At 33.6% G+C, this 72,089-nt stretch overlaps 5 protein-coding genes across 5 annotated transcripts in view; all 5 read left to right on the top strand.

The window, feature by feature from the left end:
* The window catches only part of LOC132751086 (uncharacterized), a 7,724-nt gene extending 4,261 nt beyond the window's left edge, over positions 1-3,463 (top strand). Inside the window, exon 2 of the mRNA XM_060741196.1 lies at positions 556-3,463. Within this exon, the coding sequence (XP_060597179.1) occupies positions 556-1,115 (560 nt within the window). The 3' untranslated portion in view covers positions 1,116-3,463. The remainder of the gene's footprint in view (positions 1-555) is intronic.
* A 13,709-nt stretch (positions 3,464-17,172) lies between these two features.
* Positions 17,173-22,418, top strand: LOC132751090 (large ribosomal subunit protein uL6-like). The gene is made up of 4 exons (XM_060741201.1): positions 17,173-17,279; positions 18,102-18,307; positions 19,986-20,199; positions 22,270-22,418. Exons 1-4 carry the CDS (start codon positions 17,234-17,236, stop codon positions 22,371-22,373), a joined length of 570 nt encoding a protein of 189 aa, XP_060597184.1. The 5' UTR covers positions 17,173-17,233; the 3' UTR covers positions 22,374-22,418.
* Positions 22,419-43,435: 21,017 nt separating this feature from the next.
* Positions 43,436-44,524, top strand: LOC132751085 (toll-like receptor 2). The gene has a single exon (XM_060741195.1). The coding sequence runs from the start codon at positions 43,436-43,438 to the stop codon at positions 44,522-44,524; it is 1,089 nt and encodes a 362-aa protein (XP_060597178.1).
* Positions 44,525-46,696: 2,172 nt separating this feature from the next.
* LOC132751087 (toll-like receptor 2) lies at positions 46,697-52,165 on the top strand. The gene has a single exon (XM_060741198.1). It carries the CDS (start codon positions 47,078-47,080, stop codon positions 49,340-49,342), a length of 2,265 nt encoding a protein of 754 aa, XP_060597181.1. The 5' UTR covers positions 46,697-47,077; the 3' UTR covers positions 49,343-52,165.
* A 3,191-nt stretch (positions 52,166-55,356) lies between these two features.
* Positions 55,357-64,653, top strand: LOC132751084 (uncharacterized). Its single transcript, XM_060741194.1, has 4 exons — positions 55,357-55,429; positions 57,385-57,525; positions 59,934-60,125; positions 63,107-64,653. Exons 1-4 carry the CDS (start codon positions 55,357-55,359, stop codon positions 63,490-63,492), a joined length of 792 nt encoding a protein of 263 aa, XP_060597177.1. The 3' UTR covers positions 63,493-64,653.
* The last annotated feature ends 7,436 nt before the right edge of the window (positions 64,654-72,089 follow it).

Below are 72,089 nucleotides of genomic sequence, written 5' to 3'. Positions count from 1 at the left end.
AGATAGGGCCGAGTAGTTGCGATTGCATTTTGACTTGCACTCCTTATATAGTTTTGATTGGTTTCAATTTGTACAATTTAATACAATATACAATATATGGTGATGCCCATGAAGCAAATTTGTGTTCGGAGTGATGTAATTTGGCTTTAATATTTGCTGGATTAAATTTTTGATCTTTGACTTTTCTATTATATAAACTTTGCTTGGAATAGTCAAGCATAAAACTTTCCAACTGGTCTTGTGGTATATTTTTTTTGTTCTCAAGAACTGATCAGATTGCTGAGATAAAAATACTAATGCTAATGATAATAATAATAATAACAATGAAAATAATAATAATGATGATGATAAAAAGATGATGATAATACAAATGATGATGATTATAATGACAATAATAATGATAATAATAATGATGATGATAATAATGATAATAATAATGATAATTATGAAGTAATAATAATGATAATAATAATAATAATTAAAGTAATGATACTACTACTTATACTACTATATACATAATGATAACTGATAAGGAGTACAATTCATTTTTTTCAGGTTGCACAAGTATATGGCATGGTTACATTGACCTGATATTAGGAACAGATGTTCCTGTTGTGGCAGTCAAAGAAGAATCAATGACAGGAAACCAGTCAGCGGATGAGGTTAGATCTGTGAGCGAATTTCCATCCAAGCGTAGAGAGCAAATAATTGCACAGACCATCGTGTTCTCTTTTCTGCAGAAAAAAGAAGAAAACAGTTATGAGAATTACCTAATTCCATGCGTAGGAGTGGCTAAAAATTATGTTTCTTTTTTCATGTACGACTGTGAGAATGACATCTTGCTTGAAAGTGCGCAGATTAAACTTTTGAGTGTTCAAGGTGGTGACATATTGGAGACAGGTGTGTTGGCACTATGGCTTGCTATAAATTACCGTTATACTTGCTCCGGAGTAACACAACATATGATTGACACAGGATTTAAAGCAGAGTTTCCTAAACATGCTGGAAAAGTGTTTGAAACTTACAAAAAGAATGTACAGTTTGGTTGTGGCTTAGGGGAAGATAAAAAGAATATGTATGCACCTGATGAAATTGATTACATAAATTTGCATTAACCTTTGATCCCAGTTTTCAGCTGTAATCACTTTGATGCTGTAGCCACCGGGATAAAACAGTTTGCAAAAAGTTGCTAATGACTTATGCAGTTAGTCCCAAAATCAACTTGTGACTTTAGAGATGTCTGATATTATTTTTAAATTTAGATTTGCTTTGAAAACAAAATTGTTCAGGTTGGTAATATAGCACTACTGATTGTTTTACAAGATAAAAAAAATGAATATGAAAGTGCTTTGAATCTCTCCAAAGTATACATTCAGAAGTTGAAGAAAGTCACTATACATTCTCACAAAAAAGTGGACAACAAGACTAACTTATGCATGTACTTATAACATAAAGATTAAATTTCCTTTTTACTATAAAAATGTTGATGCATATAGAAATAATAATGAACAAATCCAAGAATACTTCTGTCGGAACTTTTTTTGTAACATTTTATTCCCCAGATTCAGATACATCAGGAATGCCTATTGTTTTATGCCCCCGAAGGGAGGCATATTAAAATGGCACCATCTGTCTGTCCCTCCGTCTGGCATAAATGTCTACCACATCAAGATGATATGTCGCGTCCAAGAAACATATCCCTACGTCAATGGTCAAGGTCATTTTGAAGTTTCACATTATTGCAATTGGAGAAGTTAGGTACACACATTCGTGTCCGGATTGTAACTTTGTCATGCATTGGATGATTTTAGAATAACTAGGCATAAATGTGTACCACATCAAGACGATGTATCGCGATCAAGAATTACGTCCCAACCTCAGAGGTTAATGTCATACTTAATTTTGAAGTTTCACATTGTCACAATTAGAATTAATAGGTGCACACAATCGTGTTCAGGCTGTAACTTTGTCATGCATCGAAAAAATTTAGAATTACTTGGCACAAACGTCTACCACATAGAGACAATGTGTCGCGTTTAACAATCATGTCCCCACCTCAAAGGTCAAGGTCACACTAACATTTTGAAGTTTCAGTTTATAGGTACACACATTTGTGTCCTGATTGTAACTTTGTCATGCATAGAAGGATTTGAGAATAACTTGGCATAAATGTCAACCACATCAAGACGATGTGTTGTATTCAATGATCAGGTCCCTACCTCAAAGGTCAAGGTCACACTACCATTCTGAAGTTCACTTTATCACAATTAGAGTTTATAGGTACACACATTCGTGTCCGGACTGTAACATTGTAATGCATCGAAGGATTTTAAAATTACTAGGCATAAATGTCTACAACATCAAGACAATATGTAACAACTCAAACCCATTTCCCTACCTTTAAGGTCAAGGTCACACATATAGTTTGAAGGTACTCATTCACTGGAGAAGAGTTTGAAGATACACATTCATGTCTTGACTGTAACTTTGTCATGCATTGAAGGATTTCAAAATAAGTTGGCACAAATGTCTACCACATCAAGACAATGTGTCGCGGCTAATGCTCATGTCCGTCTGTTTGTCCGTGTGTCCCCACTTACACAGCAATCATGTCCGGACTGTAACTTTGTCATGCATTGAGGGATTTTGAAATAACTTGGCACAGATGTCTATCTCATAGCAACATTCTGTCGCGTCCAGGAACCACGTCCCTTCAAAGGTCAAGGTCACACTTATATTTTGAAGGTTCATGCTATCACAATTAGAGATTACAGGTTCAATAATACAAAGAACAATATTAGGCAATTAGTTACTTTCATTCTCTTTTCATTATACCTGCATGCTTAAGAAACCTTTTCAGGGGCATTTGTTACTTGGGTGACAGCTCTTGTTGGTCTGACCCGTTTATTTTTGTCATAAAACTTAAACCTTGACTACAACACCTACAGCCTCTTAGCTTAACAGGGCTGGTGCATGTACCTAAATGACCTTTACCTGCCAGGCCCAAGAGTTTATATGCTCAAACGTGAAGATAGGTCACCATTTCCCTAGTATTGGCCTTTGTCATTAAATAGAAATATTAACATAGATGAGCTCTAACCATCCCTGACTTCTAAACACTTAGTGTTCAAATGTACCCATTTAGCAAATATTTATCTTAGCCAATAAAGTTAAAATGCTTTCAACCAAAGCCTTCTAACGTCACATTTGTATACATATTGATGTGCTCTATGTGTATACTCACCAAGAGGTTAAAGGTGAAAGGTCACAAACCAACGGACATTGGGTGTAACTGATTATACATGTAGAGCACAGTTCAAGGTTAACATGTAGCAAAGATTATAGCCTTGGCAATAAAATGAATGTGCTTTCATCCAAAAGCTTTCTTACTTAACATGTTTATTTATCTTTATGAGCTCTAACAACTAGTACCAATTATATGTGACAGAGCAAAGATCATATTCACCACCCACAGCTTAAACATTTCTATAAAGCATTTTCTAATGGAATTCTACCAAGATTGTATTTAGTAACAAATTTAAAAAATCTTCTCTGAATTGACTAAGGATATGTGTTATTTGGCATGAAACATTGTGTAGTTAACATTTACCAAGATTGTTAGAATTATAGCCATTTGGTCAAAATTGGCCCGCCCCTTTGGGTCATTGATTTTCATTATGTACATTAAGTAAAAGAAAAATGTTTTCTGAATAGGAGAAAGCTAAAGCTTAGATTTTCAACATGAAACATTGTCTGTTGGACCTGTACCAAGATTGTTTGAATTAAACCCTCGGGTCAGTATTTTGCCCTGCCAAAGTGACAGATGACCTACTTTCTTGTCCTTTGATGTACAGCAGCTACGAAATTTGGACCATGTGCACAGATTAAGATATAGATTGAGCTTTATTATCAGCTGACCTAGATTTTGACAAAGTGACCTACTTTCTTAGCCATGGTATTTTGGCCATAAGAGCAGTTTAAGATGTAAAAATGAAATTTGGTATGAGCTTACCTAAATGTGATAAACTGACCTCTTTTAGCTTTTTAGCTTTACAAACAACTTCTTCTCAGGATGTTCCTAGCATGAAGCTCTACTAAAATTGTTTAAATGGTTTTGCTCAATTTAGCATCTAGGTCAAGTGGGCTTAAAATAGATTTTTGAAATGAAATCTTTAAAAATCATTTTCTCTGGAAGTGCAAGACCTAGAGCTTAGATATTTTATAAGGGGCATCATATAATGAAAATCTACAAATATTGTTCAAATAATAGTCCTGGGGTCAAAATTGGCCTGATTTTCCTTATATGTATATAGTAAAACTTAAACAAATCTTCTTGTGTAGATAGATAGATAGATTTATTTCGGCAAAGGAAGCATATACATAGTTGACAATATAACATAGGATAAAATAATGAGCATTATTAAATACTATATCACATACGAGTAAAACTATGACATGCTCACCAAAACCAAGGATAACACAAAAAAGGGCAAAAAAGCTCTTATTTCCATTGTGGTCCTTTGTATTGGCGGCATGACATAGAGAGGCAAACCTTAAAATAATCATGTTTAAGAATACTAATAAATCATAAAAATGTATATCACAGTCAAATCTTGAGTTAATGATACTCCTGTTTACAGCTAGGATTTAAAACACATTACTAAAATTGTAATAAGATAAATGGCAGACAATTTAAAATCCTGAGCCGAAATATGTAAAAACATGTTTAAAAAAAAAAAAAAAAAAAAAATTTAAATACTGTTCATAAGATGACTTTTGATGGCAACCTTAAAACTTTGTAACCTGTTGATCTCCGTTAACTTTACAGGTAAATCATTCCATAATTTAATACCAGAGAAAGCAAATGATTTAGAACCCTGGCCTTTGACCTTAGGTAGACAATATCCACCCTTTTGACTAAGTCTTGTACTATAATTATGAATGGAATCTTGTGAAATAAAGTGTTCAGACATGTAATCCGGAGATAGGCCATTTTTTATCTTAAAAACATGACACAACATTATCTGTTCAACTCTTTTGTGGACCGGTAACCAGTTAAGGGACTTAAAGTGGGATGGGTCAATGTGGGCTCTAGAGTCCAAGTCAAGTACAAATCTCATTATTTTGTTTTGACAAGTTTGTAACTTATTTATTAAAGACTGTGTCAAGCTATTATACCAAACAGAGCATGCGTAATCATAGTGACACTGAATAAGAGACATAACCAGAAGTTTCTTGGTATGCTGAGTAAGAAACTCTTTCTTGCGGTAAAGAAATTTTAACCGAGAGTTGGCCTTCTTAAGAACAGACTCGGCCATGGCGCAAAATGACAGATTTTGGTCTATAGTAATCCCAAGATACTTGATAGATGAAGTTGATTCAATGGATGTACCAGAACAGGTTATATGCAGGTTAGATTGTGACCTAAGTTTTTGCCTGGACCCAAATAAAATTGACTCGGTTTTACCCAAATGCAATGACAACTTATTGTCCACTAACCATTGGCTGACCAATTTCATATCATCTGTCAATGCCTTTTCAACAACAGATAAACTTTTACCAGATACAAGGATACCAGAATCATCAGCATACAAAAGCAATTTATTTTTGACCACAGCTGACATATCATTTACATAAATTAAAAAAAGAAGGGGTCCAAGGATTGAGCCCTGAGGAACACCACATGTTATTTTGGAATTGGAAGAATAAGTACCCGAGACATCTACAAGCTGCTGTCTATCTGATAAATATGATTTGAACCAATTTAGGACGTCAATACTAAGACCTGATGCTTGCAGTTTCATTAAAAGAATGGAATGGTCGACTGTGTCAAACGCTTTCTGCAAATCCAGCAGCACCATACCAACAACATTACCTTTATCATTTTCATACCTGATAAAGTCTGTAAGGTGAATCAGACAAGTATCAGTAGAGAAGCCACTCCTGAAACCTGATTGAAATTTATACAGCAGATCTTTATCCTTAAAATAAGCTTCAACCTGGTCATAAACCACCTTTTCAAGGATTTTAGATACAACATTTAAAATGGACACAGGCCGGTAATTACCAACAGACAATTTGTCGTTCTTTTTATAGAGGGGAACAACTCTTGCAGATTTAAGGTCATCAGGGACTTGACCTTGGATAAGGGATAAGTTTATGATATGAGCTAATGGACTAGCAATAACTGGGGATCCATCTCTGATAAAACGTGAGGGTATACCATCTAAGCCAGTAGCTTTTTTGACACCTAATGAAGTTAAGTATTTAAGAACTTTACTTTCAGAAACAATGGAAAAAGAAAAACTGTTTGCAAAAACACCCTTGTTTGCATAAAAAGTATTAACAAAATTCGTACCAAATTTATGCATACTTTCTGGCAACTTTTCAACAAGTTTACATGCAACTGTTGTATAAAATTTGTTAAATGATTCAGCAATAAGTTTCTTTTCAAAACACACATTATCATCAATATTTAAACAAATATTTGAACTGGTTGAAGATGAACCCTTCTTGGAAGGCAAACCAAGATTTTTAACAGTTTTCCATAAAGAGGTTGAGTCATTTTTGTTCTCATCCAGTGTATTAGTAAAATATTCCTTTTTTGCTTTGGCAACAAGATACTGAACTTTTTTCTTGAGAGTCTTAAATGAATCATAATTATCATTATTATTATTATTATTTTTGTGAAAATCCAAAAGAGATAGAGCTTAGAAATTGGGCATTAAACATCTTCTAGTATATGTCTATCAAGTTTGTTCAAATAAAACCCCTAGGGTCAAAATTGACACCAGGGGGTCATTGATTTCCTAAAATGTATATAGTAAAAACTTAAAAAATCAACTTGTGACAATCCAAAAGCACTATAGATTAGATAGTGGATATCTACCAACTTTGTTCAAATTAGTGCCCTATGGTCAAAATTGGCCCACCACAGGAGTCATTGACTTTCCTTATATGTATATAAGAGTAGTAAAAACTAAAAAAAAATTTCATGAGAAGAGCTTAGGTATTTTGCATAAAACAAAATCTTGTGGAAGTCTACTATTTTTTTTCAAATGAAAGCCCTAGGGTCAAAATTGCTTCGGCCCAAGGGGTCATTGATTTTTCTTATATAAATATAGTTAACTCTTAAAAAAACCTACTTGTGAAAATCTTAAAGAGGTAGAGTTTTGATATTTGGCATGAAACATGTTCATCTAAACAACATCTAAACCACTGGTTCAATTTTGAAATAATTTTACACAAAAATTTCCTTGGTGACAGTGTACACAAATTGTTCAGATTAAGCTGTCCCTTGTTTCAAATTGTGCATCTGGGGTAAAAAGAGTCTCCACTTTGACCTTTTGACCTATTTTTCGGGTGAGCGATCCGGGGCCCTTCGGGCCCTCTTGTTAATGTTTTTGCCAGTTTACCTGTATGCCTTGTTTGTTCTCAAAATCGTGAAAATTACTTACTCAGTTTTAGTTTTGGAAGGGTTAAAACAAGAAACCTAATCGCTTTTAAGATAATGAAAGGTCGCGAAAGATTGGTTGTTTGAAATACCACGAGAAGGTGACTACCTATGTGGATGTTAGGTCCTCAAGTGTAGCGTTGTTTACGAGCTGATTTTAATCAGATTGTGTTATAAAGTTACAACATGGCAAATGATATTCGTAACAACTTGTTACTTAAGTTTTGTATTTTCTTTCCCTAGAAATAGATTAAATAGATGTTTTACTTTGAATAAAGTTAGCTGTAAACAGATGTTCAATTTAGATTATTACATTAAATACACATTATGCCTTAAAATCGAATGAATTGTACTTCTTTAGAAAGGGCAAGCACTGACTTATAACATTTGAATGCTAAGTTTAGAGCACGTTAGATGCTTGTTAAGCTGCGGTCTCACTTCCGACAGAGCCAAGTACCAACCTGGTCAGTTACTGGGACGATCCGGAGTGAAATAAGTGTTGCGGTCACACTTAACCCAGCAGCACTACAGTAATTCCCACCTTACACCCAGGATGCGTCTCCGACAATCCAAGCAGAGCCCATTCCCCGGTCTTTCCTGGATGACGCCGGCAGAGCCGCGGTTGACACAGGCAGAGCCCGGTCGATCCAGGCAGGGCAACGACAGAGCCCAGGACGATCCCGGCAGCGCCCCGGTGGATTGAAAACGCGCGAAAATGATGACGTTGATACATAATTTTCATTTGATATAATTTTAAATGATATTTTCTCCTATTCAATAAGTAATTCATGATGATTTTCTGAATAATCCTTATGGAAGACTTGACAGAATGGTTTAAATACAAACAAGTGCAATCATCGCAAACTCATTAATTGCCGTGATTCTTTTGAAATGAAAATAAAAATTTAAAACTGCATCTTATAAATTTTAAGTTGACACTAATAAAGAAATTAAGTAAGGAAGGAAGAGGACTGCACATCAGTTATGAATAGTAGTGTATATTGGCCAGCGTACCGGTGTCGGTGTTGTGAATTATTAGTTGAAAATAAAAATAGTTACTTTCTATACCGGGACAAAAACATCTCTGGAATATTGCTTAACCCTTTATCTCATATAGACGTGTTTTGACGTTTTTTCGACCCCCCCCCCTTTTGAGGCCTCAGAGGGTGTTTTTTTTCTGAACGGGTGTCAGATAAACCATAGTGACCTTTGAAATAGGACTCATCAAACTGTCTTGATAAAAGAAATTTTCTTAGCCTAGATATCTTGAAACAGTGAAAAAGAACGGGCGACATGCTAGAAATCGGTTGTTGTAATAAATGAGTGTGTACGTTTCCCCTCGGCCCTGGATATGAAAACAAAACTGTACGCGAATTCTCTCAAAAAACATTCAGGGGTTTTCAAAATATTTGATTTACCGTGAGTAGCTGGTATCATTACGGATACTCTGCGCCTCATCTGATCAAAATCAGTTAAGTAACAGCATAGTTATCAATAAAAAATGAATCGGTGAAAAATCAAACAAAAAATGAATCGGTAAAAAATCAACGTGTACCGTACCCGAAAAGTCACGTGGTATGGCCACATTGAATCTGCTTATCAATAAACATTCAATGCGGATAGATATGCAAGTAAATGTGTAAAATGATAAAAAATAAATTTCAGATCTATCTAGCAAAGGACATCTAATTTTTTTGTTGTAGAATTTTAATGATATGCACTAGACACACATAAAAAATATTTACTAATAAAGTTGATTCTTAAATGTCCTATAGTGTGTCTATTTAGCCAGTACATACAGTGCTTTGATCCGTGATTTTTTATGCTTGCAATACTCAATGTCTTGTTCGTTGTATCAAAGGTATTAGGGTATTTTTTCTGAACGGGTGTCAGATAAACCAAAGTGACCTTTGAAATACGACCCATCACACTGTCTTGATAAAAGAAATTTTCTTAGCCTGGATATCTTGATATTTTAACCATAACAAAGTTAATACATAATATTTATTAAGTACACTTTAGCACCCATTTAACATAGAATATTTGTAAAATTTGTGTATGTCAGTTTTCATCTTCGTACGTTTAGCCAAATTCATCATTGTAACATGATTACAACAATTTAATGCTTGAAATTGCTTTGGTATTATTTTTCTCACAAGAACATATGTGCACAACAAGACATTTAACAAACAAACCCATAATTTGCTCTTAAATTTATGCAAAGTTGGTATATTCCACTTTCGCACTCCGTTGCTGATACCAGGTATATATATTAACGGTATCCGCAGCTCTATACAGTAAATCAATAAAGGTAAATTATGCTGTCGTGGCAGATAAAAAACGACCGTTATTGATTTTTATCGACGATTACGTACCATTAAGCGGTGTTAAGCGATGTGGTATTTGACCTGGGTTATTTAAATTACCGTCAACATGTTATTTTCTGTTCAATTTTCTAAAAGTAACATATTCTAGAAAGCTTAAAAATAGATTTTTTCAAATATATATTCTATAAATCAGTGCGTTTACTATGAAGAAAATTATGACGAGTTAATCACAGAGTTTTTTTTTGTCTCCCGATTATGTCAAAAATTCAGTCAAAATAATGATCCCCTCTTCGAACAAATATAAGATATTTTCGTCATTTATGGTCCGAATTACGCAAAGTACCTATCAAAAGAAAGCTAAGAATTTGTTCTTTTTTACCGTGTAATTATTATTTACAGAGCTAAAATATTTTCGGAATTGCAACGAAAATGGCGACTTGCACACAAAAAAATCTTTTCATATAGCAACAAGTTATTATTGTTTCTTCATTTTTTGACCGAGAATTGTGAAATAACCTCCATAAAAATCGTATATTCTGTAGAAATGCACCCCTACTGTTTTGTAATATATCACAATTCCCAATATACAACTCCCTCAGCTGTATGTTGGGAGTTGTATATTGGGAATTGTGATATATTACAAAACAGTGTTTTTTTTTCAAATTTCAGCATATTTTCAAGGTCTTTAGATACCTCTGATGCTTCGGCCAAAATAGGTCGTACTTGCTGATACACACAAACTTCTCCGTTTCGCTTCCCGTTTCGCTTTCCTGATAATCATCACATGAACGTTGTTTATAGACCGGTGTCGCGTAATAATCACACGGGCGTAATATTACCACGGTTAATTCGTGTTTTTTTTAAACATGCCTTTATCTTTGTTAACAAACAAAGCGCTTTGAAAATTGGTATAAAAATGTGATCTACACATGTATGTAATTTCTTTTAACTGATTATAAGTACGTATATCATACGTTGCATTAACTTTGATATCAAAATGTTACAAAACGTTTTCTCAACACAACAAATCATTTTGACAAAAATGACAATTCAAATAAACAATAGAATTCCACAGCTTTACTGCATTTAAGTGAGCTGCCATTTTGCCAATTGAGGATCACAAAACTATGGTGTCTGACATGTGCCATTTCGTTATTTTGTTTGGTTGTGGTTGTTACAAGTACAAAACATTTAAAGAGTGACAGATTGAGAAACATATACTTTTTTATTTTGTCACACGTTTTTACCTTTTTCAGTATTTTGTGAATAGGCCCTTCAACCGCGACAACACAAAAAAAAGATAAAATGATGGAGGGGAGACATTTTTTTCTATGTGTCACATGTGTACACCCCCTTGACTGCGACAAAACAAACTAATGAAAAAAATAGAGAGTGGCATTGGTGGGTCACGCACAACCGCGTATGTTATACGTACTTAATCAGTTAAAAGAAATTACATACATGTGTAGATCACATTTTGATAGGATTTGTCCACCATTTTGAAAAGCGGCCGAATGATACAAGCCGCTTTAAATCTTGTACAAGTTTTAAAAGCATTTATTTTTATGAATTTAATACTTTTATAACCTTGCAGGTTTTTTTTCAAAATGCCCTACGAAAGATGTAAAATTGAGCGATTTAGCTCAATTTCACGCATATATTCTGAAGAAAATAAACACTGTCAGAATATTCAAATACATGCTCCGAAATATTTGTTCTATGCTGAAGATTTATACCAATTTTCAAAGCGCTTAAAAAAAACATGTATAAAGCGTGGTAATATTACGCCCGTGTGATTTTACGCGACACCGGTCTATAAACAACCGGAATGTAAACAACGGTCAAATCGCAACTACTCGGCCCTTTCCGTCAGTCTTCGGATAAGGACCTCGAACACAATAGTATGAATACACAGAACAGATGCGGTATTTCGGTCTAACCTACGCTAAAAAACTAAACATGTAAACAGATAGTTATTTAATGCTGGGAGTTGTTGACAAGTTTATTTCCAATATATGTAGTAAAAGTCCACCAAAAATAAGTGAATTCATAGGTACAAAAGCAAACAATACATTATTTATATATTTATTATTATGGTTGTAGAAACCGAAAGTACTAAAAACCAACCTGTTGGCATTTAGGTAGCACTCCACAGTTAATTTCAAGTTCCTGCCGTCAATGTCCTACAAGCAATATGTCTAATAAATCTGATACCAAACTACACAACCTGGAAAAAGAAAACACATTTTGTTGAGAACATATATGACATAAGATTGCAAATCTACAAAGAAATTATCCCATCTGCAATAGGCAGACAGTCAAAAAAGTTGCAATTCATTCCGTTGAAGCCCAACATCTACAGTGGCCCGAGACCCAAAACAACACATTTCGTCCCTCTGGCAAAAATATCTGCAAATATACAGGCTAAAGGAACACCGTCTCTGCTTTAGCAACTCCCTATACATGCAAAATATCACAAAGTCCTCAACCTAAGTTTGTACCCCCTGTAAAATGACTTCTTTTTACCGTGCATGCTGCTTAAAAGCAATGTTCACAAAAAATGGCGGCCTTGACATATAAAATCAACAGCATGTGATTTCTGGCCATGTTTTCGAATTTGCCAGTGATCATATTAGATGTCACATAAACAAATTTCATGCTGAAAATGCATTTTAAAGACAACCAGTCATTTAAATCCAGAATATTCACTATATCCAAGAAATCCTCCCTGGCCAATCGAAGCTGTGGCTTACATTACTGTGGTGTGCTACCTTAGTCGGATTTGTTTAAAGTTGAACATCAGTGGGCATATCTAAATTACAAATTGTTGTCAGACATATTTTCAAGCATAAGAGTACCGGAACAGACATTAGATGTCAAATATATACATTCGTTTTACATTATCTCTGTTTCTGTTTACATATGAAACCACGTGGTAGAACTACTTTCCATACGTATTGTTTCCGAGGTTATTATAAACAAGTAAAATGGTTTCCTGCGGGGAACATTTTTAATGATATAAAGATATTTCATTTAACTATTTTCAAATAAACGTTTGTATTAGGAATATAGTTAACAATAATCGATCAATATAGAAGAAGGTCTTTGGAAACTGGTGACCGTTGAAGACCGGAGAAGGCCGAAGATAAAACACATTTTTAGAAAATGATTAAATAGACCTACAATTTTATGAATGATTCCGAGCAATAAAAAGTAAACACTCAAGTTTACGCAGAAAATATCTCTATTTATTATGGCAGATGCCACTACGAATATTTTAATTTTGTAGATTTTCAGTATTTGTAAAATTTGAGATAGATTAAAAAAAAACATTGATTATTTTCAAACACATCATTCAAGTTTTTCCACCCTAAACGGTAAAATAATTATAGAAAATTAGAAATATCACGTAATAGTTTTTTGTTCTTAATTAGGTGTAATTCGGACTAATTCCCAAGAGGTAAATCCGTAACGTATCGACAAACGGTATTTAGCTAGGTTTTCGAAAGGTCAATTAACCAATCATGTACGGTTTACAGATCACATGCTCTTCCATGTACCGAAAACAGGTCACGTGCTCCTCCATGCCTCAAAAGTTAAACGCGTACCAATACCCTGCGGTCTCCAGACCGCAGGGAATAATAGCCGAGGCAGATCCGAATGACAACGGTCACGTGAAGAGTATCAGGAAAGCGAAACGAGGAAGTTTGTGTGTATCAGCAACGGAGTGCGAAAGTGGAATATACCAACTTTGTATATAAATTTAAGAGCAAATTATGGGTTTGTTTGTTAAATTTCTTGTTGTGCACATATGTTCTTGTGAGAAAAATCATACAAAAGCAATTTCAATACATTTAAAGCATTAAATTGTTGTAATCATTTTACAATGATGAATTTGGCTAAACGTACGAAGATGAAAACTGACATACACACATTTTACAAATATTCTATGTTAAATTGGGTGCTATAGTGTAATTAATAAATATTATGTATTAACTTTGTTATGGTTAAAATATCAAGATATCTGGGCTAAGAAAATTTCTTTTATCAAGACAGTGTGATGGGTCCTATTTCAAAGGTCAGTTTGGTTTATCTGACACCTGTTCAGAAAAAAACACCCTAATACCTTTGATACAACGAACAAGACCCATAAAAAATCACGGATCAAAGCACTGTATTCACTGGCTAAATAGACACATTATAGGACATTAAGGAATCAACTTTATTAGTAAATATTTTTTATGTGCGTCTAGTGCATATAATTAAAATTCTACAAAAAAAATTCGATGTCCTAGATAGTTCTGAAATTTAATTTTTATCATTTTACATATTTACTTGCATATTTATCCGCATTGAATGTTTGTTGATAAGCAGATTCAATGTGGCCATACCACGTGACTTATCGGGTACGGTACACGTTGATTTTTCACCGATTCATTTTTTATTGATAACTTTGCTGTTACTCAACTGATTTTGATCAGATGAGGCGCAGAGTACCCGTAATAATACCAGCTACTCACGGTAAATCAAAATTTTGAAATGTGTGTACCGTATCTTTAAAATAACAGTGTGTTCTGTACCATTTCAACTTTATGAAAATATGCTAAAACATCACTGCATTCACTAGATACTTTGGACAGAGTCAATCTATAAGATTTAGCATTCAATTTTCTATGAAACGTTGAAAAAACCCCGGACGACTTGCTAGAAATCGCTTGTTGTAAGTGTGTACCGTTCCCCTCGGCCCGGACATGAAAACAAAACTGTACCCGAATGTTCTCAAAAACCATTCGGGAGTTTTCAAAGTTTTAATTTAGGATGGGTAGCTGATATAGTTACCGGTACTCTACGCTTTATCTGATCAAAATGAGTTGAATAATAGCAAAGTTATCGATAAAAAACATACCTGAATCGGTGAAAAATCAGCGTGTACCGTACCCGAAAAGTCACGTAGTATGGCCACATTGAGATTAATCTAGACAGTCAAAACTATAGTGATGGGTCAATTGATCTCTGCTTCAATGTTATCGATATATTGAAGCTTCTCGGTGGAAAAGAAATTGAGAGCGGGATAAGAGTAAAAAAAAAAACAATTGTTAATAGTTTTTTAAAATATTTTGATTTGATAATAAACCTTCAAAGTTCAGGTTCATTTTCCGTGTCATTTTCTTCCTGTTACTACGGAATGCCGTTAGGGCCATCGCCTATAAATGTGTTGATCTAAAACGCGATAGTCGATAGTACGATGGTGAAAACGCGAAATCACGAAACTACGATGGTGAAAACGCGAAAGCACGATGATGAAAACGCGATATTACGATGATGAAATCGCGACAGTACGATACTACGATGATGAAAACGCGATAAACTATCGTGTTTTCACCATCGTACTGTCGCGTTTTCACCATCGTAGTTTCGTGATTTCGCGTTTTCATCATCGTACTGTCGAGTATCGCGTTTCAGATCAAACCATTCATAGGCGATGGCCCTAACGGCATTCCGGAATGCCGTAAGGGCCATCGCCTATGAATGTGTTAATCTGAAACGCGATAGTCGATAGTACGATGGTGAAAACACGAAATCACGAAACTACGATGGTGAAAACGCGATAGTACGATGATGAAAACGCGATAGTACGATGATGAAATCACGACAGTACGATGGTGAAAACGCGATAGTACGATGATGAAAACACGACAGTACGATGATGAAAACGCGATAGTACGATGGTGAAAACGCGATAGTACGATGGTGAAAACGCGATAGTACGATGATGAAAACACGACAGTACGATGATGAAAACGCGAAATCACGAAACTACGATGGTGAAAACGCGACAGTACGATGGTGAAAACACGATAGTTTATCGCGCTTTCATCATCGTAGTATCGTACTGTTGCGTTTTCATCATCGTACTTTCGCGTTTTCATCATCGTGCTTTCGCATTTTCACCATCGTAGTTTCGTGATTTCGCGTTTTCATTATCGTACTATCGACTATCGCGTTTCAGATCAACACATTCATAGGCAATGGCCCTAACGGCATTCCGTATGTTACCGAAAGATAACGCGCCTTCGTATTTATAACCAGGAAGATTTCATGTAGTAGACAGAATGTAATAGAAAAGAATTTGATAAAGCCAATTTATGAAGGGGACATTGGGGATGCTACTTATTAAATTATTTGCCCCTAAAAGAGGATTTGTTTTACTCGTTAAGATTATTTTCAAAAGCAAAAGTTATAAAAGATATAAAATCTGACATGTAGAATTCATTTACCTGTAAAACTGGAATGAAAATGTGTTACTTAAAGTCGCTAGTTTATCCGTTTTCCCCCCTCAACACGTTTGATCTTATCTGTAGTACAACTAAACTATATCATTTTCATTGAAAAATCATTAAATTCTATACAAGTTTCTTATAGAATCATAAACATTTATTGTATCATAGTTTGGTGACCTTTCTGTTAAAGACGTGTCACAGTTAAATCGTATACACATACATGCACAGTGCGTTAACTGGAGTGCAGGTATTAGTTAGTCGTACTCCAGAGCATGCCCATTGATTGACTCATTTTTTTTTCAGGGTTTTACTTTTTGTGAATTAAAATATCGACACATTAATCAACTGTCAGCGTAACGCAGTAGGTAGGGTTGTCAGTTAAGCTTCTAGTTAAATATCAATGCAAGACTGGTTCGAATTGTACTCTTTTTTTTCGCGAAAATGATTTCTGTAAATAAACAATCAAATACGAATATGTTATATTTGCATTGACCAAAGATCTATGTCTCTTCCTTGACGTAAAGAAATGTTGTGTTAATTTCTATTAACTTCTCATTTCACTTTTTCCAAAAGTAATATCTAGCAAGTTGGTACAACCTTATACTAAATACTAAACGGAATGAATACATGTACACAAATTGTTTCAACACTGCACAAGTACTATGACTACTGCATACTACACAGAATAAAATATTATTACCGGTATATCTAAATAATAAGATATTATTATAAAATTACCTTTATTTTCTATTTCATTTGCATCTTCAGTAAAATTGAAAAACAAACAATAGGGGAAAAAGTTAGACAACTCGTTCTAGTTAAGAAAATTGGGTTGTATTTCATCCCAATGACTTTACAAACTTTGCCATCAAGACATTTAAAAATCGTACTGTATTGGCTTCTAAAAAATTCAGACAAAGATTGTAAACCTTTGTGTACACAAAAAATGCAACGTCACTCTCACATTATTAAAGCGGCACAGTGAGTTATTGTTATTTTAGTTATAAAAGTGTGATTTGTGTGGAAATTTGTTTACATTTTTTAGACACCAAATTACCTATCAGACCTTAGTTGAGCCCCTTTAACTGTTATTGATCATAAACTTTGATGTCCTACATGTAGTTTTCATACTATAACAGCTTACATTTAATGATTTTATATTTTCAGGAAAGATGAAGACTCTTTTAACAACAAAGACAATTAGTATACCTGATGGGGGTTTGTTACTCAGAAAATACATATTCATGATATTAAAGGGACTCCACTAAGGTTTTTTGACATGACTGGACTGGAAATAATTTTTTGAGATTATTACACCATTTGATGTAGATCGTACCTAATAACTTATGTGCAAAATTTCAGATCATTAGCTCTCTCCGTTTTTCCAGAATAAGTATTATAATAGTGAAAAATGACCTAAAATTGAAAAGCGTTTAAACACTTTTCACTCAAATCAGACTGAGAATAGAACAAACATACGATTTTCAATGTATTCTTGCAAATTTCTTAAGTATTTTTTATTTATATTTCTGTTTAAAGTGCTCATCTTTACCTATGTGAAAAATTAAAATGTTATAATTTTAGGCTTATAAATCTCAGTGGAGTGCCTTTAAAAGTTTATAAACAGATTAACTTGGCAGGAAAAAAAAACAATCTTTACTGTAATGTCTCTATTGTGTTGCCTCATTTGTAAGTTTTGAATTCTCTAAAATAAGTGAAAGGGATACTGTGATAAAGTTAAATATAGGACTTTGTACCAGAATAGGTATCCCGTGCAGAACAACAAAAGCAATCGTGTGTATAAAGTTTTTAATCGAGTGATAATTTAAGATTTAGTGAAGTACACAATGAATAAAATTTAATTTCAATTATTTTTTGATTTTCTTTTGTGAGTTAATCAGATGTTGTGGTTGAACTCCTAATAAAATGAATATTTATTGAGTAAATAATAGGCTTATACACGATAGATACAGGCATATATGGCATGATATATATATATATATATAGTTATTTTAAGTTAATATGTCTACTGTTAAACAGTTAATGTCAATGTCAAGTCCAGGAAGGTGATGGTCAAAGGTCCTAGAGGGTCTTTGTCTAGAACATTCAAACATTTGGCTGTTGATATCCAGATGGATGGCAAGAAGAAGATCAAGGTCATCAAGTGGTTTGGCAAGCGTAAGGAGTTGGCTGCTGTCAACACAGTCTGCAGTCACATTCAAAACATGTTCAAGGGTGTAACAAAGGTAGTTATGTCAATTTATAATATGAGATTATTTTTAGATTGCTTAAACACATTGAGCCCAGAGATGAGCTTTTTGTGGTGGCATGTTTTCATGCATATTAGACAGGATTATTAACTGTTTAAACCAGTGGTAGAAAAACCATACACTCCCTGTCCTTGAGATGATGTCATTCCCTTGCACCTTTTATGAATGGATTGCATTTTTACGATGGTGTTATGAATGTCAAGAGCTTAGCCTTATAAGTATTTTGCAGGAAACATCTCGTTGTGGTCCTCTACAAAGTTCTTTAAATCATGCTTGAGTTATATAGAAATTCAAAGTAGAGCTGTCATCGATACAGACGATATCAATGTATCATTGATATTTTTTATGAACAGTCAACTGAACATGTATTTTACTGACATCAATAAAAGAGGTATGAAAGTGAATTATATACAAGAAACTGGGGGTATTTTATCAATATATCGGTGTATCGCCGATATTTGTCATGCGATTTCGATGTATCAATTCAGGCCTCGACAAATCCACTCGCCAACTCGCATTTGCGGTCTGGCAAGTAAAAAGTTGGTCAAATTGAGTAAGATTCTCCAGATCCAAATGTATCTCTAAATATTCATTATAAGTTATTCTGTAAAAAAATAAAACAGCAGACGCCATTTCAATCGTAATACTGTCAAACCAAAAACCAGAAACTGACCTTATGACTAAGTATAAAACTTTACCGAATGCGTATCATAAATCGAGTCTGTAACGACAGCAGCATTCCATAATGTTTTATGCATACACATTGGGTAATGTTTTATACTTAGCCATGAGGTTGACATTTTAGCCGAGTGTGTTTAAAATGATTCAGGCCATGTTGAAGATTATATAATGAAAGAATAATAAGTATAATTATATATTATAAATAACATAATTGAACAATATGTAATTGAAAAATGCCAATTGTATCGATATAGACTGTTAATTAGTAACTGTTAATTAGTAAGTTTGAGTTTTGTGTTTGATTTCTACAAATTTTGTCCGTAAAAATACAGGGCGAGTGCTTTTTATGAAGGGCGAGTAAATTTAGAGGTTCACTCGCCCTGCAAGGGAGTGTGCAATAAAAAAATCATCGAGACCTGATCATCAGTATGCTTTGCACTGAATCAATGACAGCTCTAACACAAAGTGAGACAAATCTTCCAGCATCGAAAAATATTTTCAGAGTTACTTGTCCAGCAGGCAAGTAGCTTCTTAATCCAATGTACAGGCAACATTTTTCTACTCGTCTTGCATCAATTTCTCTTATATTCTACTCGTAATAACAAGTGGACAAGTGGAATTTTCGATAACTTGTGTAAAATTTCAATGCCAAAAGCTTAGGTACATCTCATGAAGCATTTTGTAGCAGACATATACAAATATTTAAAAAAAGCTATGCAGCCTAGAGATAAAATGACAAAACTGGATATGACTTCATTACTGTGACTTCATTTCTGGCTTTATCCTTTCCTAGCCATTAACCTCTGGTGAGCGATCCAGGACCATGTTTACTTGACTAAATGTTGTTTGTACATTGTGACTTGTCTCTGATGAAAATCTCTGGTTGTACTGAGCATAGGTGGAGAATTGGACAAATTCCTAAAATTGTTTTCTGTATTCCATTACTAATATTACGTCATGTTATTTGTTTTAGGGATTTTTGTACAAGATGAGATCAGTGTTTGAACATTTCCCCATCGACGTTACAGTTTCTGATGATAAAAAGTCTGTTACAATTAGAAATTTCTTGGGAGAGAAATACAAAAGACATGTAAGCATGTTGGATGGTGTCACCATAAACAGTGCCCCAGGAGAGAGATATGAATTTCACATTGAAGGAAATGATATCGAATTGGTGTCCAGATCAGGTATATCAGTTGATAAAAATCTTATTGATATTTTCTTGAAGGATAATGACACTCAGTATCTTGTCCTTTTAAGCTTTTAAGCAAATATTGTATTTAAAGTTTTTCCCTGTTGGGAACATAACTGTTTAGGAGTCACCATGGCTGAGTGGTTAAGGTTGTCGGAGATAAATCATCCGATTTCCACCGCTGTGGGTTTGACTTCAATCACAGACTTCCAATTCTTTAATACGTGGAAGTTATCATATGTTACAGAATGTAAGCAGTTGTACTTTTTGAAATGGCGCATAAAGTGAGTACATTTCAGAAGCCTTCCTTCAACAGTAAAGCTGGACTTGTGCCATTTTATGAGCATCATATTGGTATCACTAAAAAACCCAACAAACACAACAGTTTGTGTCTCATATGTTCTTCTGAGTGGCTAAAAACAAGTATTCAGACTGTAATATTAACACTGATGTTAATTTCTGTCAAAGGATTTCTTTTTAATGTCAGTTTGCCGTGGTCAGATATAGTGTGCTTCTTTTAATGAACCATTGATATCCTTCTGTCCACCACCTGTTAAATCCCCTGTTCAATAGCAGGGATGATATTATAGGAATGGCTTCTGTCTGTACGTAACATTTTCCTGTCTACTTTATAACTTTTAAACTAATGATACGCGTTTAACTTGGCTATACAAAATATATGCAGAGCTGTTCTACCAACTCCGGCGTTCGCGTCCAGATTTCGGATTAAAGTTTTTGTGTAGTACTAAGTAAAATATTTTTTACTATAACCTTTTTTTCTTGAGGCATCAACTTCAAACCTTATATTTAATTTCCTTATTATCATCAACAACGTATGACAAGGTTCGTAACTCTAGAAGCCAAATTTTTAGAATTATCTCTCATTGAACTTGGAAATTTCCTTAAAAATTTTAGTGATGGTGGGGGGGGGGGGCTTATTATACAGCCGATATTTGGTCATATTCCCAATTGAAAATAGTATATTATTTCCCTAATACACAGGAAATTCTTCCTACTGAAAGTTACAAAATAGAAATATTGACTAAAGAATTCAAAAATCTTTATGCATTTTTTCACAATTTTTAACAAAAAAATTGCTGAAATACCCAATGTCATGGGTATTGGTCATATTACCAAAATCATTGAAATAATCCTCTTTTTATATGCCGAAAAAAAATCTGTCACATACATAAGGAAACACATTTTAATTTCTCTAGAGCTTAGATATTTAGCATTTAGCATTTCCTTATTGACCTTTACAAAACTAATTTGAATCATACCTTTTGGTTCAATGTTGGCTTGCCCTTGTTGTCACTTAGTTGATTAAGTCTCGTATGAGAAAACACATTTCAGTCTTATTTTGCGAAACTACAATGCCAAAAGGTAAGATATTTAGCATGTAGCATAACCTTGTGAACGTCTTTGATTTGCTTTTCAAACAGCAGATTCATGATAATTTTTCGTGACATTGTTTTAAATGCATTTAAAAGTAAAATCTGGTGAATTGAACCAAGAAGGTAATTAACACATTACAAACGGCACTTATAATCCATGTAAACTACCATAGAGGTCAAAATATTCAAAAATAATACAGATATATATGCAAAATCAGTCATGAATTGCATAATATGTATAAATTATTACTTGAATCTTTTAATAAATCTTACTACATCAAGTTTGATTTTCATGAAATATTTTGGCTCTTCTGGAGTCATGCTGCTTTAATTGGGTAGAACAAAGATCATCAGGTCTCAAAAAAATCTGGAAAAGAGGCAATTCCCGGAAAGCACATCTCTCAGTTTAATCTACAAACATGTAACCTTGAGCATAGAGTGTTATATTTAGACCACAATTGTTTCATTTTAGTAACTTTTATTAGAGAGTTTGCACCAATGAAGTCTTTGAAATAGGTCTGCACTATTTCCACTTCCGACAACTACATTAGTCTTTGTAATAGAAGACTTTACTTTTGTTCTTATGGCCTGAAATACCAGAATAATGATTGTTTCTGTAATCAAGTAAAAGAAGAAAAATGCATCTAAACTAATTGTATTTCTTTTTTCAGCTGCTCTTATTCAACAGTCCACTTCTGTAAAGAACAAGGATATCAGAAAGTTCTTGGATGGTATCTACATTTCTGAGAAAACTACAGTCGTTACGGAGGATTAAACATAGGCTTTGTTGTAAAGAGAAAAATAAAGAGAAAAAAATGCACCTTTTGTGTTCACTTGTGTATGTATTGACCAAATGCTGGAAAAAAGAAAAAAATGGCAAAAAGAGAAATCTAGTAAAAGTTATAATTATTGTAGATAAAATTATTGAACCATTTAGTATTAGTTAGTGATACTGATATATAACTTGATAATTAATAATTAGTCTTGACAACTATTATAGAATTGAAATATTATCTAACTCTAATTTTAAAAATTGTTCAAAGAATTAAACTCCATCAAATCAAGTCTTCTTTAAAAAAACTGAAAGAGCTAGAGCTTAAATATTTGGCATGAAACATCGCACAGTCAGTGTCTACCACGTTTGTACAAATAAAAGCCCTGGGGTCAAAATTGGCCCCGCCCTGAGGGTTCATTGATTTTCCTTATTTGTATATAGTAAAAACTTAAAAAATCTTCTTTTAGAAACCAAAATAGGTAGAGCTTAGATATAAAGAATGAAGCATTTTCTAGAGGGTGTCTCCCAAGTTTGTTAAAAAAAAAGCCTGGGGGTCAAAATTGACCCCATCCCATGGGTCATTGTTTTTCCATTTATGTATTTGGTAAAAACTTAAAAAATCTTCTTTTAAAAAACCATAAGAGCTAGAGCTAAGATATTTAGCATGAAGCATCTTTTAATGGCTGTCTACCATTTCAAGTAAGGGCCCTGGGATAAAATTGGCCCCACCCCGGGGTTGAAGATGGAAAAATGGGTTAGGAAATTCTTGAAACGAAAGATCTATGAATGAGAAATATAATCATGAAATTGACATAAGACATTTTGTTTGTTAAAGAAATAAGCCTGCAGCATGATATTCAGTGACATAAACATATAGTCTGTTATGTAAGGTAGCAATTGTACAGACAAAATTGATGGTATGAATGTGACAGAAAATTCTGTATATTTAAGACCAGCTGGTATGTTTCAATACTGAATACTCTTTAATGGACACAGAAGTTAGTTTATTTGAAGAATTAGTTGTGTTGTTTAGAAAGGACTTTTTGTATTAATCATTAAGTCGTTAAACATTGACTACGTCTATAATATGACTTTGTAAATCGTCAAGACACAAACTATTAATTTTTGTACCCCCGAAATGCAGTTTGGGGAAGGGGCTATATAGGAGTCACCAAGTGGTCGGTTGGTCCAGCAGTCCGTTGTTTCATTGTCCGGAGCATAACTTGAAGACTAATAGTTCGAATTTAATACAAGTTCATACTATGGTCAAGCTCATTGAGAGGAAGTGCAGTTTAGAAGAACCATGCCTTTAGTTACTTTTCCTTGTCAAGAGCATAACTTGAAAACTACTGGTTGGAATTCAAAACAACTTCATGCAATGGTCAAGCACAAAAAGAGAAAGTGCAGTGCACAAGAATTACAACTCTATCCAAAGTAATTACAGAGTTATTGCCCTTTGTTACTTTTCCATTGCTTTTTTGTCCTGAGCATAACTCGAAAACTAATGGTTGGAATTCAATACAACTTTATACAATTATCAAGCAAATTGAGAGGAGGTGCAGTGCTTAAGGACCATAACTCTATCTTGACTTATTACAGAGTTATTGACCTTCGTTACTTTTCCTTGTGCAGGGCATAACTTGAAAACTACTCGTTGGAATCCAAAACAACTTCCTACAATGGTCAAGCATAATAATGGAAAGTGCAGTGCACACAAATTACAACTCTATCTAAAGTAATTACAGAGTTATTGCCCTTTGTTGCTTTTCCATTGCTTTTTTCGGATCATAACTGGAAGACTTATGGTTGGAATTCAATACAACTTCATACAAATATCAAGCACATTGAGAGGAAGCGCAGTGCTTATGGACCATAACTCCATCTTGACTAATTATAAAGTTATTGCCCTTTGTTACTTTGCCTTGTCTGAAGCATAACTTGAAAACTACTAGTTGAAATTCAATACAACTTGATACATTCGTCATGTACATTAAGACGACGTACAGTGCACAAAAATCATAACACCATTTTGGCATATTACACAGTTATTGCCCTTTGATCATTTTCCTTTTCTGGAACATAACTTGAAACGTACTGGTTGGAATCCAAAACATCTTCATACAATGGTCAAGCACTGTAAGAGGAAGTGCAGTGCACAAGATCCTTAACTCTGTCTAGAGTAATTATTGAGTTATTGCCCTTTGTTACTTTTCCATTGCTTTTTTTGTCCAGAGCATCACTTGAAAACTACTTGATGGAATTCATTACAATTTCATACAATGATCAAGGACAGTGAGATGAAGTGCAGTGCACAAGAACCATAAGTCTTTTTTGGCCTCATCACAGTTATTGCCCTTTGTGACTTTTTTGTCCAGTGCATAACTTGAAAACTTTTAGTTAAGAAGAAGTCCAGTGCTGGAGAAGCGTAACTCTTTTTGTATTTATTACAGAGTAATTCAATCAAATTTCATGGTCAACCACATTGAAAGGAAGTGCAACAAACAAGAACCTCAACTATCTTTAATTGCCCACAACATTCACTATTTTATTTCTTTTACAAGGTTTTCTGTTACGTGTAACTTCCTCATTTCCGAAGCAGTCTTGCGGGGGTATTAATTACATTCAGTGATAGCTCTAGTTTAAATTGAAATAATAATCTTAATCATCTCACCAACTGTAGAAATCTCAACAAACATATTTTTGAAAAGTATTGACATTAATTAAATAGTAAACATAAAATTACCTATTATATAATTTTGGTAAACCGTCATCTCATTGGTCGTTCTTTTCCCGAAAATTTACATATATTTTCAGTAACATAATTCGACCAATCTGATAACAGTTAATATTTGCTAAGATGGCGGTATTTATTCAGGAATTTCTGAAGCTGCTAGTATCACATTATTGGTGTGTTTTGAATTTTTTTTATAAAGTTGTAATTGCTGGGCACTATAAGAACTTGAAATCTTATTGCTTAGATGCTAAAGTAGCATCAATATGCATTTACTCCGTAGCAACGATCGATCTGTACCTCAGGTAAATGAAGAATTTTGTATGAATTTGGCTGTCGGTTCCCGTTAAGTATACCAGAGATTACAGAAATTCTACTCTGGTTTGATAGATAAATTATTAGGCTACATTTTGCATAATTACCTTTTATTTATCCTCCATCATTTCAAACTACGAGGTGAAAACTCTGACAATGTATAGAAACCTTCCTATTGGAGTTGTTACCCTTGTCTTTATATCAGTAGTACATAGTGTAAAGGGAATGGACTTAAAATTAATTTCTGACTGGAATCTGCTATCAAATTCAATTTAGTCGTACCCCAGTGTTCATTCAGACAGTAATCTAATGGTTGATTTGATATGATTTACCCGTGTGCCCTGTCCTGTCTGGCGTCCTGCTGGGATACTTGCCGGCGATGCTGGGTTTTGTTGGGGGATGTTTCCGTTGAATGTATTGATCATTTGGGGTACTTAAAACTGAAAAATATGGAAAGATAATCACTCGGAATACAATCGACTTTTCAGCTCTACTGACCAAGAAGTGGTCAAGGTGAGATATAGTGATGGGGCTATGTCCGTCAACAATTGAGTTGTTAAAACTCTATTAGTGACAGTTTTCATTGGATCATAATAAAACTTTGTCAGAATGTTTATCTCAATGATCTCAATGAAATATAGGCCAAGTTTGAATATGGGCCATCTTGGGTCAAATACTAGGTCTCAGGAGCTAAAAATAGAACAAAAGCTTGTTGACACTAGTGGCTGCAGTTTTGGTCCAAATATCCAGGAAATTGATCATGAAGGTTTTTTTGATGATTTCTAGGTCAAGTTCGAATATGGATCATTTTCGGTCAAGAACTAAGTCACAGGAGCTAAAAACAGAAAAATCTTGTTAACACTAGTGGCTGCAGTTTTGATGGAAATTGTCAGGAAGGTTATTTTGATAATATCTAGGTAAAGTTCGAACATGGATAGTCTCCGTCAAAAACGAGGTCACAGGAGATTAAAATAGAAAATCTTGTTGACACTCTAGTGACTGCATTTATAATCCAAATATTCTGGAAATTGACAAAGATTGTTCTTTTGATGATTTCTAGGTGGAGTTTGAATATGGGTCATCTCCGGTCAAAAACTAGGACACAGGAGCTAAAAAAAGAGAGAAAATCTTGTTTACACTCCAGTGGCTGCAGTTTTCATTCCAATACTTTTGAAATTGGTTAGGAAAATGTTTTGATGATTTCTAGGTCAAGCTCGAATATGGATCATTTTCGGTCAAGAACTAAGTCACAGGAGCTAAAAACAGAAAAATCTTGTTAACACTCTAGTGGCTGCAGTTTTGATGGAAATTGTCAGGAAGGTTATGTTGATAATATCTTGTTAAAGTTCGAATATGGGTAGTCTCCGTAAAAAACTAGGTCACAGGAGCTTAAAAAAGAAAAATCTCGTTTACACTCTAGTGGCTGCATTTATAATCTAAATATCCTGGAAATTGACAAGGAAGGTTGTTTTGATGATTTCTAGGTGGAGTTTGAATATGGGTCATCTCCGGTTAAAAACTAGGACACAGGAGCTAAAAATAGAGAGAAAAAAATCTTGTTAACACTCTAGTGGCTGCAGTTTTTATTCAAATACTTTTGAAATTGGTTAGGAAAATTGTTTTGATGATTTCTAGGTCAAGTTCGAATATGGGTTGTCTCTGGTCAAAAACTAGGTCACACTTTACACTAGCTAAAAATAGAAAAATCTTGTTAATACTAGTGGCTGCAGCTTTGATTAAAATATTCTGGAAATTTGTCAGAAATGTTGTTTTGATGATATCTAGGTCAAGTTCGAATATGGGTCGTCTCCGGTAAAAAACTAGGTCATAGGAGCTAAAAATAGAAAAATATTGTTAACACTCTAGTGGCTGCGGTTTCATCTTAATATCCTGGAAATTGACCAAGAAAGTTGTTTTGAGGATTTCGAGGTCAAGTTTGAATATGGATCATCTCCGGTCAAATACTAGGTCACAGGAGTTAAAAAAAAATGTAAACACTCAAGTGGCTGCAGTTTTTATCCAAATATTTTTGAAATTGGTTAGGGAAATTGTTTTGATGATTTTTAGGTCAAGTTTGAATTTGTGTGGTGTCTGGTCAAAAAAAACTAGGCCACAAAAGCTAAAAATATAAAAAAATTGTTAACACTCTAGTGGCTGCATTTTTTATCAAAATATCCTGGAAATTGATCAGGAAAATTGTTTTGATGATTTTGATTTCTAGGTCAAGCTCGATTATGGGACAGCTCAGTTCTAAAACAAGGTCACAGGAGCTAAAAAAGAAAAATCTTTTTAACACTATAGTGGCTGCAGTTTTGATTCAAATATTCTGGAAAATTGTCAGAAGATTGTTTTATTGATTACTAGATCAAGTTCGAATATGGGTCACCTGGGGTCAAAAACTAGGTCACACTGCCCAAATATGGAAAAACCTTGTTAATACTATAATGGTAACATGTTTGACTCAATTGTCATCAAACTTGGTCAGGATGCTTATATAGTTTATTGCTTGGAGGAGTTCGAACATGGGTTATCTCTGATGTAAAACTAGGTCCCAGGAGCTAAAAATTGAAAAATCTTGCGAACTCTCTAGTGGCTACTATTGTTATCAAAAGATCCTGGAAATTGGTCTATAAGTTTGTTTTGATGATTTTTAGGTGAAGTTCGAATATGAGTCACCTGGGGTCAAAGACTAGATCACACTGTCTATATATGGATAAACCTTGTTAACACTCGAGAGATCTCAGTTTTTACTCGTCATCAAACTTGGTCAGGATGCTTGTCTAAGACATTGTTCGGATGAGGTCGATGGGGAGCGATCTAGGGCCATCTTGGCCCTCTTATTTTTTATCTGATGATTAAATGTTTAACCGCCATTCTGCACAGAATAATTATTCTATAAGAAATATCGGAGAAAGCGAATGATTTGAACTTTTGTGTCCAGAAGTACATCAGATTATATGCAAATCTCATTTTTTTCTTTCAGTCCAGCTATGTGTAAAAAAAAAGAGAAAGTTTCCTTTAAAATCAATTGTTTCGTCTCTTTTTATCTATAAAAATCACTGAATTGGAACTAATTTTCACTCGAAAAGTTATCAGTACATCAGACCTGAACTAACATATTTGTAAAATTGTTTGCTTCGTCGTGAATATAAATTGTTTGGCAAGTATTCACACGGATATTTATATATTACTAAAAATATTATTTTTGACATTTTTTTTGTCCCAGATGACAGCACAACTAGGACCCGGCCAAAAAAATCCGTTCCAAACTGTAAGCTGATAAGACGTAGCTAGCGTGATACTAATTACGATATGGTTGGATTCGACAAAGTATGTAATAAAAGGGTTATAAAATGAGTATCATATTACTTTCTCTGGCTGTCATGAAGTTCACGCTACGGCACCTTGTGAGATCATATATCAAACAACTGAGAAACACTGTCATAATATCCTTCAGCACGGCTCCAGTCTGTGTGATTTTTTATGTGCTACTCCAACAAATGCGAAATAGTGCGTAAGTTATGAGTAAGCGAAATGTATGATATAAATTAGCAAAAACTATCAACCTATATCCCTCATGGTGTTCAGAACTTGATTATTGTGGAAAGTCTCGTGTTTTTATTAGTTTATAATCTATTTTTGTTGGTTTTCTGTTTGCGTGTTTATAATGCATCCTAATACGTGAGGCATTAAGAATTTGAAGCGTCCGTACGTCCGTCCGAACTTTGTACTGTCCATGACTGTCAGTTATGAATATTTTTGTTTAGATGCGTATTTACTAACGTTTATTTTTTACAACTCGGTCCAATATTTTCACTGAATATAACAAAGTTACCATTAAACTTTATTATAGCATGAAATCGGCTATTCAAATAATCCCTCTTTTGCCCATGTTTTAACGGGACCAAAACCATGTGTTAACAGAGTCACGCGCTCTTGTTATAGCCCCTTTTACCTATGCGAAATACATTGTTGGTCCTGGAAAAGTAAAACATGTTGAGTGCAAGCGCAAATCGTTTCCACAAGGATGTCATGTAATTGTTTTGTATTAAATAAACATCATGAATCTGGTTTAAAATTTTATGCTATAATAGCAACAACGCACGTTTTTTGCGTGTTATAAAGTCTGCAGAGTCCCTCGTCTGTCGGAGCCCTCGCCCTAACGGGCTCGGTACCAACCGTTCCTCGGGACTCTGCAGACGTTAAAACACGAAAAAACGTGGATAAACCCTATATAGATACCTACCAATACGCCAAATACGCACGGGCGTATGAAAAAAAAGAAGAAGAGAATTTCAAATCGGGCATAGATCGATCAACATATTCGTAGCTGCTAATTGATTCTTTAGGTATGCTGAGGATGTTTCCTAATTCGAATAAGTGTAACCTATTTTGATAATGTGTATACAAAATTTTAGTGAGAATTGATCTATCGTTGTTTCAGTCTGGAATCCCTATAATCAAAGTTTTTATGGAGGTATGGTTTAAATTATCTTAAGCTTTTAATTTATAACATCCTTGTATGCGGATTCTATTAAGGACTCCGAAAACAAAAATGTTCGGCCTTTCTACAGAGCCACGGAATGACGTACACAATGTAAAAAAATATCTATGAATAATTTCTTTGGAAATTTCTCTTTCTGCAGATTGAGTTATTAAAATAATCAATGTTATAATGCAAATTAACCTCATCAACCCAAATAATAATAATAAAAAGTCAAATTTATTACAATCATCTTTCCTGCAGAATCGAAATCAATGAAAAATGAACATTTATTTCATTTTTTTCATTAATGTGCAAAATTAAGTCTGGTCTGCAACTTGACATTTGTAGCACAATGGTAGACCATATGTTATTCCTTTTTAGCTCGACTATTCGAAGAATATGAGAGCTATATTGTAGTCGCCCCGGCGTCGGCGTCAGCGTCGGCGTCTGCGTTGGTTAAAGTTTTTTTGTAAAGTCAAATATCATAATTATGGCTTGAGATATTCAATTGAAACTTACAATACTTATTTATAGTAACAATGTACATCAGATTGACAAGTTGGATAACTCTGCCTACAATATTGACAGAATTATGCCCCTTTTTAATTTAGAAATTTTGGTTAAAGTATTTTTGTAAAGTCAAATATCTCAATTATTGCTAGAGATATTCATTTGAAACTAACAATACTTATTTATAGTAACAATGTAAATCAGATTGACAAGTTCGATAACTCTGCCTACAATATTGACAGAATTATGCCCCTTTTTAACTTAAAAAATTTGGTTAAATTTTTTTTATTAAGTCAAATATCTCAATTTTGCTTGAGATATTCAATTGAAATTTGCAATACTTTTAAATAGTAACAATGTACATCAGACTGATAAGTTGGATAACTCTGCAGAGTTATTTGCCCCTTTGAAACTTAGAAATTTTGGTCTTCAAAGATATTTACTTGAAACTTTACACATGTACTTAGGGTCATAATTGGAGGGTCATAATCGTATGTCACTGACCAAGTTCCATAACTCTATCTTTCATTTAGGCTGCTTCATATCCCCTTTTCTACTTAGTCTCTTAGTTAATGTTTACATGCAAGTTTTACATATCTCAATAACTATTAAAGATATTTTTTAAAACTTCACATATGCATTTAGGGTCATAATTGTGCATTTAGGCTGATTTTTCTCACCCTTTTCAGCTTAGAAATTCATGGTAAGCTGTTATCTCCATAAATACTGAAGGGTTTGTGCCTTTTTTGGGACAATTTTATGCATTCACAATAATAAAGCAGTGATTTACTTGATAAAACATCTTAATAACAAGCCTTTGTACCTTTTTCTGTGAATTTTATGTATTCATAGGTAATTAGTATTATTATACTCAATAAAACACCATTGTGGCAACCTTCCGAATAGTCGAGCCAATACTGTCCTCCGACAGTTCTTGTTATATTTACCCTGTAGTTATAAGTCATTATATTATTTCTAGGTTAGTAACATTCTTTCATCTTATAATCATTCAAAACCATTGCCCACATCTATCGTCCCAAACCATTGTCAACTTATGTTTATTTGACCTAAAAATATATCAATAAATAAAGTTATTTCTACTGTCGTATTTTATTGACTATAGATATAAATTGCAAACTACTGCAAACAATGTACTGAATTAACTTAAACATTTCGGATAAAAATAAGAAAAAAAGAGTTGAGAAAAACACCGTTAAAGATAAAAAATTATTTTCTTTAACATTGACATAATGCGCATTTGGAAATATTTTCAAAAGACTTAAATGATCACGCGATACTACAATTTAGGTGTGAACACGATAACCTATTGTTACACTAAAACATTTAAGCTATTGTGTTTGTATTATCGTTATACAGATCATTTTAAATAATATTTTCCTTGATTATATCTCATGTTAAGGCATGGTGAAATAAAAGAAAAATAAAAAGAAATAAAGTTTCCTTTTAAAAGGAAAGGATTGCTCAGTTGTTCCATCATCCCATCCCTTTAAAATTGTCTTTTTTTGTTTCGATTTATTATCACATTTTTTTTTTAATTACGGTATTTGTATATCATAAAGGGTTTATTTAGTTTTTTTTCTCGAAAAAAAAAAGAGTTTCACTTTTAAAATGATAGGTAGGGTAAGCTTAAGACTGGGACGAGCTCTGTGCCCATTTGTTTGAGCACCAGTGACTGTGTTATGCGTGCAGATTTGGACCAAAGAGGGACCAGAAGTCCACTGATTATAACTGAACGGGAACATGCTGACGATAACAGTAGCAACTTCTTTTGTAAAAACGAATATTTCTTGTCAAAAACGATTCGAAATCTATTCTCTATTGTATAAAACTAATAAAGAAAATAATCAATCGTAAAAATACTAACATTGGCTCTCACGCGGAGATCTATCTATCATACTGAAGAAAATTTCATTTCCACTTTTTTCGCAGAGTCATTCGTTTTGGCAGTTGCTAATTTATATAGCAGCTTTAGAGAACAAGTAAAATTTAATGCACTAAAAGATTTCGTTACGTGCATGGTACCAATTAATATGCATGTATCAACTGTGTTACACCTAAAATATCTAAAATAGAAATCATATTTATATAAACAAACTGGGATTGCCGAAGTAACTAAAATAGCTTAGATTTCCGTAATATAACTTCCTCTGATTCCGCAGTATGACGGAATCGCCCGAATTGTCACGATTGCAATCGGAACTACCTTGGTTATTATCATTAATTCGAAGAGAGACGGAAAGGGTCGAAAAGTTGCGATTAGCACGATTGCAGCTGGTTTCCCGTTCAATTATGCACCAACAAATGTAAGCAGGAATACACCTAACCGGAACAAGTTTTCCAAATTAAATGGCTTGCAGCCGTGGCTGCAAGCCAAAAATACTTCTTAGACCCATCTTCATAACAATAGAGACACCTGGCTATGTTTAGTTTTTCTGACATACGAAAGTAAATAATTTCTGAATCGTTTAAGCCAGTGTACAAGCTAGTCTGTGCAATCGTTCTCTTACATTCAATGCATGTACTTGATGTTACTTTCATAACTATAGATGAAATCATTTTAAGTTGTACAATCCCTGGTAATTGCACAGATCTATTTTTAATATAAGTCTCGACCAAAGACCTGAACTCGGCGTTTACTAAAAATAAGCCAAGGCCCGCCCCAGACACTAAGGATAAAGATTTGCACCACAGTTAATATTTCAATCTTTGAATTGACGGAGCCGAAATTAACGTTGTAAGAAGTATTTATGAGAGTGATATTGTTGGATCTTTGTATGGTTGGGTTTTACGCCACACTGACACAGTTTAGGTCATAATAATGGCGACATTCCTGCTTTACTGGTAGAGGAAGACTTCAGATGCATTCCGTACATTATTTCAGTCAAGAACGGCCACGTGCACCTGAGTAGAACCACCGACATCCGTAAGCTAACTGGATAGCTTCCTTTCATAAAAGAATCCAAAGTCATTGTCGGAATTTGAACCCCACAGCCGTGGGGGCATGTGGTATAAAGTCAACGAACATAACCACTCGGCAAGGGACGCCCCTTTTTTATCCGTCTAAACATCAAATAAAACAGCAGGTCGCGGAAAACTGACAACTGATGCATGTGTGTAACACATTTTACGCAACGATGAAATTGATGGTAACTATTAAGACAGGGAGCTACCTTGAATTTACCAGAGCACAGTTCCGCCACCGCATTGTTCCAGGGCAGACTGTCAAGCCGTTTACCAATACTAGTGCCTTCTCTGTCACAAGGAACTGATAACTACTGTACATTCCAGAGCAGAGATCGATACAGTGCGAATGTCCGTAGAAAGGATTTCATGATAAATCACAACGAACGTGGCCTGCGCCGTCCGGAAAACGAACCCGGATCGCCCGCACGACCCGGATTCTGTTCTCGGACGGCGCAGGTCACTTTCCTTGTGATCGATTACGATCATTCTGTCATAAACGGCTAATTTAGTACAATAATGCAATACCTGTCACTCTAGCGGGCGCCTTAAAATGATATGGGTCAGACTGCTTTGCTGGTTCAAAATCTTTATGGGCATTGCCGTACACTTTTTTTCGTAGTGATCCCATTTTTGATGTTTTAACAGATGGCGAACTATTTAATAAAATTTGACGAATATTTATTTTAACAATAAATTAAGTAATAAGATATGCTATTATATCAGAAAAAACGCATGTCTTTGTTGCATTATCTGTCAGGGACAAAGGAAGTATGGAACGGTTATTATCAATTTAATTAATTGGGTTTTTTGCCACTACTATATGTATATAAATGCAAACAATAAGGAATAAAACTTGCTCTTTAGAGTACATGGAAAGAATATATTAAAAATATACATGTAATTTAGCAACACTTAATAATGACAAAAAAGTGAAATATGAAAAAAAAATTCTACGATATCTTTCATCTATTGTCTGTTTAATTAGTGAATATCTTGAATAAAACGGTTTTGACTGGGTTGAAGTGTCATAAAAATAGGATGATAATTATTTTCATCTAGAGATTTAAGTCATGAAAACAACATCAAGTACTTGTATTAAACTTGTCAATGTTATAAACAATGGAGACACAAAAGAAATGATGTCTCTGCTCATAAAATGTTTATTTAAAAAAAAAAAATTGTAGCTGAAATATAATCTTCTTGTATATAACCGTGGGGATTCCCTTTGATATCCGATGAGTCACACACAAATACAGAAATTTCCCCTTATGAAAATCAGGATTAAAGTAGATTTAAAGGTATTGAAAAAAGTATTTAAATGCGATTTTTTGACAAAAATTATTGCTTAGGTTTATCCAAAAGTAGTGAAATGTTAGTTAAAATGCCTAACAAAATCACAAATTCATATCGGCTATGACCAGAGCTGCATTACTGGTACTGGTACTGGTACTGCAGTACGTACTGCAGCGACTTTGCAAGTACTGGTACTGATACTGAATTACTACTGGTACTGGTACTGCATTACTATCTTAAAAAGTGGTACTGCTACTGCAATACTAGGCAGTACTTTTGGTTTTGATAAAAATAGCATCAATTTTTTACATAAAATAAAGCTGTAAATTACATTTACTATATTTTATTTTTGTGAAAAAGTAAGTTATCAAATCTATAGATAATTTGCTGCAATATTCCTTCAAATGTTAACATACATGTAGTATTCATCATAAAAAAGCACCAAAGACTTTAAGTAAAAATTAAATTGAGATAAACAGACTCAATAACTCTTTACCCTAAAATATCCTTATTAAAATATTTTATTACTTTGTATTTACTAGTAAAAGAGCAAAATAAAAACTTATTAATTTCTTCTATTCTAAATAATCCCATTTCAATTGAAAAAAAGTGATATTGTTAGCACCATTTACTTTGGTATAAATTGAACAGAGGTGTGAAGGTGTGGAAGGCAACAAAAGACTGTTGTGTTTCAAATGAAAGATGTTTGCATTGTATTTATACAGTTGACTGGTTACTAAACATTTAAATATGACATGAATATATGTTGTAAATATTGTTTGTAAAAAGTATGTTAAAACTATAAAGTTGTAAAAATGTTATTTTAACTTTAAAGTAAATTATGATTTTATTTCTTTGCTGAATAATATTTGCAAATACTTGTTTGACACTGTATTTATTCAAACTTTGATGAATATATAAAAGTAATGGTACTGATACTTAATTACTTCACCAAAAAAAAGTACTGGTACTGCAGTACCGAGCTAAAATCTAGTACTGGTACTGGTAATGGTACTGCATAATTTGCCAAGTACTGGTAATGGTACTTAAGTACTACACCCTTAGTACTGATGCAGCTCTGGCTATGACCCCCTTCAGCTTGAAGGACTGCCTGACATCGTTGGCGCATAGAATGGATCAGAGTATTGATTTCGGCTTGTGGAATGTTGTTCTATTTCTGAATTAACTTGTCTTAGATGAATGGCGATTGACGGTGGAATAGAGCGACGTCTAACACGCTGGTCCAAATTATTATCCCAAAGGTGTTCAATAGGATTTAGATCAGGGCTTTTGGCTGGCCAGTCATTAATAAATTCAATGTTATTTCTAGCTGTAGCTTGTGGAATTATCATCTTTCAAAGAGTGATATTGGCATAATTTGAAACAGTGGGACAACGTGCCTAGCAAAAATTTCATCTTGGTAGCATTGGGCATTTATATTCCTCTTGCGAACGACGAGTTTAGTGCGAAAGCCATGCGCAATGACTGCCCATACAAAGATAGAACCCCACCCCAAAAACGATCTTGTTTAAGTACACAGCAGCCGGCATAACGTTCATTTCTCATATACGGTATACTCGAACTCTGCCATCAGCTTGATGAATGGAAAACCTCGGCTCGTCAGAGAAAGGATTGATATTCCATTGTTGTCTAAGCCAGTATTGGTGTGTACGTGCCCAATTAGTACGATTAACGCGACGACGTCGCTTCAAAACACAACCAACGTATGGTTGACGTCCATGTAGCGACCCTCGCGCAAGTGTTTTGGCAGATATACGGTTGATTTGTGTACCAAAGGCGTTAGCAGCAGTATCTGTGACAGTTTGGAAGCGATTGCGCAGGTGGGTGTTCCGAATATAGCGGTCTTGTGCACGCGTAGTGTCGCGCGGACGTCCACTACGTGATCGATCTTCTTTACGTCCTGTTAATTGAAGACGTTGCCTAAAGTGTCGAATCGCACGATATTCATAGCGACGGCATTCATCGTCATTTCAGCATTAAACATGCCAATCACAAGTTCGCGTAAATGTTGCGGAATTTTAGGCCTTTTAAAAAAATGATATGAAAGTCTATTAAATTACAATGAAATGTTTAATAAAATATACACGAATCTACTGGTCCGTGCATGCACGTGAAAATAGCGTGTAACCTAGGTTTCTCCTGCAAAACAATTAAAGTCGAGTTAAAATTTGTTTTATCGGACACATTATCTTTCACCCGAATATATGTAGTTCGAACATTTGACATTTTGATTTTCTCTGCTTAAACACAGACGTTTCTTTTTTTGTTCAGTATAATTATAAAATATTCACAATGTCCTTCAAACAACCTTTTATTGCGCTGACAAGACAAAATCTAAGGTGGCCTACTAAATGTACTCGTATATCTGACATAGATCTTAAATTGTAACTGTGGGAATTCCCTTTGGTATCCGATGAGTCACGCCCGCCATGTATAAAATATTCAAATTTACTATGATCTCTCAAGGTCCTTTAGAAAAATAAGCACAAAATACATAAACAAAATTTAAGCAGCACGTCTCCAGATTCATGTTAATTTTCATGAAATTTTGAAAATATAACTAAATGAAAAATATTGAGAGATGAACAAATAAAGCAATTTACATATTGCAATCGACACTAACAATCCAAGAAAATTACCAAAACGTGGTCAACATATGCGAAAACAGCTTTTACTGCGTACGTAACGCAGTAGAAATACGGTGATAAAATACTGCAAAAGCAGTTTTTGACCGCAAATAACATGTAAAATATCACTTAGACCTTGAATGTTTTACCTTTCTTATAATTTTAGTACATTTTTCTCTATGGAACGCCGTGACTGTCTTATGTAATCAATGTTTTTGTTATCTTGTGAAACGATGATATTATTTTGTCGTTTGAGCATGTTAACATGTGCAATTTACATCATGTCTTGTCAAAGGAACATGCTGACTTGTACAAACAGCATGTTAACTTGTCAAATTATTATGATGACATGTGCAGACAACATGCTAACTTGTCAAAGTATCGTGATGATTTGTGCAAACAACATGTTAACTTGTCAAAGTATAATGATGACTTGTGCAAATGACATGGTAACTTGTCAAAATTTCATGATGACTTGTGCAAACGACATGTTAACTTGTCAAACTATTGTGATGACTTGTGCAAACAGCATGTTAACTTGTCAAAGTGTCATGATGTCTTGTGCAAATGCCATGATAACTTGTCAAAGTATAATGATGACTTGTGCAAACGACATGTTAACTTGTCGAATTATCGTGATGACATGTACAAACAGCATGTTAACTTGTCAAAGTATCATGATGACTTGTGCAAACAGCATGTTAACATGTCAAATTACCATGATGACTTGTGAAGACAACATGTGAACTTGTCAAAGAATCTTGATGACTTGTGCAAATGACATGTTACCTGTAACATGCTGACATGTCAAAACGTACTGTTAACTTGTCAAAGTATTATGATAACTTGTGCAAATGCCATGCTAACATGTCAAAATTCCATGATGACATGTGTAAACAGCATGTTAACTTGTCGAATTATCGTTATGACATGTGCATACAGCATGTTAACTTGTCCAAGTATCATGATGACTTGTGCAAACGACATGTTAACTTGTCCAAGTATATTGATGACTTGTGCAAATGCCATGCTAACTTGTCAAAATTTCATGATGACATGTGCAAACAGTATGTTAACTTGTCAAATCATCGTGATAACATGTGCAAACAACATGCTAACTTGTCCAAGTATCATGTTGACTTGTGAAAGCGACATGTTAACTTGTCAAAATTTCATGATGACATGTGCAAACAGCATGTTAACTTGTCAAGGTATCATGGTGACTTGTGCAAACTCCATTCTAACTTGTCAATGTATCATGATGACTTGTGCAAATGCCATGTTAACTTGTCAAATTATCATGATGACTTGTGCAGACAACATGTTAATTTGTCAAAGAATCGTGATGACTTGTGCAAAACACATGTTAACTTGTTAAGGTATTATGAGCATGTCATCACGATAACTCGACAAGTTAACATGCTGTTTGCACATGTCAGCATGAAATTTTGACAAGTTCACATGTTGTTTGCACAAGTCATCATGATATTTTGACAAGTTAACATGTCGTTTGCACAAGTCATCATGATACTTTGACAAGTTAACCTGTTGTCTGCACATGTCATAATAAGTTAACATGCTGTTTGAACAAGTCAGCATTGTCTTTAGACAAGATATGAAGTAAATTGCACATGGTAATATGCTTAAATGACAAAATAATATCATCATTTCACAAGATAGCAAAAACATTGATATCATAAGACAGTCACGGCGTTCCATATTTCTCAATATTGATTTTCTTGAAATATGTTGGTTCATCTAGAGACCTAGAGACGTGCAGCTTTATTGTATGTATAACAAGGTAATATCACCGTGGTCGTTTGTGATTATAACTTGATAATATGTTACTAAAAATGGCTATGACTGCACAAACAATTTTCCGATAAGGTCATTGAATTTAAACCTATATACCTAATTATTTTTTTATAGTTTATGAAAACAGGTAGTTACGAGGATATAACACCGGCTGGGGCGACATCGAGGGATGTTTCTGTTATGAAATATGCCAAGGTCGTTAGGCCGAGACGTTTTTTCCAAGAAACATCCTTCCATGTCGCCAAACAAGTGAAATACCCCCGTCACTAACGAATTTCATATTATAATTGTTTTATCGCAATTTCAATATTTTTTGTAACAGAAATCAGCACAATAAATAAATGCAAGAGGCCCATGATGGACCTTATATCGTTCACCTGATTATTTTGGCTCTGAATTTAATATTGTTAGCAATGAATGAAAGGCAGATATAATGCCATAACATTAAACTGATATAATAACATTCATATCTGCACCTGAAAGTGTGCAAATGCTAATATGGAATTTTCATATAATGCCCTTTCATATGCTGTTACCCTTTTTGACCTCAGATGACCCTTATTAAAACCAGAACTGTAAAATATCCAGACAACCTTTCTGACCAATGTAACCTCTAGAGTGACAACAAAGTTTTTTTTCATTTCTGGTCTGTGGGGAGATTATAGGAATGACCTCTGTCTGTTCGTCCGTAACACTTTTGTGTCCGCTCCTTTTAAACCACTGAAAATAACTTGTCACAAGGGATCATCATTATGAGTCGATGTGCAGAGCACAATAATTGGGTTGCTTATCCAAAGTCAAGGCCACACTTAAAGGTCAAGCGTTAAAGACTTAATCTAGTGCCCGCTCCATAACATTAAAACAGCTGCAATGTTTTTACGATAACTTGGCAGAAATTATCACCATTATGACATTATGTGCAGAGCACAATAGTCAAGTCATTACCCTCAAGGTCAGGGTCACAATCTAAGGTAAAACATCTATTTTTCATGTCCGCTTTTACTCCCCATCCCCTGTGAAATCAGATCGTTGTTCTTTAACGTTGCTATATCCGAGGCCAATGACACCAGTTATTCCCTCAATAATCTTTTATAATGTTTCTATCGCGACTTGTTTTGTAAATATTTAAATAGAATATATCAATACTGATTACAAAGAACTTTCAAGGCAGAGCTTTAAATTAAGTATAAGTTGCTGTTTGTTTTTCAGAATTAGTGAAATTAAATATGTCTAGAGCAGTGCAACACACAACAGATGCCATGGCATGTTTGATATTATGTTTGAATATCTACAAAGAGCAGGTATCATACGCTGATTTAAGAGAATAGATTGCATTAAATGACAAGTTGATGCAGATTAAGTAAACTTTATGTTCCACAGATTTTGAAATATGAATCAACCAAGTATAATGTATGTGTTAATGTGATTTGTTACTTACCATGTGACTGTATTATATTACACGTAAATAATATTATATCAATTTTGTAAATATGTTATGATGATCTACCTTTGGTACAAATCTAATGCTATATATGTTCTGTTTATCTTTCAAATGATCTGCATATGGTATGGTATTATAATTTCAATAATAAGTGATTTAGGAATTTATCTTTGAATTTTTTTTATCTAAACACCTTTCCCGCAAGAATTGTTTACCTTTGATATACCAAAGAAATCTATTACTTATTGTGTCGTATTTGCCTACTCTCATTCTTTGTAACACAAATCATTCAAATATAGGTCCATATTAAATCAATCAGCAGCTATTCAACTGAACATACACTCAAAAATCATTGATTTATAAATCTATGTTTTGAAATTTACCATTTTAAAGTTCAATTTGTACGCTAGCGGGTATTCAGAGGGAAGTTTATAAAATAAACCGTGCACCTGGTTACGCCCATAAGATTATTGCTACGTGCGGGGAATATTCTTTTCGCAAGTCTACAAGCCGTAATTATCAATGAAAAAAATCTATCTTGTACTCTTTCAGTCTCAAAATATCTATTGCATTATTACATTTGATGAGAAATTAAATGTCAAAATTCATATTATTGATATAACATTCTCATTAAATTGTGTACGTATGTCGAAATTTTCAGATCCTTTCGAAGTGTTCATGTTGCGCGAAAAAGTTTCCTCATAGTTTATAATTTATATATACTACTTTTTAATGATAAACCAAATTATCGTCGCTAAAAATATTTTGAATGAAACTTGTAATATTTTTAATTGGGAAATGATGTTTAAAAAACACACACACAAAAAAAGCAAAAAAAAAAAAAAAAAAAAAAAAAAAACAACAACAAACAAACAAACAAACAAAAAAAACAACAACAACAACGCAAAAACAAAACACACACCATTGACATTAACTAGTGAGTAATTAATTTTTTTGAACTTTTCTGATCTCGTAGGCGGATTATTTAAGCAGATAATATAATCTACAAACTGTAATATTGACATAATATCAATTTTAAAAATATTTCTAAAGTCACTTTCCTTTCCCAAAATTGTCACTCGAATTTCATTCATACCGACTACGCGACACAGGTTCGTTTTGTTTAGCGACGCTTAGCGTTGTCGAGCGTCGCCGCGAAATTGTATAATGTAACATAAAAAAACGATGCCATCTTTAAAATTTCGCTTACAAATTATAGAATCGTTTCGCATTGTCAAGTGTCGCATCAGGCAAGTTAACGCGTTTTTCTTTGGAAGGTGTAAGGGCAATGTCGGCTCATTGCAAATGATTATATTACAATTGTTTATGAAACAATGTGCTTGCTGATGAATAAGGTCGCTTTAGCTATTTCAATTCAATATACACAAATTAGCCAATTTCAATACACGCAAATTCGATAGCTTTCTTCTGATTTTTCATTTGACAGTATTACCTTGTGCATTTGCTAACGTTTATGTCAGGTAATCAAAGTAGATGCAAAGTGGTACTCTTGACATTACAGTATTTAATTCAGAACGTAATAGTTGTGTTTGTCGTTCCGCGTGAAGGAATATCCAATATAAAAATACGCTTATTGAAATAGTCTTTATTTCGAGATTAATAACAGCATACCTATGTCTGTTTCAGGATTGCACATACAGGTTTTTTTTTCAAAGGATTAAAAAAACTGTGACCATGATCAGTAAAATGAATAGACATTGTGTTGGAATAATTGTTATGTATATTTTGCTTCTGGAGCTTGGTAATACAAAGACGATCAATGATCAATGTAACGAGGAAAACGATACCACCGTGCTTTGTAATAACATACTTAAGATGATATACAAACAGTACGAACATGTACGTTTCGTAGACTTTAAAAGTAATTCACTTAATAATTCCAGTTTTATTCATGAAAGCTGGGCAAAAGTTGAGACCATCGATTTCAACGACGACCAAACATCATTAGGGCTCTCTCGTGAATGCTTTAAAGGATTGGTATCTTTAAAGGAATTGAAAAGTCATGTAAGATATATTTATCTTGATGAATACGCGTTTGTTGGATTGTCGTCTGTCCATACATTAGATGTCAGCAATTGTAATAACCTTTATGTACAAGATGTTCTAAAAACTCTAAAAGTTAAAAGTGCTTTACCTGCCTTAAAAAGTCTAATCATGTCTTTTATAGGAACGTTTAATGACACAAAAAATAGAATTATTAAAAAAGATGTGGATTATATAACACAAAGAAAAATAACAACACTTGATTTAAGCAACCTTCGAATGATCTCTATTGATGTAAGCGCGATATTAAAAATGTTCAATTCTCCTTCATTTAGTTTGAATTTATCATCCTCTTATATATTAGACATATTGGGATTTGGTACCGTACAAAACCATTTGTTTCAAATAAAAGTCGTTGACATAAGTCATGCTTTCTTGCCAACAAGCGTTATTCCTATTTTGCCTGAGCTATATAGAATGAAAAACTTGCTATTTAAATTTTCAGAGGTTTTAAATGATGAACAATATTTATATTTCAAAAATTTCTTCACTCCTTCAATTATAAACGCGAGCGAGATTTTCCATTCTAAAACGCCAGTATGGATTCATAACTGTACGCTTATAGTTGATAGGCCTTTAGATTGGAAAGTTAAAGAGTTCGTAGTTAGGAATAACAATTTCAAATACCTGGATATTGATTTCGTATGCCCAGACTCCAAACTATCTTCTCTCATTTATCTCGACTTCTCAGATAACGGGTTGGAAATGATACGTCCAATCAAATGTTTCCCTAATTTAGAAATATATGTGCTATCTAATAACAAACTATTTAAAATGCTAGAAAAGAAACAACACCTTTTTGAAAATTTGTTTGCGTATCATAGTAGACTTCGCATAATAAACTTATCAAATAATCAGCTTCAAAAGATTCCTAAAGAAAGTTTTAAATATAACAAAAGAATTGAAAAAATAGACCTTTCGTCCAATCAGCTTGAGCAATTAGATCTCGATTTGATGGACTTGTATCATCTACGAGTGTTAGATATTAGTAACAACAACATTAAAGTTCTAGACGAGATTTCTATCAACAGTCTTAATGGAGTTCCTTGTGTAGCTAATCACACTCATTGTTTAGTCAAAATGATGTCAAACCCATTCCTTTGTTCAACATGCGACTACAGATCTTCTATCCAATGCCTCGTTCGATTGAAATCGTTTAGTAGCGAGCAACAAGATTTAAAATGCATGTCTGAAGATAAAACTGTCATAAGTATTGATGAATCTGCTACAAGAGGAATTCAAAATATATGCAACAGAAAACTGATCATCATAACATCGACTGTAAGCATATCTGTTGTTTTTATGGCAGTTGGTGTAATATGTGTCATTCTACACAAAAGAAAGAGGAAATTAAAGCGGAAGAGGAACATGGACAATGTTATAAATAATTTAATAGCTGGCCAGGGACAGTATGAGTTTGTTGCCTTTCTTTTATATAGTAGTGGCGATTACCAATTTGTACAAGACCACGTGATAGACCAACTGAACGAAAATCTAAAATTGATCATTGGAACGGATCGAAATCTTATATGCACTGGAGACCAATATTTTCGACCTGGCTTTAATATTCATGATGAAACAGAACTATGTCTGGACAGAGCTTCTGTGGTCATTCTTCTTCTGTCGAATAACTTTTGTCGCAGCTCATATTGCCGAAACGAGTTTGATCAGGCATATATGCAGAGAAAACCTGTCGTTTTGATGCTGTTAGGAAATGTAGAAGAAGAGTTAATGATGCCTACGTTGAAAAACTTGTATAAGAGAGACGTCCGAATTTTATGGAAAATTGAAAACGAGCAAGTTGTTCTAAATACCACATGGGAAAACATATGTTCTTCTTTGCTGGAAAAGGTGCAAGTTTAGAAACAGATTGAATGAATATATTACAAAAACGGATATATTTATATTTCATGGTTTGCATAGCACATTAAGATTTAAGAGACAAACAAGAGGCTGAGGTGGTTTAATCTTAAAAATGTAATTCGCATATTAAGTGTTTTATATATTCTGCTGAACGTTTGGTAGAGAGAAATATTATGTCACTAATATGCATCTGGAGATGTGTATATAATTCAAGATATATTTTCAAAACGTTTTTGTACTTTAATGATGTTTGTCGTATATTATTTGAGCGTATGAATAGTATATTCATATATTACTAAACTGATTTGTAACTTTGTGATAATGTGATTTGTGATAATGCTTTACGTTTTGATGTTGTATTTGACAATGCATTAATTTATGCGGAATTTATTTTAGTTTGATTGTATACAATGAATTTGTATTATCATATCGATGAATGTGTCTTGATTGTAGTACAATGTTTACAATATTGTAATATGTGTTATCCGAATCATATGCTTTGTCCGAACATTAATTGTACAAGTAATGATCACCTTATGCATAATTTTAATTTATAATATTTCCATTATTAGTTATATTATGTTATTGTTCACCTATACAACACAGTTTAGAAAAATGTTTATTATTTTGTGTCTATTTAAATCCATAATTGTGTGTAGAATCATACAAAACGTTTTACACTTGAATTTAGTGGCCATATTGGCTTATTCTACTGCATTGGTAGAATATTGGTGTTATCTTGATATATTTGCTAATACTTAATTTTGTGTTACATGTTTAATTAAAAATTGATTGTTAATGTATATTTTTGCATTACATATAAAATACTACAATGGATGATTGTTATATTGTATTTGAAAGTAATTGCTTCTAAAGGAACTTATAGGGCACGTGTGCGTTAGAAAGTTGGCAAATGTTGGCCACTATAATTTCTATTTGTCAAGACTATTTTAATATATTGATGAATCCATGATTATTAGTCATTATTTTGGAACCTTTTGTTATGTTTAACATGTATTACATTGTATGTATGTCGAGTGAATGATGTTTATTTCTTTGAAAACATTGTAGAACCTTTTTACGCATTTTTATGTTTGCAAGTTCTGATTGGCTGACTCTATGTTTGCCAACATCTGTCAGCTACATATGGGCGGCTGTAACTGAAGATGGCACCAGTTGCAACCTTCCAAAATTACTTCCTTAGTAACCAAGCGCTGGGGAATATTTTCAAAGAAAAATCTTATTAATCCATATTATTCAGTAAGTTACCGACAAAACATATTGTCCCTATAGAAAACATCAATTTTTTAAGTGTTTAGTCCCACATATTTACAATAAAACCAAATAATTCCGCTTGTGAACATAAGCCGAGTTTTGTTACATAGCAATCTCGTAATCAAGCCTTTAACATCAAGACTATATGCAACTTGTGGTCCCCTTTGCTTTAACAACCGCGTGTCTTAGTTGATAAATTTTAAGTTCTCACATAATTTATTATTATATTTGATGATATAAAATTGAATTTGTTATCTTCATCAATGCAGAAGAGAAAACGTTAATGGCGTTTCTTATTACCCTTCACACAAGCTAAAAACCTTAAAAGTCAGCTTGTAAGATTAGTTGGTGGCCTACAAGCTTAAATCATTTATTCTAACTTCATGATTATTCATTAATTATTATATGATTTATTGTGTTAATATTACAGTAATAGAACTTTCGGATATACACAAGTTTATGAAGCCTGCTTGTCATTCAAAACCACATTCAGCTCGATATTTGTCTCTTTTTGAATTTTGATAGCAGGAATGTGAAGCTTGCATGACATTCAGCACAAGCAATATTCAGTCCGAGATTCGCTTTTTTGTCCTTTTCGAATGTCGAGACTGAATGTGAAGAAGGCTCGACATTCAGCACAACAACCAGCTCGACATTGGTTTTGTCTGTTTATGTCAAGCCGGATGTAAAGCTACCTCGGCATACAACACAATATTTAGCTCCAAAATAGTTTTATTTCTCTGTTTTAAATGTCAAGATGGGATGTGAAGCTGGATCAATATTCAGTACAACATTCAGCTCGACATTCTTTTTTTTTAAACTTTCCCTTTTGAATGCACAATGCAAAGGATCATATAACAATTGTTTATAAAACAAAATGCTTGCTGAATAAATTATTATCATAAATATCGCTTTTCTAAATTAGTTGATTCCAATTTCAAAACACGGTAATTCAATAGCTCTTTTGTAATTATTTATTGAACAGCCATATCTCGGACATTTGCCAAGTGAATGTAAAGTCGCATTCGTTTAATCAGATAGTAATAGTTAGAGTAAGTCGTTCCGCGTGAAGGAAATATTCAATTTTAATTTCATTTAAATACGTTTATAAAATAGTCTCTGAAAAATATGTAAATACTTATAATTTCCTTTCGAGGATTTCATATACAGATTTTAATTTAAAGTACATGGTTTGATATAATAAAAAAACCAAAAAACAAAAAAAAAACAAAAAAACAAAAAAAAAAAGAAAAAAAACAAACAAACAAAACTAAGACCATGATGAGTGAAATGAATAGACATTTTGTTGGAATATTTGTTATGTATATGTTGATTGTGGAGCTTGGAAATGCAAAGACGATCAATGATCAATGTAACGAAGAAAAAAATAACACCGTGATATGTAATAACATACCTAAAATGTTATCCAAAAAATACGAACATGTACGTTTTGTAGATTTTAAAAGAACAGATAGAAGTAATTCACTCAATATTTCAAGTTTCATTCATGAAAGCTGGGCAAAAGTTGAAACCATCGAGTTCAACGACCATACATCATTAGGACCTTCGTGTACCTTCTCTCGTGAATCCTTTAAAGGATTGGTATCGTTAAAGGAATTGAAAATTCATGTAAGATATATTCATCTTGATGAATACGCGTTTGTTGGATTATCGTCTGTCCATACATTGGATGTCAGCAATTGTAACAAACTTAATGTACAAAATGTTCTAAAAACTCTGAAAGTGAAAAGTGCTTTACCTGGCTTAAAGACTATTATCATGTCTGCAATAGGGTCGATTAGTGAAATAAAAAATAGAATTAATAAGAAAGATGTGGATTATATAACACCAAGAAAAATAACAACACTTGATTTAAGCCATCTTCAAATGAGCTCTGTTGATATTGGTGCGATATTAAAAACATTCCATTCTCCTTCATTCCTTTTGAATGCATCATCTTCTATAATTTTTGATATATTGGGATTTTGTACCGTACAAAACTATTTGTTTCAAATAAAAGTCCTTGACATAAGTCATGCTGTCTTGCCAACAAGCGTTATTCCACTTTTGCCAGGGACATATAAAATGAAAAACATGGTATCAAAATTTACAGAGGTTACAAATAATGAAAATTATTTAAATCTTAAAAACACATTTACACCTTCAGTTGTAAATGTGAGCGGAACTTTGCCTCCTGCAACGTCAGTATGGATTTATAACTGTACGCTTATAGTTGATGAAGAACTAGACTGGAAAGTTAAAAAACTCATTGTAAGGAATAACAATTTGAAATATCTAGATATTAATTTCGTATGTCCAGACTTCAAACTATCATCCCTTTTTTATCTAGACTTTTCAGATAACGGGTTGGAAATGATACGTCCAATCAAATGTTTCCCTAATTTAGAAATATATGTACTATCTAATAACAAACTATTTAAAATGCTAGAAAAGAACCAACACCTTTTTGAAAAGTTGCTTGCTTATCACAGTAGACTACGCATAATAAACTTATCAAACAATCAGCTTCCAAAGATTCCTAAAGAAAGTTTTAAATATAACAAAGGAATTGAAATAATTGACCTTTCATCCAATCAGCTTGAGCAATTAGATCTCGATTTGATGAACTTGTATCACCTACGAGTGTTAGATATTAGTTATAATAACATTAAAGTTCTAGACGAGATTTCTATCAACAGCCTTAATGGAGTTCCCTGTGTAGGCAATCACACATCTTTCGGCAATGGATGTTTAGTCAAAATAAATTCAAACCCATTTCTTTGTTCAACATGCGACTACAAATCTTCTATCCAATGGCTGGTTAGATTGAAATCGTTTAGTAGCGAGCAACAAGATTTAAAATGCACGTCTGAAGATAAAACTGTCATAAGTATTGATGAATCTGTTACAAGAGGAATTCAAAATATATGCAACAGAAAACTGATCATCATAACATCGACTGTAAGCATATCTGTTGTTTTTATGGCAGTTGGTGTAATATGTGTTATTCTACACAAAAGAAAGAGGAAATTAAAGCGGAAGAGGAACATGGACAATGTTATAAATAATTTAATAGCTGGCCAAGGACAGTATGAGTTTGTTGCCTTTCTTTTATATAGTAGTGGCGATTACCAATTTGTAGAAGACCACGTGATAAACCAACTGAACGAAAATCTTAAATTGAACATTGGAACGGATCGAAATCTGATATGCACTGGAGACCAATATTTTCGACCTGGCTTTAATATTCATGACGAAACAGAACTATGTTTGGACAGAGCTTCTGTGGTCATTCTTCTTCTGTCGAATAACTTTTGTCGCAGCTCATATTGTCGAAACGAGTTTGATCAGGCATATATGCAGAGGAAACCTGTCGTTTTGATGATGTTAGGAAATGTAGAGGAAGAGTTAATGATGCCTACGTTGAAAAACTTGTATAAGAGAGACGCCCGCATTTTATGGAAAATTGAAAACGAGCAAGTTGTTCTAAATACCACATGGGAAAATATATGTTCTTCATTGTTGGAAAAGGTGCAAGTTTAGCAACACTTTGAATGAACACCATTATATAAAACGCGTTGATTTCTAGTTCATGGTTTGCATAGCAGAACAAAAATTAAGAGTCCAACAAGAGAGTGATTCCATTAAATCTGAAAATAGGTATTTGATTTTCTGCTGAATGTTTGGTAGACAGAAATATTATGTCACTGTTATTCTTCTTAAGATGTGTACATGTATATAATTTAAGGTATACTTTCATTGCACTTTAATGATGTTTGTCGACACGAAATTAAAATATTGTATCAGTGCCATCAATATTCCAACAAACATTAAACATGCAAATTAATCTAATATAACCGAAAATCACTGAATATCTTTAATAAAATGTTACAAAATTTCCCTTCTCAAATTGATCTGTATATACATTTGTTCATCAACACATATACAAAACATATACAATACTGTAACTACAGAAAAGTATGATTATGGAAATGAAAACATGCATTAACGGACATCGGACATGTGCCGTTTTTACACATTTGTTACTGTAAAGTGACATCACAAAAGCAGTACAAAAACCGGTACCTTTATTTTCCTGATATATTTACACTCTATATAAACAAACACAGAATGACCTGACCACATGCAAACTTTTATGCAGAACTATCGCTGCATTAACATTTGCAGAAACCCTCGGAAATTTTATTCTCGTCCTGCGCGCTCAGGTTTCAAATGCAAGTTCATATTTCTGCGTATCATGATGCATATTATGATACAGAATTACATACTCAATACTTCATGCCATTTGTTTTTGTACTTTTGTTTAAAAAAAGGTTGGCATTTTTGTATCATAGAGTGTTAGAAAGTTACAAAGCCCTTCTTATTTAAAGGACTTTTAAGGTATGTAAAGAAAACAATTTGAGATCTAGTTATTTTAGTTCTGTTTTGCCTTAAAATGATTCTCAGTGTTTTCAACATTGCCACAAAAGTCTGGAATATTTTACCGTAAGCCTTAGGTCAATCGAAATATTCAACCATTTACAACGAAATAAAATGCAAATGACAAAAAGTGATTAACATGTTTATATATTACTTAACTGATTTGTAACTTGTGTGATAATGTTTTACATGTTGACGTTGTATTTGTCAATGCATTAGTTTATACGGAATTAATTTTAGCTTGATTGTATACAATGAATTTGTCATATCTATGAATTTCTTATAATATTAAAGTGCACACCACGAACTGATAGAGTTATTAATGTAAAAGTCAATCCCTTAAAATCTAAAGTTATGTTTTTTTAAGAATAGTTGGAAATTCGCAAGGCAAAAACATATTTTATAATCAAATTCTTGAAGTTGTCAGCAATTTTAGTACGTTGGAGTAATTTTAACCAAACAGTCACTCTGAAACAGAATGGCAAATGAACAAGAGTCAAAGGCAAAAATAGTGCTAATCTCTATACTTTTACTTTATAAATCAGAAATTTGGGGTATACACAAGTCAGTACTTTCGGAACAAGTGGAGAACAATGCATTTAAGAAATATTAAAGTGTGAAAGAAAAAAACAATGCAGGTATTCTATGTGTCTGTGGGCGAATCCCTTTGTTTTTAAATACTGCTAAATACTGTAAGATATTGGTGTAAAATATTCAAATCGGACGAGCACAGACTGGTTTAAAATGTTTCCTAATGCAGTTGTTTTAAATGAAATTTATTGTGAAAAAAACTTCCTATTTCTTTGGATAAATTCCTTTGACTAATATTTACAAGAACGACAAACTGTTATAAATATTGAATTTCTTAATTGTATGCATATAAACAGATAAAATGTAATATGAACATGAATATTAATTATCAGTAGTGAAAATTTGAAAAAAAATATGTTCTTACAAAATATCGGTGGTCCTCTTATCATTAAGGAATTAAAAAGGTAAATTCCGGAATCTTTAGGAGAAGTAAATTGATATGTAAATTACGTCGCAAATTTTGAAATTGACAATATAAATACATGTATATATTATAGAATATGCTTATTACATTATTGATATTACATGTACATTTAAGGACTGTAAAATTTAAATTTGCTTAGTGAATTTCATTGAATTTTGAAACTGTACAGTTTTAAATAAGATTCTACATTAAAGGAACTCCACAGAGGTCCAATAGCCTAAAATAATAAATTTTGAATTTCTTTCTGAAATCAATAGGTACATTAAAATTTGAAACCAAGCAAGAGATGATACCTACATATACACGGCATTAAATTGATAATCGATTTTATGCGATTTTTGACCGATTTGAGTGAAAGGCGTTTAAACGGTTTTCATTTATTGGGCCAATTTGCACAATAAAATTGATTATTTCTGGAAAACGCAGTGGACGAATGATTTGAAATTTTGTACATGAGTTATTGGTCTAAACATACATCTACTTATACAAAAATCTTTGAAAAATATTTTCAGTCACTTTTCTTCAAAAAACCTCAGTGGTGTTCCTTTAATGTTGCAACTTGAATATTTACCACTGCGGGTAAAGGTATACGGTGAAAGTGTCCAAATTTCAATGTTCTACGTTACATGACACAATCGCCTTTATTATTAGACAATAGTTTTTATTTGCTTTAATGCACAAAATAGCGATAAGTAATTATCTTACATTTTGTTCTTTCTTTAAGATCGAAATTCAACTGGGTAAAAAAACAATTTTACCATAATTTGTGTGTTTGTAATACAATCATTGTTATGTATATGTGCACCATTGTACATGGTAATATTTGAATTAAATTGAATTGACATTACGTAAATGTTTTGAAGTGAATTGTACAGAAGTGTGCAGTTTTGTATTTGTCGATTCATGTCTTTAAATAAAAATGTTTTATATATCAAATTTAAAAGAATTTAAAAGGGATTATTTGCTCAGTAAAACTACAAGATATAGAATTATATCAGTTTACATTTCAAACTATATGTATTATCAAAGATATTCTATTATTATTGTGATATTATTTCAGGGGTTCTGTCTATGGTTTAATATACGCTACACCAAGTTAAGACATAGTAATTATTGTGAAAGAACATGCTGTCTTTTATAACGATTATCTCAAATTTCATCTTTGTTTACATGTCTGTAGCTGAATGACTTTGTATTGGCTCTAAACATATGTTTGTTTTTTATGCTGAATAAAATTTTGTATTATATTGTATATTGATTAGTATCTGTACTGGCACAAATCAAAAAAATACATCATAATATACGTATGCCATGACTTAACGAGTGGTATACATCCAAACTTGAAATTCTAATTTTGAAAATTCACAAATTCAAAAGAAAAAAGCATAAACGGTATTTAAGACATAAAACAGGGAAACGAATAAACTGCTTTGATTTTGATATTTGTATTATTTTGAGTCACTGAAAATTATAATTGATTAATTATATCATTCATATGATGACCAATATAATTATATCGACTTAAATTTTAGCTTGAAATATAATTAGGGCATTGACGAAAATTGATTAACGACCCCGTGCGTAACGAATACCGGGATTTGTTGAATGAATTATCTTCTCTTTATATTGGCTAAGTATTACGTTAGTAACGGAGTAGATTATGCAAAGTAGAAACAGAAGAAGAATTCTTTCTTGAATTAAGATGTCATAAATAATCGATTAACACATTAAACCTTACTAGATCAGCATTTATCGTTCACTTCAAACTTTATGCATTTTTTTTTTCAATTTTTACTTTTACTTTAGTTTATGTTATGTTGTTTATTTAAAAAAAAACTAATAAAACATTAAATTGCAATTTCTATACAAAGTCTAAAACCTTGCGGCATGTATCACAGCAAGGCATCACGGTTGAATACAACAACAACAACAAAAAGAGAAAGAAATGGGACAAACCTTGAATTAATCAGATGATAATGATGATCAACCTGACTGCTGTTTTTCTGGCTTGAGTCATACTGACGGCCTGGGCTCTTTGTTGGATAGACAAATTCAAATATGCATGTAGTTTATTATACTAAACCTCAAAGAATGATGTATATAACAAAGTCATCGTTAACTTAATTCTCGAAATACACGGAGTGCACTCTATTTGTTTTTAATAAACGAATTAACATGTACATGTGTAGGAACGACATTTGCCGATCAATTGATTGAATAGCAGATGAATTCAAGTAAAAGATTAAAAAGATATTTAAAGAATAATAATTTTATTTGTAAGTCGTTAAGAAGACAGAGGGCATCGGCAGATGATTTGAAGACTGGGGATGGCAAAAATGATCAGAACTTGTGCGGCGGACCAGCTGCCGATGTCCTGACTAAAAGCCGAGGATAGTGGCCCACAAAGTAGGCTTCGGGTCGACGAGGATGGTATGCTAGGGTGCGTGAGCCCCTAGCACGGTTAGAGGGCTTGAACTGGCACTTATTTTAACTTGCCTTTTACTGGCACCAATAGCCCATGTAAGGGCTACCCTTTCATATTGTCTCAGGTTACTGTACATTTAAGTTCTCATTGACCGCCGTACAGTGATCTACTTTTGGCTCAAAATTCATATCTTTGGCTAATACTCCGTGAAAATTGCATGGAGGTAAATTATCACCTCTTTGTGCTTCAAAATTAACTATGTAAGGGCATGGCTGGTGACAGGCTTGACCTGTTTCAGAAATGATTAAGTCATTGTCGATGAATTCTAAGTAAGTAAGAATCAAAATGTTATTTGTACGTGCATTTGAATGTATGACTGTTTACAAAACAGACGAGCATTAACACCACATGCTGTGCTCTTGTATGGATATGTTTCCAAAATATTCATTGGCACTGGTATGTTGATGTTAGGAGCGGCCTTTGTCTTTTCAGTGTTCAAACCTAGCTTTGAGCATACCCCGGTACTATGAATTACTGAAGAATGAATTCATGTTGAAGTTTATTTTGTAACCTTGCCAAAACGTGTCTGTCTTTCATGTTTTTGTTGTCTTGTATTGTTGTTTCCTTTTGTAAATAAACATCCTTTATTCCTCATCTATTTATTATATCCTCAAGTTTCGTAGCTGACCCCATTAGTATGTGTATTATTCATAATTATAAATAAAAGTGATTACATTATATGTTTTGTTTAAGGCATAATGTAGCTTTAAGAGTTATTGAAACTACCAAAACAAATTGTGCCCCGTAAAAATAATGGAATTTTTCAGAAAACAGTCACTATTCTTATACATATACATGTAGTTATATTGTTCTTCTTAACATATTTAATTTTTCAAATAAATGTTTCGTTGTTTCACATAATGTTAATACTATGTTAACTTATCATGCTTGAATAAGATTGCTAACATTATTGTAGACAGTTGAGGCATGGACCTCGGACCCTTAATTAATCATGCGACGGAGGCAATAAACGGGGTTACCTTCGTTGCATGAAAAAATCTTTGGCCATCTTTGTAACAAAATTATTGACTGCTAGCTCCTTCGGAAAACAAACAAGTATTTTATGTAAACTAGCAAATTATATCTACCATTTGGCCCAGTTTCCTGTCTAACCAGGGAGGCCTATTCTATTCCATTTAAAAATTATATCACATAAAATGTTTTGTAGCAAAATGCTTTATTTTAAGAATTTTGAGCAGCACGTGACATATCGTTTGAAGATAAATTGAAATTACATAGCAATTTATCTTAAAATAGCATAGAAATTTGTAAAAACATAGTAAGGTTATACACCGTCATGAATATACAATTACAGTTTATTTAAAAAGAAAACAACAAATAAAATGAAATAGGATCATTTTGTCGGCAACTATAAATTTCAACCTTTCGCCTTTAACTGCAACTGCATAAATTTTCAGTACATGTAATTACAAGCTTTTCAGTATTCCTAGTATTTCTTTCGTTTTTACTTTGCACGTCTGGGACATCTTGACTTTTCAGATTTAAGGTAATATCGGTTCGAGCTGACTGTAAATTTAATTCCTTACTCTGTCAGACCTTAAAATTCTAAAAGATTAATAAATTATATACATGTAATTATATTGAGTTGATTTGGAAATGAAATGTGTAAACCGTACCATCCCAAAACTACTCATGCCAGAACAAGACCTGGCCTCATCTTCACCGTCAAGTTAACATAGACGTGCATCACGACCAGACAAGGCCCAGTACCAGATGAAGAAGGCCTTTAAACACCACAGTCATTCAAATGTTACTGATCATCTGACAATGGAACCAGGCTATTACACACCACATCCATTCAAAAGGCAATAATCCTAAAAAGTATATACCTGTGTGTGTGCGTGTCAGTATCATCGAAGAAATATTTCCGCTACTATTTCTAATTTAATGAAAAAATACAATTTCTTAATTTACTGCAAGTAGCTTCCTCAAACCAAAGGGGAAATTCGAATCCACAGCTATAAGAGGAAAGTGGTGGTTTTTAGTCAAAGGATTAAAGATGTACTACCCGTCACCAGTTAGGAGCTATATAATTTTCATCGGTTGAGCGAAAGTGAATTAGAAGAAAATTATTTTCCATTTGTGATCTTTTGTTTTGATTTTGCTTTTTGTTTTGTTGTTTTTTGCTTATCTTTCCAGCATGACTCAAGCTAGCTGTTAAATGAGTTCAACTAATGACTTACATGCCTTCTGTCTTTGTGTAGTCTGATAACCCATAGTCTTTCATATTTAAGTTATATATAAAAAATGTATGTTTTTTTTTTAGTATTTTTATTTATTTATTTATTTAAATAATTCATTAAATTTTTAATTGTTTACTCGGTATATTATTGAACTTTAAGTAAATTTTTAGATACTAGACATTGCTAGTGATGTAGATTTGGGTAAACTATCATTTTTAGTTTTTTAGCATATGATTCGTTTTTATAAATATATCCTAAAAGGTCTATTTTATGCATGTGATGTATATATATCATGTCTAATCATTTTTTATTGTAGCTGTTTTATCTTTGTTGATCTTATACTTTATGTTATTTACAGTCGGTTATAAAAGCTCCTAGAGCTTATGTTGTACTGTTGAAAACTTGCCGACTTGAAATAAAACTTATCTTATCTTATCATATCTTGTCGAATATAGTATCCTATTTTATGGTTTGTGCACAAAGTTTTCGTGCTAAAGTAATGTATATTATTGGGCATTCAACTTTGGGCGATCGATCAGGCAATATCAGCTTAAAAAATAAAAATTGGCAAGAAATGTGTTCAGCATCAATGTTTCATTTGCAACCATCTAGATGTGATATAATTTTATATGATGATTTTATTATCTGAATTTAAGATCTTTCGTCTATAATTTTTTAAAAAAGAAAAATTTTTTTTTGAAAATTTATTATAGTAATTTTATTTGTTACATGTAAGATTAAAATTTAATTATTAAACTACCCTGATCTCCAAGAGCCTCCCTATATATAAACTTATTCATAGTATTCTTTGGTTTTTTGTTTATTGTAAATATAAAGTAGGGTTAAGAGAATTAATGGTAAAAAAGTATTGCACGAGTTGAGTTAAAAAGGTTTTTGAATAAAGTAAGTAGATTGCTAACATATTTTTTTTCGGGGGCCCCCATTTTGACTTAAATAGTGTTTAATTTTAAAGTTGAAGACATTTTTATAATTAAACAATTTCAGGGAATCCAGAATTTTAAATCAAATGTTACAGATTTTTTAAAGAAATAAGTACAAATTTTCTACCCAGACCCCTTTGAATCAAAGTAGAAATTTGGTACGTAAAGCCCCCAGGGAATTAGTTTTTTTAATCCTCGCACAAAAAAGGGAAGTAACCGGGGTCTGTCAAAAAGGAGAAAATGTTAAAACAAAACGGGGAATATGAACAAATTCGACATCAAATTTAGACTTTAAGAATTTTTTTTCAAAAGCAGATTTCATTAAAAAATTAAGGGATAAACTGGGGCAAAACTTCAGACTGTAGATTTCTCATTTCGTATGCTTAAAATAGAAAAATGCAATGCAAACAGAGGAATTTGTTTTTCGCAAGCACATTGTCAAACTCGCACAAACGTAAGAACTGACCATTTTGTTAGGAATCGTCTTGTGACAACATAAGATGCATATAAATTTTCAACTGTATATGCACGTGGAATAAGATTGTTTAAGAATTTTTTGTGCAATCCCAAACAGATTCCAGCTGGAGTTGGAGAAAAAACAGCTCTGAAGAGACTATTAAATACACTGATCGATATAGAATGTACGTTTTAATTACAATCTATCTCCCGTTCAAGTCAAAACTTGTGGTAAAGGTTGTACAGGTCTGAACCGAAACATACTACCCCACAATATTGGAATTCGCTCTTGGGGTTACAGAGCAATGTTAAGGTGGCGCTATAGCTCAGTTGTTTAGACCACTGTCACTCCTGATGTAAATACACCGATAAACAGTTTCCTAATTAGCATACGACAGACTATTCTTATCAGTTGAGTTTCGAGTAAAGTTAACTGGTTGCGTAATCGTATGTAAAATGGTCTGTCAGGCGGTAGGTTTAACAGTTAATTTAAGTACCTTTGGTGTCAAAAGATATGTTGAATTATATACTGATACAAAGCTAAGATCCTGATCATTTCATTTGTGTAAGAATTTTGAAAATCGGATAATAATTCGCAATAAACCGACAGTTTAAACATGGCGTTATTTGTATTGTTTTACCAATAGAAAGATCGATTTTACTCGAAGTTAAGGGACGTAACTCGTATTTTTTGCACTCGATAAACCTTGGTTATTTACGTAGGTCATATAGAAAGTGTTTATGGGTGTATTGTAAAAGAACCAATAAGGGTCAATTCAATAAGAACCAAGGACTGATTCCATTGTATCTCATAGCTGTCTCTAGAGTGTGCTGAGGTAAGGACCCTCCTGGAAGTAAATGCTTGCATTTTATCCTTGACCGCCCGGTATAATGAAATTCAATTCATTGTGTATTAAACTCAGAGCCATATGCAGACACAGTCCCATGTTGTGCGCCAACTGTCACAGGGTGAGAAAAATTATGCTGCCTGTTCGGGACTAGAACCAGGGACATCCGGAATAGTATTATACTGTTTTTGGACTCACTGACTGTGCTATCTCATAATCTGGCTGCTTGCATATCTTCCTTAAATAATGAACAGTTCTGAACAGTGAAAGTCAATACACAGATTGACAGTTTCCAAACTAGCAGACAACAGGCTTTTCTCATCTGTTGAATTGCGAGTAAAGATAACCAATTGCGTATCTCACTGTATAAAACGTATGTAAAATGGTCTGACTTATGGAAGGTTTAACCGTAAATTTAAATATCTTGAGGGAAAAGAGAATGTGTCTCTGCCTATACCAAATACATACCAAGTAGCAGTTTGACCTAAAATTGTGTTGGTGGTGTGTTCGACCCAACAAAATAAATAAAACACTTTAATAAAATATATACATTACTAGTTACCATTTTAATTGTCCTTTTTACAGTAGTCAAATAAAAAAGTCCTGCATTCACTGATAATTAACATTATTATAATTTTGCAAACCTTCTCATGATTACCTAATCTATTTTCACTTACTTGAAAACTGTACTCAGCATGACGATAACTATACAGCCTTTAAGGATTTCCTCTTTTCAAGTAAAATGTACGAAAATGTAACCTTCAAGTAATTTCTTTCCGGCAAGGGAATTAATTGTGTTAAAATATATGGTTCTTATTTACCTATAAGCTATAAGGGTGGTAAGACACATAGCAAAGACAAAGAAGGGAAAAAATAAAAATTGCAAACGCATGGCATTTAAGAACATATTTATTGTATAAACATCAAAATATTTAAATATATGATCATGGCTATTTCTAAAAAGAAAATTTGTTCTATAACTACAGTTCACAGCATGATGTTATTCTCATTTATAAAGTGTTAAAACATTTTTAAATTAATTTTAATCAACACAAATACAAGTACATTTTTATCAGACCCCGACCAAATGTATATCACTGATGAACTATATTTGAATCATTTTATCCTGTCAGTGTCCAGTCCTTTGCTCATTATCTTCTTAAAGATATACTATGTTCAAATTTGATTTTTAAATTTATTAATAATTGCTACACTATCTCTTTGTATGTAATAAAATAATCAGGTTTCGACCTCATTTAAAGTAGATCATTATGTTTTGAACCGTACACACTATAGGTGGTCACAATATGAATATATAGTGTCATTAAAAAAACTGGCAGTTTTTCTTTAAGAAAACACTAACTTTACTTGACCCGTAATAAGAAATGCAGCTTCCCATACATAACTTATTCATTATTTTATTCAAATTAAACATATTCAGTAAGAATTTCATGGATTTCAGTACATTTCTAAGATAAAAATATTTTACCCAAAGATGAGCATAGTATTTATTTAACAAGATCAGAGGGAAATGCTTGTCTAGTGCAAAACCTATTAGAAATACTGTTAGTTTTTTTTTCCAAAGCAGGTGTTTTCAGTTTATATGTTCAAAGAGTTACATATTCACATATAGGCAGAATAAATATTGTGTTATAAAATTTATTTGAACTTCTTAATTGAAGAATTTAGGTTTAATTTTAAGTAGATTATTATTTAATAAACCATCTAAAACTATTATTTTTCAGCAATCAAAAGCTGTTTGAAGCAAGCTCATTCCAAAACAGACTGTGACTGGACACTGGTACTTACACAACATCTGTTGAGGAATCTTGCTGTGAACCAGTCTTTCCTTGTCGACGATCATTACGGAGCAGGAAGTGATAGTTGCTCATGTTGTAAACAAACAATTTGTGGAAAGTTTGGAGACACAAGCATAGGTATCTTTGATCTGTTCTTTTCAAAACAGCTTAATAATATCTGTCGTATGTTACGTTTCGGATTAGGATATCGGTCCTGAGGGTACCCTGCCCATTGAGTGGAACGAAGATTGCTGAGTTGCCTCCTATGGCCAGGCACCTGAGGGATGGATATTCTGATCAGAACCGCAAACACATGTCAGATATTTTGCCATATTTAAATGATTTACCTTTGACAATAACATATTTTCTAACAATAGCCTATGAATTTGCAATTTTTTTCATAACAGCGAAATGACATTAAGCTAAGCACATAGTTTCATTCTTAAATGTGCCAAAATGACATCATTTTATAGCACATGACTTACCTGGCACCCCCAATGCCAGATAAAATTTCCAGCATGGGTATAACTCATTGAAACACCAGTCTGATATGCAAGAAAATAAACCAGGACTGTGGGAAAAAGCTGTGGATTTTCTTCAAGCTGCACTCCTCCAGATGGGTTAAAAAATCCTTAAAAAATATGAATATAAGAAAACTACCACTTTAATTGATTAGATTATCCAAGTGTTACCAAATGTGTTACTATTCACAATCCATGTGAAATTTTGCATGATTCTTGTATAATTCAACAGAATTTACTAATTGTATTATCATCATAGTTACTACAATAGTCCTAATTGTATAACAGTAAGAAATATTTTATGATATTTTGACTAATATAATTTTCAAGAAAAGCAAGTGCCTTTATATATTATATATATAGGAAAAATCCCTTTATTTATTTAATTTGATATAATTATATAAATGTTTACTTAAGAATGCTTTTTGTTAACACAGTATTGTTTCAGAGTATTCCCTGCTTTACATAATATTCAGTAAGGGAAGTAACTCTTCCACAGAAGCTAACAATTTACTAAAACTTCTTAAGACCTTAAAATTTGGACTACATACTGTAAAAAAGTTTGTGAGTGATTATATTGCACTTACATGTTTTTTCGAGAATTGAAGATTTTCAGAAAAATGAATGTTAGCTGAGTATCATTTACATGTATGTTTAATGTATTCGAAAATAGAAATAAGCGAATACATTTGTATTTAATTGGGCGAATTAGTCCTAAAAATTAAATGTCCTCGGCCCTTACGAAGAAAAAAGGGGGATATAGAAATAGGGTCTGTCTGTCCGTCCGTCTGTCACACTTTCGTGTCCGGTCCATAACTTTATTATCATCAAAGAAATTTGAAATAACTTGGCACAAATGTTGGTTATAATAAGACGATGCCATGCGCAACAACCAGACCCTTACCTCCAGGGTCAAGGTCGCACTTGTTCATTCAAGGTCACTATTGTCTATTTCAGGGATTATGCCATGTTCGGTCCTTAATTTTCTTATCTTGGAAGGGATTTTGTATACACTTGCCACAATTGTTCACAATAATGAGATGATGTGTCATGCACAAAAACCGGTCACTAACCTCCAAGGTCAAGGTCACACTTGGAGGTCAAATATTAACGTAGTCTGTTATAGGCCAGTCCATAACTTTTTCATAGATCAAGGGATTTTAAAAATACTTTGCACAAATAATCACAATAATAAGATGATATGTTGCACAAATAATCACAATAATAAGATGATAATATGTCAGACCTGTGCAAAACATGGGTCCATACCTCCGAGACTGGCCCCCCTGATAAAAGAGTATCTTGAGCCCATTCCTCGTCTGAAGCTGTGAAAATAAGACTGGAAAGCAGAATAAGAAAAAGTAGCAGAAGAGGACTTTTTTCAGGATAGACCTTTAACTTCACCATACAAACCTTAATCAATACTCTTAAATGACCCTGAGATTCAAGGTCAAATTATTGATATTGTCTTTTTTGCTGTAATTGGCTATAACATTGTTATTCATATATGGATTGACTTCATATGAAGGCACAGTATTCTTTAGGGCAGACTCAAATTGTCATTGGTTTATTGATGACTTTGACAGAAAGGTTTAAAGGGGCTACACTGAGGTCTGACAGGTAGTTTGGTGTCCAAAAAAAATGTAAACAAATTTCCTCACAAATCACAATATTATAACTAAAATAACAATAACTTACACTTTAACCAACCCTCTAACAACAATTATGCTAGAAAATGCATTTTCACATTAGCTTTTGATGCAAAATGAAAATTGGTTTTCCCAGACATGTACAGAAGTTACCCACAATTCATCGGGTATGACTAAAATATGCAACGGACATTTTTGAAACAACGAAGTAAACGGGGGTATAAAAGTCTATTAATTTTTTCTCAACACTCTAACCTATCATGTTTATATAACTTGTGTATAACGAAGAAAAACTGTATAAAAGATAATCAAGGTAGCATTTTCGTTGTCTTGAAAAATCAAATGCCAGCGAAGCGAACATTTTCTAGACAAAACAGAAATATATTATATACATGTACAATTATTTTCATTGACATTTCAGTTTCAATTTCAATATTGATTTTCACATATTTTTGCTATAATTGACTGTAACTTTGTTATTATAAATGGATTATCTTCAGACTTGGACAAACCAACCTTTTGGACAAGACCTTCTTAAAGGTTGAATTGGCCTTGACTTGGAGCTTTAAATAACATTGACTGTCTTAGTCAAGTTTTTGCATTTTGTCCCATTCATACCTGTATTACTTAACAAAATTAAATGTTATGATTTTTTTGTGGTAAACTCCTACAGTTTTTATTAACTTTACACAGATATGGCGTCCTTAAAGTAGTTGCATTCAATGTGCTTGACCTCGACCTTTGCAGTATAGTAATGATAATAATAATAATAATGATGATAATAATGATATTAATAATGATAATTATGAAGTAATAATAATGATAATAATAATGATAGTAATGATACTACTACTTATACTATTACTACTACTAATAAACTACTGCTTATAATAATAATGATAATAATAATAATAATAAACTGATAAGGAGTAAAATTCATTTTTTTCAGGTTGCAAAAGTATATGGCATGGTTACATTGACCTGATATTAGGATCAGAAGTTCCTGTTGTGACTGTCAATGAAGAATCAATGACAGGAAACCAGTTAGCAGATGAGGTTAGATCTGTGAGCAAATTTCCATCCAAGCGTAGAGAGCAAATAATTGCACAGACCATCGTGTTCTCTTTTCTGCAGAAAAAGGAAGAAAACAGTTATGAGAATTACCTAATTCCATGCGTAGGAGTGGTTAAAAATTATGTTTCTTTTTTCATGTACGACTGTGAGAATGACATCTTGCTTGAAAGTGCGCAGATTAAACTGATGAGTGTTCAAGGTGGTGACATTTTGGAGACAGGTGTGTTGGCACTAAAAAAACTAAACACAACATATGATTGACACAGGATTTAAAGCAGAGTTTCCTAAACATGCTGGAAAAGAGTTTGAAACTTACAAAAAGAATGTACAGTTTGGTTGTGGCTTAGGGGAAGATAAAAAGGATAATTATGTATGTACCTGATGAAATTGATTACATAAACTTGCATTAACCTTTGATCCAAGTTTTCAGCTGTAATCACTTTGATGCTGTAGCCACCGGGATAAAACAGTTTGCAAAAAGTTGCTAATGACTTATGCAGTTAGTCCTAAAATCAACTTGTGACTTTAAGAGATGTCTGATATTATTATGCCCCCACAAAGTGGGAGCATATAGCGTTGCACTTGTCCGTCCGTACGTCCGTCCGTACGTACGTCCTGAAATCTTGTGAACGCAACTCCTCTTAAACCGGATGGCAGATTTTGCTTAAACTTCCAGGGATGAACAACCTTAATGTGTAGATGGTAGTAAAGGAGGGAATTTTTGCTGCGACCAAATTTAACAGAATTATGGCCCTTTGTTGATTTTTCACTAATTATACCATACAGAAATTTTGTGAACGCAACTCCTCTTAAACCGGATGGCAGATTTTGCTTAAACTTCTAGGGATGAACAACCTTAATGTGTAGATGGCAGTAAAGGAAGGAATTTTCGCTGCTACCAAATTTAACAGAATTATGGCCCTTTGTTGATTTTTTCACTATATACATTTACTATGTAGAAATTTTATGAACGCAACTCCTCTTAAACCAGATGGCAGATTTTGCTGAAACTTCCAGGGATGAACAACCTTAATGTGTAGATGGTAGTAAAGGAAGGAATTTTTGCTGCGACCAAATTTAACAGAATAATGGCCCTTTGTTGATTTGTTCACTATATACCATATATATGTTGTCAGTGGGGGACACAGTTCTTGTTTTGAAATTTAGATTTGCTCTGAAAAAATTGTTCAGGTTGGTAATATAGCACTACTGATTGTTATACAAGAAAAAAAAATGAATATGAAAGTGCTTTGAATCTCTCCAAAGTATACATTCAGAAGTTGAAGAAAAAGTCACTTTACATTCTCACAAAAAAGTGGACAACAAGACTAACTTATGCATGTACTTATAACATAAAGATTATTTCCTTTTTACTATAAAAATGTTGATGCATATAGAAATAATAATGAACAAATCCAAGAATACTTCTGTCTGAACTTTTTTTGTACCATTTTATTCCCCAGATTCAAATACATCAGGAATGCCTATTGTTTTTATGCCCCCGAAGGGAGGCATATTTAAATGGCACCATCTGTCTGTCCCTCCGTCTGGCATAAATGTCTACCACATCAAGATAATATGTCGCATCCAAGAAACATATCCCTACGTCAATGGTCAATGTCATTTTGAAGTTTCACATTATTGCAATTGGAGTAAATAGGTACACACATTTGTGTCCGGACTGTAACTTGATCATGCATTGGATGATTTTAGAATAACTAGGCATAAATGTGTACCACATCAAGACGATGTATCGCGATCAAGAATTACGTCCCAACCTCAGAGGTTAAGGTCATACTAAATTTTGAAGTTTCACATTATCACAATTAGAATTAATAGGTACACACAATCGTGTTCGGGCTGTAACTTTGTCATGCATCGAAAAAGTTTAGAATTACTTGGCACAAATGTCTATCACATAGAAACGATGTGTCGCGTTCAATAATCATGTCCCTACCTCAAAGGTCAAGGTCACACTAACATTTTGAAGTTTCAGTTTATAGGTACACACATTTGTGTCCCGATTGTAACTTTGTCATGCATAGAAGGATTTTAGAATAACTTGGCATAAATGTCAACCACATCAAGACGATGTGTCGTATTCAATGATCAGGTTCCTACCTCAAAGGTCAAGGTCACACTACCATTCTGAAGTTCACTTTATCACAATTAGAGTTTATAGGTACACACATTCATGTCTGGACTGTAACTTTGTCATGCATGGAAGGATTATAAAATAACTTGGCACAAATGTCTACCACATCAAGACAATGTGTCGCGGCTAAGGCTCATGTCCGTCTGTTCGTCCGTGTGTCCCCACTTACACAGCAATCATGTCCAGACTGTAACTTTGTCATGCATTGAGGGATTTTGAAATAACTTGGCACAGATGTCTATCTCACAGCAACATTCTGTCGCGTCCAGGAACCACGTCCCTTCAAAGGTCAAGGTCACACTTATATTTTGAAGGTTCATGCTATCACAATTAGAGATTACAGGTTCAATACTAAAAAGAACAATATTAGGCAATTAGTTACTTTCATTCTCTTTTCATGCTTAAGAAACCTTTTCAGGGGCATTTGTCACTTGGGTGACAGCTCTTGTTGGTCAGACCCGTTTATTTTTGTCATAAAACTTAAACCTTGACTACAACACCTACAGCCTCTTAGCTTAACAGGGATGGTGCATGTACCTAAATGACCTTTACCTGCCAGGCCCAAGAGTTTATATGCTCAAACGTGAAGATAGGTCACCATTTCCCTAGTATTGGCCTTTGTCATTAAATAGAAATATTAACATAGATGAGCTCTAACCATTCCTGACTCCTAAACACTTAGTGCACCCTTAGTGCAAACGTACCCATTTAGCAAATATTTATCCCAGCCAATAAAATTAAAATGCTTTCAACCAAAGCCTTCTAACTTCACATTTGTATACATATCGATGTGCCCTATGTTCCATACTCACCAAGATGTTAAAGGTGAAAGGTAACAAACCAACAGACATTGAGTTTAACTGAATATACATGTAGAGCACAGTTCAAGATTAACATGTAGCAAAGATTATAGCCTTGGCAATAAAATGGATGTGCTTTCATTCAAAAGCTTTCTTACTTTACATGTTTATTTATCTTTATGAGCTCTAACAACTAGTACCAATTATATGTGACAGAGCAAAGATCATATTCACCACCCACAGCTTAAACATTTCTATAAAGCATTTTCTAATGGAATTCTACCAAGATTGTATTTAATAAAAACTTAAAAAAATCTTCTCTGATTTGACAAAGGATAGGTGTAAGATATTTGGCATGAAACAATGTGTAGTGAACATTTACCAAGATTGTTCAAATTAAAGCAATTTAGTCAAAATTGGCCCACCTTGTGGGTCATTGATTTTCATTATGTACATTAAGTAAAAGAAAAATGTTTTCTGAATAGAAGAAAGCTAAAGCTTAGATTTTCAACATGAAACATTGTATGATGGACCTGTATCAAGTTTGTTTGAATTAAACCCTAGGGTCAGTATTTTGCCCTGCCAAAGTGACAGGTGACCTTCTTTCTTGTCCTTTGATGTACAGCAGGTATGAAATTTTTACCATGTGCACTGATTAAGATATAAATTGAACTTTATTATCAGTTGACCTAGATTTTGACGAAGTGACCTACTTTCTTAACTATGGTATTTTGGCCATGTGAGCAGTTTAAGATGTAAAGTTGAAATTATGAAGTGACCTCCTTTAGCTTTTTAGCCCACCTGAGCACAAATGTGAGCTTTTGTGATCACTATTTGTCTGGCATCCATCGTTAGTGCGTCCGTCATCAACTTTTTATACAAACAACTTCTTCTCAGAAACCACTGGGCCAAATGTGATGAAGTAGCTCTACTAAATTGTTCAAATGGTTTTGCTCAATTGAGCATCTTGGTCAGGAGGGCTTAAAATAGATTTTTGAAATGAAATCTGTAAAAATCATCTTCTCTGAAAGGCCTAGAGCTTAGATATTTTGTATGTGGCATCATATAATGAAACTCTACAAATATTGTACAAATTTATAATAGCCCTGGGGGTCAAAATTGGCCTGATTTTCCTTATATGTATATAGTATAAACTTAAAAAATATTCTTGTGAACATCCAAAAGAGGTAGAGCTTAGATATTTGGCATAAAATATCTTCTAGTATATGTCTATCAAGTTTGTTCAAATAAATCCCATAGGGTCAAAATTGACCCCAGGGGGTGGGGAGGGGTGGTTGTTGATTTTCCTTATATGTATATGGCAAAAACTTAAAAAAAAATCTTGTGAAAATCTGAAAGCACTATAGATTAGATATTTGGCACGAAACATCTTGTAGCGGATATCTACTAAGTTTGTTCAAATTAGTGCCCTAGGACAAAATTGGCCCGCCCCAGGAGTCATTGATTTTCCTTAAATGTATATAGTAAAAACTTAAAAGAAATCTTCATAAGATAATCCAAAAGAGCTAGAGCTTAAATATTTGGCATGAAACATCTTGTAGCGGATGTCTACCAAGTTTGTTCAAATTAAAATTGATCCACCCCAGGGGGTCATTGATTTTCCTTATAAAAACATGTATATAGTAAAATCTTAAAAATCTTCTTGTAAACATCAAAATGAGCTAGAGCCTAGATATTTTGCATTAAACATTTTCTAGTGGATGTCTACCAAGTTTGTTCAAATGAAAGCCCTAGGTTCAAAATTGGCTCGGCCCTAGGGGTCATTGATTTTCCTTATATGTATATAGTAAAAACTTAAAAAAATCTTCTTGTGAAAATCTAAAAGAGGTAGAGCTTAGATATTTGGCATGAAGCATGTTCAAACATGTTCATCTAAACAACATTTAAACAAATTGTTTAATTTTGAAATAATTTTACACAAAAATTTGTTTTTGAAGGGTTAAAATAAGAAACCTAATCGTTTTCAAAATAATGAAAGCTCGCCAAAGATTGGTTGTTTGAAATACCACGAGCAGGTGACTACCTATGGGTGGATGTTAGATCTTAAAGTGTAGCGTTATTTACGAGCTGATTTTAATCAGATTGTGTTATAAAGTTACAACATGGCAAATGATATTTGTAACTACTTTTTACTTAAGTTATGTATTTTCTTTCCCTAGAAATAGATTAAATAGATGTTTTACTTTGAATAAAGTTAGCTGAAAAAAGATGTTCAATTTAGATTATTACATTAAATACACATTATGCCTTAGAATCGAATGAATTGTACTTCTTTAGAAAGGGCAAACACTGGCTTATAACATTTGAATGATAAGTTTAGAGCACGTTAGATGCTTGTTAAGCTGCGGTCTTACTTACTTTCGGCAGAGCCCAGTACCACCCAGGTAAGTTACTGGGACGATCCGGGGTGAAATAATTGTTGCGGTCACACTTAACCTGGCAGCACCACAGTATTTTCCAGCTAACAACCAAGATGTGCCCGGGACAATCCAGGCAGAGCCCAGGAGAAGCTGCGGTTCCCCGGTCATTCCCGGATGATGCCGACAGAGCTCCGGTTAACACAGACATCGCCCGGTCGATCCAGGGAGGGCCCAGACAGAGCCTTGGACGATCTCGGCAGAGCCCCGGTAGATTGTAAACGCGGGTATATTGCTTTGCACTTGTCGGTCCGTCCGGTCCGTCAGTCCGTAGACCAAATGGTTTCCGAGTGATAACTAAAGAACCCTTAGGCCTAGGAACTTCAAACTTGGTACGGTGATTGGTCATGACCAGTAGATGACCCCTATTGATTTTGGGGTCAAGAGGTCAAAGGTCAAGGTCACATTGACCTTGTATGTTAAAACGGTTTCCGATCAATAACTAAAGAATGCTTAGGCCTAGGATCTTCAAACTTCAAGGGGTCAAATGTCAAGGTCACATTGACCTTGTAGGTAAAAACGGTTTCCGATCAATAACTAAAGAACCCTCAGGCCTAGGAACTTTAAACTTGGTATGATGATTGGTCATGACCAGTAGATGACCCCTATTGATTTAGGGGTCAAGGGGTCAAAGGTCAAGGTCACATTGACCTTGTATGTTAAAATGGTTTCCGATCAATAACTAAAGAATGCTTAGGCCTAGGATCTTCAAACTTGATATGGTGATTGGTCATGATCAGCAGATGACCCCTATTGATTTTGGGGTCAAGGGGTCAAAGGTCAAGGTCACATTGACCTTGTAAGTAAAAATGGTTTCCGATCAATAACTAAAGAACCCTTAGGCCTAGAGACTTCAAACTTGGTAAGATGATTGGTCATGACCAGCAGATGACCCCTATTGATATTGGGGTCAAGGGGTCAAAGGTCAAGGTCACATTGACCTTGTACGTAAAAACGGTTTCTGGTCAATAACTAAAGAACGCTTAGGCCTAGGAATTTCAAACTTGGTATGATGATTGGTCATGACCAGCATATGACCCCTATTGATTTTGGGGTCAAAGGATAAGGTCACATTGACCTTTAGGTAAAAACGGTTTCCGATCAATAACTAAAAAAAGGCTTAGGCCTAGGTACTTCAAACTTGGTATGATGATTGGTCATGACCAGCAGATGACCCCTATTGATTTTGGGGTCAAGGGGTCAAAGGTCAAGGTCACATTGACTTGTAGGTAAAAACGGTTTCCGATCAATAACTAAAGAACCCTTAGGCCTAGGAACTTCAAACTTGGTATGATGATTGGTCATGACCAGTAGATGACCCCTATTGATTTTGGGGTCAAAGGGTCAATGTCATAGTGACATTGTACTTAATGACCGTTTCTGACCAATAACTCAACAACTCAAGTTGCCTTGGTTGATATTTTTATGTGCTTTTGGTATACACATTTGAAGGTCTTATGTAATATAACAACTTGGCTGTCATTAATGAGGCCTATGTGATTTCATAAAATTTATGTATATATTATTTTGTAAGATTTTTAATAACTTTAATTGCTGCACACAACCTATGGGGTCACAATAATTATTACCTTGTGACTAGTCATGACCAGTAGATACTAGATAACCCTTATTAATTGCTTGTTCACTGGGTCAGAAGTCATGCATAATAACCTGATCACATGACAAATTGGCTGCCGATAGGGGGCATACATGTTTTACAAACATATCTTGTTTTCATTTGACATAATTTTCAATGATGTTTTCTCCTATTTAATAAGTATTCCTGAATAATCCTTGTGCAAGACTGGACAGAAGGGTTTAAATTCAAACAAATGCAATCATTGCAAATTCATTAACTGCCGTGATTCTTTTGAAATGAACCGGGCTTTGCCGGGGCTCTAACGGGGCCAACTGTAGCTCCATCGTCATCCCCCGGGGCTCTGCCGGCAATAACCACGGCTCTACCGTAGCTCTTCCGGATATATCATACCCCTGATCATCACTAGTTTGTGCCGGCAGAGCTATGGTGTGGTGTAAACCCGGTTGTTTCCGGCAGAGCTAAAGATCAAGCTGGCATAGCTATACCTTCCCGGACCACCCCGGAAATATGAAATATTTTATTTTATCCGGGGTCGATTGTCGGATGTTCCATGATCATCCCGGACGTTGCCGGCAGAGTTGCAGATGTACCCCGGTTGTTTACGGTCGTACCCCGGTCGTTCCCGGATCACCCTGGACGTCAGATGTAAGTGAGACCGCAGCTTACCTGAAGAAAGTAGTGCTGAATATGAAGTTATTCGTCATTAGGTTTTCCATGAAGACAGCAGTTATCTATGACAACAGGGAAAGTGTTTTTATTTATGCATATGGCACTAAAGAGAAAGAACGTCAAAACACTCGAAAATCTAATGGGTGGCGGGAGGGCCTATGCCCTCTGGTACAAATCGACAGTCTCGTTTATCGATGCTCTTGCTATTAATTATCATCATCAACGGCATGCACTAAGTGTATAGGTCTGTGTTATTGCGATAGCAAGCTATTCCCAAGTATCGACTTGAAACTTAGCTGTCGTTTCTTCAGCTGAGGCGCGTCCGTGATCGAGTGGTTAAGGTTGTTGACTTCAAACCGCTTGTCCCTCACCGCTGTGGGTTCGAATCCCGACAGGGACCATGGATTCTTTCATGCGAGGAAGCTATCCAGCAAGCTCACGAAACTTTGTTGGTTCTCCTGAAATCCCCGATCGTGCCTGAAATAATCCAGAGTGCACCTGAGGTTTCCCCCCAGTAAGTGGAAAAGTCGCTGTATTGCCTTTTACCCCGTGTTTGTGACGTAAACCCCAGTAAAAAAAAACCCAAGTATCTTTTTATTAATTTTAAAAAAAAATTAACGAAATAACAACTTTTTTGATTTCTTTCACATTACACTGTGTTTCTGTTAATTTTTTTTAATTTTTATTTATAGTTAAAATATTTTAAAATCTCAGTAAAAAAAATATCTTTTGCCGCATTAAACCAAATAAATAACATTTACATTAACTTTTGCTAGATTTGTTGAACAGGGATAATTTCATTGCCTTAAACGTGTTTATGATGATTTTATATCAAATGTATTCGATACAAAGTATATATTTTCAATTGATTTAAAGTTATATAAAACACTATAATAGACAATTTATTCTTTCAACAAAAATGAAACTGAAATGTATTTAAATTACGACTTTTAAGTGGCATTTTAATTGTTTAAGTAGAAATTTATAAAGCAACATATTTAAAGCTAGAAATCTGTTACGAAAAAGGTGCATTAACCATCTATTATGCTCTTTATCTGCTTTTTAACTCGACTATTCGAAGAATATGGATAGCTATTGCAGTCGCCCCGGCGTCCGTGTCCGCGTCCGTGTCGGCGTCTGCGTTGGTTAAAGCTTTTTGTAAAGTCAAATATCTCAAGTCTAATATCTCAATTATT

Source organism: Ruditapes philippinarum, unplaced genomic scaffold (assembly GCF_026571515.1).
Source record: "Ruditapes philippinarum isolate M1 unplaced genomic scaffold, ASM2657151v2 ctg3753_1_1_1_1, whole genome shotgun sequence".
NCBI classification, from domain to species: Eukaryota; Metazoa; Mollusca; class Bivalvia; order Venerida; family Veneridae; genus Ruditapes; species Ruditapes philippinarum.
The sequence above is the reverse complement of the archived record's forward strand: the minus strand, read 5'-3'. Positions and strand labels throughout refer to the sequence as shown.

Bases quoted from the DNA above. Each gene is read 5' to 3' on its own strand.
- LOC132751090 (XM_060741201.1), top strand. From the start codon at position 17,234: ATGAAGACTCTTTTAACAACAAAGACAATTAGTATACCTGATGGGG. The intron at 17,280-18,101 runs GTTTGTTACTCA...ACTGTTAAACAG, and splicing joins AATTAGTATACCTGATGGGG to TTAATGTCAATGTCAAGTCC. The intron at 20,200-22,269 runs GTATATCAGTTG...TTCTTTTTTCAG, and splicing joins CGAATTGGTGTCCAGATCAG to CTGCTCTTATTCAACAGTCC.
- LOC132751084 (XM_060741194.1), top strand. From the start codon at position 55,357: ATGAAATGTGTAAACCGTACCATCCCAAAACTACTCATGCCAGAACAA. The intron at 55,430-57,384 runs GTTAACATAGAC...TGACAACATAAG, and splicing joins GGCCTCATCTTCACCGTCAA to ATGCATATAAATTTTCAACT. The intron at 57,526-59,933 runs GTACGTTTTAAT...ATTATTTTTCAG, and splicing joins TACACTGATCGATATAGAAT to CAATCAAAAGCTGTTTGAAG.
- LOC132751085 (XM_060741195.1), top strand. From the start codon at position 43,436: ATGCTAGAAAAGAAACAACACCTTTTTGAAAATTTGTTTGCGTATCAT.
- LOC132751087 (XM_060741198.1), top strand. From the start codon at position 47,078: ATGATGAGTGAAATGAATAGACATTTTGTTGGAATATTTGTTATGTAT.